Genomic DNA, 61,723 nt, shown 5'->3' with positions numbered 1-61,723 from the left:
GGTCATATAGTGTATTTCATTACTCAATATCACTGAAATACCATTTTGTGATCACAGAGCGTAATAAAGTACTTAGTTACAGCAGGAGAAACCATACATGAAATAACTTGTGTTACACAAGCATTCAGAGTGTTTAACATTGGTCCAGAGTACTACACCAGGTTATACTCAGGGTGAGGCCAACATAAGTGGCAGGATCAAGCTGTAGGATAGATATGTCTTGGAACTGGGGTCAATATGCAATCTGAATCTGCTCCTGAATATCATAACTGATTCTGCAGTTATCTATCCATGGCATTTTATGACTAAAGGAATGTACTTTATGTGACACATTGGTAGCTGGCTAACTTAATATGAAGATGAATCTTCTTTTGTGTGAAAATTAAAGATATTTTACAAAAGCACCTTTAAATCTAAACATAAGTACTATAAATACTCCCACCCCGCTGCTGGCATTTTGCATTAAATGTACAGTACAATTAAGAGGTAAAGATGAGAGCATGAGTATGAGAGCACATGAATGAATGAATGAATGAATAAATAAATAAATAAATAAAGTGGCATTTTATTTGTGCAATGGCAAAAAGCAGCATCATCTTCTCTCGAATGGCCATAAGGGGGCAGCAGTACGATGTGCTAAATCTGAAGTGTACTACAGTCTGGGCAAGCACGTGTAATTCAAATACATGCATCTTAAAACAGACATGCAAATATCTTATAACTAACTTTGAAATTTGCACACCATTCTTTATTTAATTATATCTACTTGCCTAGGGAGAAATGTGTTTGTTTCCCACCAAATTATGAGGTTGGGCCAGCATTGCACAGCACTGTACTCTGACTTCAATTTGGCTCTACACGTCAGGCGCCGTACCACTAGCGCTCCCCCAATTTCGACCAATCAGGTGCGAGGCCGCGTGCGCAGATTCAAACACTTTTCTAGAAGGAGGCTGGGCGCGAGAATCGGCGGGACGGACAAAAAATCTGAAGTACGAAAATAAGAGAGAAACAGAGACGGAGGTGGGAGGGTGAGCAGCTATCAAGGCGGGCTGAAGAGAAGTATGCGTACCTCATTGATCATCGCCCATTACCTCAGTGCGGGCATTGACAACATCCATGAGAAGTCCTGATCTGAATTTTACTGCAGAATATGTACATTTGAAGGATTATATCGGTACCCAGATTAGCAATAATTTCCCTACAAAAGAGAAAATGTAACGTAACTTGTTAGCTCCTGTGGCTACGTGTTGATCCGCCTGTACTGTTGTCTTGCTGATAATGATGTACTCCATCATCACAGAGAGACAAGCAAAAGAACTGTGACATTGACAGCGACTTGTGTGGACAGATCTCAGTGTTGATCCGATTGTTTTATTTTTGGATTTGCAATTAAATTGGGACAGGCGGATTTTGCTTGTTTGGTTCGCCCCTTCGGATTGAAGAAAAAAAGTGATCATCGGCGAAAGTCATGGCCAACAACAGATCACGCAGGTAAGTGACTGAGGTAACGTACCTAGTGTGTTGCTCATCTTTACAAATCATGGGCAGTTGGATTGGTAATTTACGAAGATACCCAAATCATCTAGCTGGTTGACATGACATGAGCCATTCACCTCTGTTAGGAACATCTAACTTACCTCTAACGATAAAGCTCGACAGCAACGACACGTTGCCTTTGATTTAAAGTTGTAATAGTTATAGCGATTAGCCATTCTGAATGCCTAGCGAGTTTCCAAACGAAATGTCACGCGAGTGTTAATCTTATTGCTAACTTGGTTACCCACATTTTAGCTAACGTTAAGTCAGATGGCCAGCAGCATACAACATGGATCTCCACCCGTGGATGTCAGCAGCTGGCTAGGAAGCTAATGTTAGCAAACTGAGTGGCAGATTTTATTTGTTGGCTTGCTTGCTAGCTGAATATGGTACGTAAAATTGCGCTGGGTAGCGTTAGCAAGACAGTAAATCGGACACTACATTCCCAAGATATCCGCTGCCATGTAACCTAGCAAAATTTTGCCAAGGTATATCTTGATATTTAGCTGGTACCACCTGTCAGAGCTGCGGTGGTCCGCAATATGTTCGCAGACACAGCACCAACTAGTAAAATAGTAAATTAAAACGTTATAGAGAACATAACGCAAATTTATCCTATTTACTTTGCTTCTGGAGAAGCGAAGACTCTAACAGCCAATATTCACTAGCTCGTTTTTTTTTATCTCGCTATCCATACAGCAATTCTTTTCCTAATGTAAAGTTGCCTAACGTTAGCTAGTGCGTGGTTTACCTATCTTGTCTGGCTAGAACATGTGGCGTTACGGAAAGTTGTAGCTAAAGCTCGCTATAACGTTTGCTAGATGTCATCGTAGTTATAGATTAACGTAAACACTAATTTTACAGAAGTTGGAAATGCATGCTTCATATCTCAGCCATGAAACGCCAGTTTATTGAAATGGAGCGTGTTAGGCGTAGTTTATTTAATCTGTTCTGCTATTCGTGACATCGTGTATAGTAGTATTTGTGCAAGCAACTCATTCTTCGACTCTAACAAGATTATGGCTCGGTATAGTGCTATTGTATAGGCCTAACGTTATTTTTTAGCATTAGTCACCGTTCACATGAACTGGCCTCGCACTTCAGATGCATGGTTCAGGCCATGGATTCCCGGCATCGGTCTGCCAATTATATAATCTCGTCTGAAATATTCTGGCCTGCTAACAGTTAACGTTAAGACCCCATTTTAGAGGCAGAAAGGTTATGAACATGGTTCACCTTGCTGTTGTGTCAGAGAAATGTGGCGGACATACCAACGTAGAAAGGGGGAACTAAACTAGACAAAATGTCATTTTATTCGATTTGCATTTCATTTGCATCAAATTAATCATGCATGGTCGTGATCATGTGAACAGTACAGCGCTGCTTCACTAAAATGTGTTACTAAAGGGCAAAACACCGCGAATTTGAAATTTCACGTTGCCGTTCTCGTGGACAAAAAATGTGCCGTACCATATTTATTGGAGCGTAGTCCTTTTCGATTGCATCATTGTGATTCTCTATTGGAAACTGTCTGGAAGTGCAACAGTGCCGTTTCTGGGGAGTGCTCTTTTCACATGTCTTTGAAGTAGAATTACTCCTCGGCATTAACGTGGCTTTTTCATGCTTGGGTCACATTTATTGTGTATGTTAAAATAGTGCTTCTGTAAGGAAATGTGGCTGGAACACAGGAAAGAAACCGAGGTCAGTGACAAAATAAATATTGTCACTGACATCGAAAGCGAAATGTCGTAGTATTTGTAAGAAAATAGTGTTTGAGATATAGCCTGTATTTAAGGTAGGTCTGTCGATTGGTTTTGAAGTATAGTATATACTATAAAATTATAAATTATAAAGTATAGTATATACTATAAAACTATAAAGTTTTCAGAAAAAAACACATTGGATTAGGATTTTTCAAAAATCAAGTAACCAATATCGTGGGCATTATACATGGGTTCCATGTCAAGTGTCTTTGTGCTAGAAAAATCGCCCCGAGTGTTTTAAGTGTGCTGAGTTAGGAAACCATAATTTCCTCCCACTTTCATGCTAATGCCACAGCAAGTATAACCGCAAGATTTCATTTTCGATAATTCGCCATTCGGCATTGAGAAATAGAAGAAAAATCTAAGTTGGTTGAGTGCTGTTTGTTTCCTCTAAAAAGAAAGAGCAGACTAACTGATATAGATTGGATCACAGTGCAGAAAGCACCGTGGCAGGGAACTGAACCCTCAGCCATCTGGAGGATTGGCATACAGGCTGATACTCAACTGCTCTATAAACTGAGCCACAATGTCTTTGGTGTTCATTCTTCAACCACAACAAGTGACTATTTCAGTGTTTGGATGAAGTACTGAATTTTGGTTAGATATATTTTTTATGCCTACTTTTTAACATAGGGAATTGCATTGTGTTCTATTTAAATAGTTTATGGATTATTTTGTTATTTTCTAAACTTGGTGCTAAATATCCTGTTGCAGAGGGAATTAATGACTAAAGGTTAGTTGTGGGGCAGAATAGAATCTGAAGTCACGTACATTTAAATATATATCTGCATGCTTCACAGGGTGAATGCTTGAGTTGAAGTTGGAATATAAATCTGTTTGAATTAGGGCCCCCACTCTGTCACTACACATAATGCAGTTCTGTGGGATTTTTCTTGCTGAGATCAGTATTTCACTTGCCTTTTTTACCAGGCTACAACTTTAGTGTATTGAAAAAAATGCTTCCAGAATGTTCAAAAGCCCCCTAGCTGATAAAAAAAAAAATTATGGGAAAATCTGTGACAAACCTACTACCATCCTCACTTTTCTTTAGTGGAAAGGTAGCGCATTTGTCATTTGAGCTAGTCCATGGTGAAACAAAAAGCACAGGAAGTAAAAAAAAAAAAAAAAAAAAAGTGTTTATGGTAACTGTGGCTAATGCTATGGGCCCCTGATCGAGTTGGCATCCTCTCTGGATGGGTGCCTCGGTTGAGCTCACAATTATTTTCCTTGGCTAGTTTGGGGTTTGGTCATTTTCCACTCTCTAATCACACAAACACAACCATGATGTAATTTCTGCTTGAATGGAAGCTCCATGGAGTGTGTTGGGTACCCCACCCCCTGTGGGCCCCATGGATGGACCTCGCCCCGTGCCCTGATGACGACACGGTCAACAATGCGAGCGTGTGGTCTTTGTTGTCTGAACGGAGCAGAAGATCTGGGTAGGGGGTTGGGGTGGGGGGTGGGGGGTGGGGGCTTCTTTAACTCCCTCTGTGCCAGAGTTAGCTTTTCTCCCACTGTCGCCTCAACACGGATACCTGCCACTGTCCCACCTTTCACACAATGTGCTATTTCAGACATGAGAACAGGAAAAGAAAAATCATATTGAATCACTCTGCATAATAGCAGTAGTTATACATGCTAAGGCTGCACTGTATATGCAAATCATAAGGGCTGATTAGTCACCATCCATGTTCATTTGACAATAGGGGCTGTCCTCATGGTTCATTAACTGGTTGCTGGGCCTTTTTTTAAGTTTTGCTGTGGTTACCCCTTACTGTCAGAACCACCTCTGTTTCTCATTTGCATATAATAAAGATGATTCATGAAATGCAAACACAAAAAATACCACCTGCTTCAGTGTGGTCTCTGACAGCAGTCAGGATATTACTACTATTTCATTTGAATGTGAAAGGTGTACTTTATCCTGTTAGACCCCAAATAAGGATGTGGCACACCGGGAAAAAAAAAACAAAAAAACTTTGGCAACTTTTGTGAATGACTCAGACCCTCTCTCAAACCAGTTAAAAGAGCTCCTGATGTCAGTATGTTGCGTATATGTTTTCTGCACTTTCCCGCCCTCCAAAATGAATGAGTGCACACATTATATTTGGATTATGCCTCAATGAAATGAAAGCAGTGCCATGAACTGTGGATGCCGTACAGTGGCAGCTTTGTATTCTCTCAAGCTGAAGAGAACTAACGTAGTTTGCTAATGGAAATTTTAACTTTTGGAAAGAAAGGTAGTATTTTGTCCCTACGTGTTGTAAAACATAACTTTTCTCTTTGAGCCACTAACAGCGTACACGATAATCAAAGATGGGTCATAAACTGAATTACATTTGTTGAGAGAAGCATTGGTAATATCTTTTAGACTATGCTCAGACTTCAGTGAAATGTTTTGGTTTGCATATTGCTCTTAATTTAAAAAGGTAAACTGGTTTAACCTGAGCTTTTTTTAAAAAAAATCATCACCTTGCTTCTCTAAAGGTCACAGAAATGACTCTCCCAAAATCTTAATTTAAGAGATATGTGTCTCCTTTGTTTACCCCACAGAAAAAGCAGCCCACCTCTGGTTAGTCACTGCCTCTGGCTGAAAGCCTACAGTACATGCCTGCCTGTTAGTAATAGCCCTAGCCTCTGCTATACTGTGCCAATATTCCCTGTGCAGTTAGTCTGATTCTGCAGAGTTCATGAGCAGTAGCAGTACACTCATTCATCTTTGAAAAGTAAATTATAATGTAATGTTGGACAAGAAACTATAAAATCCACTTTTCTCTTATTGATTTAGCTATTATTGTTCATTTATATTTTTGCCAAAAATGTTTTCTCTGTGACAAGTGATCAACATTTAAAAAGAATAAAATACACATTTAGTAGCTATTATTCAAAAATAATGAAATGCCATGTCTAAATAAATGAAAATATTTAAAGTCAGAAAACATCTCTTCGTTTAGAACTTTTTGTGCTATACAATATGTACATTATTTGTACGTAGTACGTACCTCAACCATCACATAGTAACAGGACTCACACTGTTTGGAAACACGGGGATATACGTAAAATGTAAATTTTGTATTTAACATTTGATATACAGAATTTAGAAATGCAGTGTGCTTTGGAGAGCATTGTGATTACACACAGTAGTAGTGGTGCGGCACTTTCTGAGAGCTTGGTCAACTCTTTAGCTTTCTCTTTCTGTGTAGCGTTTATGGCTCCGAAGTGCCTCTGTTCATCCTTATTCCGCACTGGCTCGGACAGGCAGCTAATGTTGTAAATCAATGCAGAATCACCACCCCCCCATCAGTGCAAGGGATTTCGGCTGAAACCCAATCCGTGTGCTTCTCTGCTGGATTTCTCCTTTCATCACGGGCCAGCTCTGCCAGGGAGCAGCAGGCGGTCATATTTTCATTTTGACCGCATCTTAAAAAGACAATAATGGAAGACATTCAGCACATCCATGCTGTTCCTGTATCTGGAGAGGGCTAGCGACACGTACCATCCACACCTGCCAGACCTGTTCTTCAGGGCCTCTGCACGTGCTTGGTGGCTTCAGTAAAAACGGTCGTCCTATCTGATGTGTTGGAGAGAGCGCACGTTGCGATCTTGTTCATTTGCAGTTGTTCTTTGCTCTCTCTGTCTCTTTCTCTCTCACTTTCTCTATCTTTTCCACTCTCTCTAACGGTATCACGAGGCCTGCGGCTCTAATTGCATTTCCCAGTTACAGTCCAAAGTACCCTGTGTCGTCAGCGTCAGGCCTGGCAGTTAACCTTGTTCCATGTCCCATGTTCTAGAGCTGCAAGGTGAACAGTACATCCTCAGTGTTCTAGCATTGCTTTTATCTCACCTCAGTGTCCAGAGAGTGCAGTGCTCTATCAGTGCACAGCTGAACAGGTACAATCTCCAAATGGCACAGTTGCTGAATGTTACAGTAGCAAAATTCAGGTATTTTTTCTCCCCTCTCACTCAGTGCAGTGGTGCACATTGGAAGAAATAATGCATATGCTGATTTTCATGCAGCAGTTTAAGGCTGCAGCCAGTCATTCACTTTGGAGCATGGCTTTTTATTGTTTTTCAGATACAGTGCCCCATTAATACACTTGGCATGAAGCTTACAAAGCTTCATGAAGCAATATGAAAGTTACAAAGCAGTGTAATTAATGGGGATGTTCCCTATATCAAGAGAACCTGCTTTGGTACACCATAGGGCTACAGTGTACTGAACAGCCTGTTTGTTAGAGAGAAAGTGTGAACTCCCCATTCTCGGATATGAAAAAGACTGCACTGAAAGAGAGTGCCCTAGTTTGTAAAGTGGTGGATGGGCAGTCCAGTACAGCTCCTGTGTGTGAGTGATCCTCACTGACTCTGTGCACAGCTGTCCCCGGCTCTCTGCACCCAGTAGCCCTCCCTGTGAATGCCACATAGATCTTCTCCTTTACTGATCTGTGAAGTCCTAAGTTGAGTCTCTCACCTTCATGGGGCAGTGAAGACAGACTGAATGGGAAAAGTGCAAGCTTCTGTCCAGCGCCTAGCTCAGCTAAGTTTCAGTACGTAATGCTGTTTGGCTGCCTTGAGTCCACAGCAATAGAGAAGTGCTTATGTGTGCCTGGTAACCCTGGGGGACTCCTTTCTTTTGGCCCTCCGCCCTGTTGGTGAAATAGATTAGACTGGCACAGCGCTGACAGAGAACTGTTGCTAGGCAACAGGGCATTCCTGGGGACTGATGTCTTCTTCACAGTCTGATATCCTCATGCTCGCGGCAGGCAGGGTGGACACAGCTGATGGTATCACCCTTTTCGGTTCTCTGTCTTTCTGATAGTTCCCTCTTAATTCAGAGGTCATAGTGGAAACGGTGATCCTTGATTTCCTAGCCTCTTATGGATTCATTTTTATTAGAAAGCTTTTTTCTTTTATTCAACTTCATAACCAGGTCCAGCAACCAAACAGATTGCTTTATGTGTTTTGTTATCTCCCCTCTGGAGACTGGAATGTCCGGTTTAGTACTCCTATTCTGTCATTTCCTTTGCTGGCAGTCTGTATTGGGAGAGATTGTCCATAGATTAAATGGAGGTTTTCCCCGTCTGTTTCTTTGTCTTTACTGCTGTAGATTTTCGGTCTTCACAGTATGTAAGCACATCAATCACAACTGCTCTATTCCTGCTCCTGGCTCTTAAGATTACCACTGAAAGCTTAGATTAACAGTGAATTTTTTTACTGATCATTGTATGGTTTGTAGTGTGAAGCAGCCTGTGTTTTTCTCCTCTAAATGTGTGTGCTCAGCTTTGCTGCCTTGGTAATGAACCATTTTGATGGTGCACTTAACTAAGCAATCTGTGTTTTCTATGGGTCTTTTCTTGGTGACAGTTAAAGGGTTAACACATACAGTAAATATATACCTACGGTGACTGCGAAGTTGTGTGACATGCTCTTACTTGTCAGAAGTGTAGTTACCAGAGGGAGGATGCTCATTCCCTCCTCCCTGTGTCTCTCTGTCCTTCATCAGTGAGGACGAGGATGAGGAGCTCCTCTCAACAGACCCTGAGAGCCGGGACCAGAAGAACCCCAAGAAGCTGCTGTGCAAAGTCAAGTGGTCCAGGGATGAGGTAATCATTCCACCAGGGTGGAAGTGTGTGAGAGCTGGATGCAGCAGTCTCTGTGCTCTGTACCGTACAGCAGTCTCTGTGCTCTGTACCATACTGCAGTCTTTATGCTCTGTGCCATACAGCAGTCTCTGTGCTCTGTACCGTACAGCAGTCTCTGTGCTCTGTACCGTACAGCAGTCTCTGTGCTCTGTACCGTACAGCAGTCTCTGTGCTCTGTACCATACTGCAGTCTTTATGCTCTGTGCCATACAGCAGTCTCTGTGCTCTGTACCGTACAGCAGTCTCTGTGCTCTGTACCGTACAGCAGTCTCTGTGCTCTGTACCGTACAGCAGTCTCTGTGCTCTGTACCGTACAGCAGTCTCTGTCCTCTGTACCGTGCAGCAGTCTCTGTGCTCTGTACCGTACAGCAGTCTCTGTGCTCTGTACTGTACAGCAGTCTCTGTGCTCTGTACCGTACAACAGTCTCTGTGCTCTGTACCGTGCAGCAGTCTCTGTGCTCTGTACCGTACAGCAGTCTCTGTGCTCTGTACCGTACAGCAGTCTCTGTCCTCTGTACCGTGCAGCAGTCTCTGTCCTCTGTACCATACAGCAGTCTGCTCTGTACTGTACAGCAGTCTCTGTCCTCCGTACCGTGCAGCAGTCTCTGTGGTCTGTACCATACAGCAGTCTCTGTGCTCTGTACCATACAGCAGTCTCTGTGCTCTGTACCGTGCAGCAGTCTCTGTGCTCTGTACCATACAGCAGTCTCTGTGCTCTGTACCGTACAGCAGTCTCTGTGCTCTGTACCGTAACTCAGTCTCTGTGCTCTGTACCGTACAGCAGTCTCTGTGCTCTGTACCGTGCAGCAGTCACTGTCCTCTGTACCATACAGCAGTCTGTGCTCTGTGCCGTACAGCAGTCTGTGCTCTGTGCCGTACAGCAGTCTCTGTGCTCTGTACCATACAGCAGTCTCTGTGCTCTGTACTGTACAGCAGTCTCTGTGCTCTGTACCGTACAGCAGTCATAGCAGCAGCTCACTCTTTTCAGTTGAAAGCTTGTGTAGGATAGTTATGCTTCTCTAGTCCTGCTAATAAAGATAATTGCCTTTTTAATTTTCCTTCTTTCCAGGATGAGCTGCTGAAGAAGCTGGTTGAGAAACATGGAACGGATGCCTGGAAACTGATAGCAAATTACCTTCCTGTAAGTATTCAGTAAAAAACAGTGCGCATAAATTACCGTGATAGAGGTTCGCACTGGAACTTGGCAAAAAATTTTTTACTTTACTTTGGTATGGTCAGTCTCGCTCATAGAATGAGTCACGTAGCGTATAGAATAACAATGTGGCTTGAATGACAGGAGAATCCAGAAAACTCAGCGTGTAAGCCTGACTCCCTTGCATGCCATTTTCCCCGCGGAATGAGGCCCACTATTTCTGCGTAACGGGAGTCTGTGGAAAAATGACTTCCCAAAAGAGCTGGCATTTGTGAGGAGGCTTGCGACTTTTAGCGTGTAATGAATGCGCGGCGCAGCTGGCTAGCTGCCTGCTGTCTGGCGGCGCCGCGCGGTGAAGAGGATGCGATAATGCAGCTGCAGGTGTTGATGGGCCTTTTGTCACGCCGTCACAGAAAAGAACAGATGGCCAGTGTCAACACCGCTGGCAGAAGGTGCTCAACCCGGAGCTGGTGAAAGGGCCCTGGACAAAAGAGGAGGATCAGAGGGTAAGGAGAGCTGGGTGTTTACCTACCTGAGGAAGAGAGGGAGGGAAGGGAGAGAGAGAGAGAGAGAGAGAGAGAGAAGGTGAGAGGAAGGAAAGGGGACAGAGGAGGGAGAGAGGGAGGGGGAGGCAAGTAGGTGTCTTTCACTCTACGGTCGATTTCAAAAGGTGTGAAACGCACAACATTTCAAAACGACAACACATTTTCTTAAATTGGCGTCATGAGCCAGAGGCTGAACGTGATTGGTTGATGAAAGAGTGGGAGAGGGGGACTGATGTCATTGGTAAGAGCACGTGCTGCAGAGGCAGACTTGAGTCTGGACTTTGGTAAGAACTCGTATCACCATTTCAGAGTAACTTTGTGCTGCTCTCCCCATTCTGGTATCCCAATCTGTGACACATCGGTCTGCTCCCCGGCAACAGTAACCCTGTGACCTCACAGGAAGCAGTGTGTTCTCCAGCCCCGGTCCCAGCGCCTCTGCAGTTCAGGGCGTAGCGGCGGCTCTCCCGCGCGAAGTCGCGAGCTGAACGGCGCATTCCTCCCGCCGTGCCGCATTACACACCGGCTGCAAGAATGCCAGGAATGGCGGTTTGCAGAGAGCCCGCCAGGCCTCCGAGCTCACGGTCTTATCGCAGCTTAAAATAGCTCCTCTGACACGCAGCGTGACAAACCCCTGCCCACACTGTTCACATGGCCGTACTGCTCTACTGTTACAATCATCGTTCAATGATCGCAGAAATAAAGAACTGTACGCCGTCCCAGAGCATAGGGCGCCTATCTCTCCCCTGCGCCGGTGCGCCTTAGGCCCCTCTCACGCCGGGCGTGGCCCCGATCCGTCGGAAGGGGCCCCCCAGAGTGTGACCCCGGCCCCCCCCCGTTTGTGCGCGCAGGTCATCGAGCTGGTGCACAAATACGGCCCCAAGCGCTGGTCCATCATCGCCAAGCACCTGCAGGGCCGCATCGGCAAGCAGTGCAGGGAGCGCTGGCACAACCACCTCAACCCCGAGGTGAAGAAGTCCTCCTGGACCGAGGAGGAGGACCGCATCATCTACGAGGCCCACCGGCGCCTCGGCAACCGCTGGGCCGAGATCTCCAAGCTGCTGCCCGGGAGGTAGGCCTGCCGTGCGCCTGTCACTGCTCCAGTGCTCATCGCTGCTCCGCCCCACATTTAAACTGATCTTCAGACCACTGCTGGGACCACAATTTAGCAAAAATAACATGAGGAGTTGGAAGGGAAACGCATGCTTAATGTTTGTACTGGTTTGTTTAACCTTGTTTAAAGGTTTTTTTGTGCAGTTTTTAACAGAGAAACAGCCGTAACATTACTAAGACTAGACCTAGACTAGACTGTTTTTCATTGGCCCCTGCCCTGTTGGGGAGCAGTTAGAACGCATGCACATATTAACCACAGCTTAGAGAAGGGGGGGCTAAAGCCCAGCTCCTTGTACGATGTGTGCCTGGAGAAGCAGAGGTCAGCGGCTCTCCCTACATCCGCCCACAGGACGGACAACTCCATCAAGAATCACTGGAACTCCACCATGCGGAGGAAGGTGGAGCACGAGGGCTACCTGCAGGAGAGCTCTGCGGCCTACAAGTCCGCCCACGGCGGGAAGAGAGAGTCCAAGTCCCGCCCGTCCGCGGACATGCGGCACGACCACAACCAGATGTTCATCACCAACCCAGCACAGGTGCTCCTCCGCCCCTCTCTCTCTCTCTCTCTCTCTCTCTCTCTCTCTCTCTCTCCTGCCTCAGACTGACTCCTTACTGCCTGAGGATAAGCTGCTTCACCTTTGGGTTGACCCTTGAGTGTTAATAAAAGTGGACTCATGACAAGCCTCTGTATATTTCCTGGTTCACTGTGTCTTAGACTTTTAAGGGACTGGGAGATTTATCTGCACGTATTAAGACACGGTGCAGTGTTTTCATGCATCACTCAGTATGTGCGTGCGTGTGTGTGTGTGTGCGCGTGTTTTCTCTTGATAGCTTGCGGGATACTTTGGCCCAATGGACAGGCAGTGTGTGGACGGCATCCCTGATACCTCACCTGTCTTCGTTCAGGTGAGCTTTTCTCTCCGACAGCGCGCACACAGACAGAAACACAAAGTGTCCGTGTTGGTGGGCTGCACATGCACTGTATGTCTCCGTTCTGGTTCGTGTCCAGTTTATCTCTTGAAACTCGTTCCACCAAACGCAGAATGAGTCTGTCTCTTTTCTTCCTCTGTGTATTAACATTCTGTGTTTGTGTTTGTCCTCTGGTATTCTTAATTGGTCTTCATTTAAGTCTTCACTGATGCATCTCTATGCTCCATGTTTAGCTGTAAGACTCCACAGGTTATTAGTTCTATTAATAATCTTTGTAACGTCACAACACTTCATTTTTCATTTTGGTTCGAACTTGCAATATGTAATTTTAAATCCAGCCTTTTTATTGACGTTGATGAAACGGGCTGCTATTGGCCGACAGTTGATGATGCAATAGTTCCATTGCCCTGCCTGTTTGCCAACATAAATTACACATTCTGTATTTGTGTACATAAAAATCATCAACAAACCAATCAGTCATTACATCATTCATCTTATTCATCTTATGTAGAACACTATGGTTACTGTCATTATACAGAAGTACGGTGTCTGAAGGCTCAGCAGGCCCATTTATCGGCAATAAGTGTCACCGCAGAAGCATTATCTGAGAAGCTCTTTTAAATGTTAATGCTGATGCATCATTGAAGACTCAATGGGGCGGAAGTAACATGTGAATAAATGGGATGTTTTCCTTCCCGTCTCTCCTCCTCCTCCTGTCCCTGCCTCCTTCCTTCCCCGTCCTCTCCCACGTCTTTCTTCCAGCAGCCGTGCCACGATGATCCTGACAAAGAGCAGAGAATTAAGGAACTTGAGCTGCTGCTTATGTCAGCTGAGAATGAAGTCAGAAGACAGGCAGCCTCATGTGTAAGGACACTGTGTGTGCATAGTGCGCTGTAGTACCCAGTCCCCCCCCCCCCCCCCCCATCCTCACCCACTCATCCTGGTTAGCTGCGCTCACCGCTTCACACCGTCCGGCAGGCGACCCCCCCCCCCCCCCCTCGCCCCCCTTCCTAACCGCTTCCCCCCTTCCTGCATAGCAGCGGTAGTGCACGGCGTGTGTGTGGCTTGGGACGACGGTATCGTTCAGACTAGCATCGGCGTGTTTCGTTCCTGTCTTTCTGTTTTTGCATCCAGGCCGCATTACCTGAGCGTTTGCTCTGGGTTCTTCCTCCCGCCGGAGTGGCCAGGCTGAAGGGTAATGCCGGCCGTGCCTGTTTCAGCCTGCCTCACTTCATAAGCATCGCCCCCTTTGACACATTCGGGCTTCAGCAGCGAAGCAGCTGCTCTCAGAAAGCAAGGGCAATGCTTAAGGAGGGGCGGTGATTGGCTGCGGTGCCGTATGACGTGTTGGTTGGTCGGTTAGTCGGATGGTCGTTTGCTGAACATGGAATGGCTGGTGGGAGGAGTCCCACGGTTGCTGGTGCTGCTGGGTGTGGCACCGGTCACGGCGGTTCCATGTTAGCTCGGCGGCCGGTTCTGCCGTCCCCTTCAGGATTTTGGGTTGCCGCCCGTCGCTCGTCACCTCTCCCATCCTGCCTCCCCACGTGGCTCGAACCCCTCCGAGCCCCTTCCCCCCCCCCCCCGGGCGTTTCATCCAAAACCAGCCGTCTGACTGTCGCTTGTGGCCTCCACAGAACCCCGACAGGTACCCGCGCTGGTCCGACAGCGTGGCCGACGACACCATGACCACCATGAGCAGCCTGGAGGACCACAGCATGGAGTTCTGCCGCGCCGAGGAGAGCCTGGGCTCGGGTTCGGGCTCCGCCCCCGTCCAGGTCTCCCCCAGCAAGTTCCTGGCAGTGGAGGCCAGCGCCGTGCTCAACTCCCTGCAGACCATCCCCGAGTTCGCCGAGACCATGGAGCTGATCGACTCGGTGAGCGGGCCCCTCCCCCTTCTCCGCCCACCTCTTGCGGCGATTGGTCTGGGTTGGGGCTGGGCGGAGACCGAGGGGCGTGTTGAAAATGCATTGTAGATGTGTCTGGTTCTGCAGGACCCGGTGGCCTGGAGCAACGTGGCCAGCTTCAGCCTGACGGAGGTGGGGTCCCCCATGAAGCAGGAGGCCGCGCCCTTTCCCCAGCCCCAGGAGCAGGACGGGACCCCCGAGGAGATGGGCTACCAGTTCGACGGCGTCGCCGTGACCGACCAGGGCAAGGGCTGCGGCGGGGGAGGGGCTGGGGGCGGCGGCCAGGGCAAGGCGGTCCCGTTCGTCTCGCCCATCGTGGCCAAATTCAACACGCCCCCGTCCATCCTGAGGAGGAAGAGGAGGGAGAGGGGGGAGCAGTCACCCTCCGGTGAGAGCAACAGTGCTTCTTTCCTGGACACCAGCAGCACCTCGCCTAAGACCACCCCTGTCAAAGCTCTGCCTTTCTCTCCCTCCCAGGTACGTCCTGGCAGAACACTGTGTACTATGCACTCAGTCGCTTTACATAAGAGGGTCTGCTGAGAGAACATAATGTAACGACACTACCTATACACGTGCACTGTACATATCCTTATTAAAACGGGAATATTTTTGTTTTAATATAAAAGGAATTGGTTGCTTATAATAAATTCTAATTGAAAAAAAAAATTATGAACTGTTTTAAATACAGTTTTTCAACATATCGGGGAATGAGCATTTGAACCTGGACAACCCGGCCCTGACGTCGACCCCCGTGTGCGGGCAGAAGTGTCTCCTGAACACGCCCCAGCAGAAGGAGATGACGCCCAAACACCAGAAGGAGAACGCTGGGTAGGAGAGGCCAGCACTGGCCCCTGATGGTGGAACCGGGGGCTGTTCGGTTTCTCATAATTCATACATCATGTCCCAGACCTTTTAATTGACTGCTGTTTCTCTCAGGTTCCGGACCCCTAAAATTCGGAAATCTATCTTGGGCCCCACTCCACGGACTCCAACGCCCTTCAAAAATGCCATGGCTGCCCAGGAGAAGATGTACGGGCCCTTGAAGATGGTGGTATGTAATTATGAGACATGTAATATGTAATGACTCTGTCAACACTTGTGTGTGCCAGTGCCTGTGTGTTTATCCCTGTGTGTCAGTACCTGTGGGTTTGTACCTGTGTGTTTGTCCCTGTGTGTTTGTCCCTGTGTGTCAGTACCAGTGTGTTTATCCCTGCATATCAGTGGTTGTGTGTTTTGTCCCTGTGTGTTAGTGCCTGTGTCTCTCCTCTCTGTTCTCTTTGTGTCTCGCTGAGTTTAGTTCCTTGCTTTGCAGCCGCAGCCGCTGGCTTTCCTGGAGGAGGACATCCGAGAGGTGCTGAAAGAGGAGACGGGGACGGACATATTCACCCGCGGGGACATGCAGCCCGAATTCAGAGCCTGGAAACACGAGGTACGCACTTCCTTCCTCTCAGAAATACCCGATCTGTGCGAGTTGTGGTTTCGGAAAGCAAAGATCGGGATTCAGAGCCTTTTTTATCGCCCGTCTGTCAAGGGGAACTGCTTTTCATTCATCAGCATTGGAGTCGTGAGTCGTGTTTCAGATTGATGGTCTGTAAGGTGGTGTGAGATCATGAGAACAGGACACGAGGCCATTACTGAGCCCGAATGTTGTGAATTCCAGCTCGACGCTCCCGCCCGTAAGGTGAGGAAGTCGCTGGTGCTGGACTCCTGGGGGAAGGACTGCCTCAACGTCCAGCTGTTCTCCCAGGAACAGATCAACAACGCGCAGGTGAGCCTTCCCCCCCCCCCCCCCCCCCCCACGCTCCAGGGCACAACCTGAGAGCCCCACAACCTGAGAGCCCCCACAAAGAGACACCCCCACCCTCCAGGGTCTGGGGCGTTAGGCAGCGCACCACCTGTCACTGCTAGAGCTCCTTCCTCTTATCCACTTCTTTCCACATTTCACCTTCACATATCAGCATGTGTCACAGTGCTGAATCGCTCACACTTACACCGGTCTGTCAGAGGGAGCTGCCATTCCTCCTTCTGGTGGTGGGGTGTGTGTTCTTCACGCATGGAACATGGCCATATTACCCTTTTCTGCAACGCTGGTGGCTTCTCTTTTTTACACAGCCAGTGGCAATCTGTTGTTTTACTGGGTTGATAGCATTCATACATGGAGCCAGGTGTTGTTTGAGCAAGCACTGTCAACAACTGTGTGTGACTTTGTTAACTTCGGTTTACTAGCCAGAGAACCTGTCTAACCTTAATTTGCTTGCACAACAGCTGATTTCCATGTGGATGTACACTTATGGGAACTATAGAAACTTGCATAACTATATATGTATGTGTGACAGCAACAGCTTACATTTCTTATTTTTATAGCAGCGTAGCTGGATGGATGTCTTGGCAGTCAAGGTTGCATTATTGATCTACTAATCTTACGGTTTTGTTCACACTAACGTTAAAACTGAACGTAAATGTTCCAAGATCTTGAGTAGGCAGGATCGACTTTTCCTGAAGGCTAACTCCGGCTCTCATTCACACATGCCATCTAAAGGGTGAAGTTTTGTAACGTTTCAAGGTTAGGCTGCGTGTGCGAGAAGGGCAGTGAGGCCGTTTGATGGGAGGGTGCGGGAGGCGGGCAGTCAGGCGAGTGCCGTCGTGAAGGCGGCCTCCTGCTTTTGACGGACAGCGGAGTGACGGTTGCGTTTCCACGGCAGCCTCCCGGGGACAGCCTGCTGACCAGCTCCCTGCTGATGACGCCCCTGATGGACAGGGAGGACCGCGCCTCCTCCCCCACGCAGGTGAAGCAGGAGCCGGGGTTCAGTTCGCCGGGCAGGAAGGGCAGCCCCTCTCTGCTCAGGACGTCCCGCTATGACTCCCCGGCTCAGGTCCGTTCAGTGAGCGTGACTGTACTGTACCTTCCTTTCCTCTCAGTCACGCTGGAGAGCTTCCATGCTTCAGCGCTAACTTGCTTCTTTCTTCTAATAGTCACTGAAGACATCGGCATATTCCATAGTGTGTGTGCATTCAGTCAATTGCCAAATTATTATTATTATTATTACAAATTAATTGGACTTTTCCTTTTGTCTCGAAAAGCGTGACAATTGTGACAGTCATGAAAATTTTGTTAGCTAATAGGATAAGTACAAAATGGGCAGTGTCCTCATGGGTTTCCTTCAGGTACTCCGGTTTCCTCCCACAGTCCAAAGACATGCAGATAGGGTGATTGGAGACTTTAAGTTTCCCATAGGTGTGAGTAAATGGTGTGTGTGCCCTGCGATAGATTGGCATCCTGTCCAGGGTGTATTCCTGCCTCTCGCCCAATGCATGTGACAATGCATGCTGGGATAGGCTCCAGCACCCCCCCTGTTTTGTATTCACTCTGCTGTGAGGTTTACAGTACGATGAAGAGCCTTGTGATTTTATCCTTTCGTGTGGCTGGTGACAGTGGACAGCGGAAAAACGTCATTGATTTGTAGAAGAGCACACAGTGATGTGCGGTCTCTGCCCCGCCTCCAGGTGAACAGCGAATGGGAGACCGTCGTGTACGGGAAGACGGAGGACCAGCTGATCATGACGGAGCAGGCCAGGAAGTACCTGAACACGTACACCACCGGCTGCGCCTCCAGGGCGCTGGTCCTCTGACCTGAACACCGCACTACACCGCCCGATCCGTCCGCCTGTCCGTCAGGGCAGCCTTCTTATAACCGGCAGACTTAACACTTAGACAATCTTTGTGTAGGAAACTGACTGTCCAGTTCTTTTAGTTGTCTGCACCACCCTTAACAGAATATCCCAGTGTCATTTCTGAGTACATTTAAGCAAAAGGCAGAAGTGTGTTCCTTCCCCCGCCCACAGCCTTCCCATTTTTAATATCGAGTCTGACTTTTTATTTTATTTTTTTGGGCCATTTTGAAAATCGAAAGTTAATACTGACGCAGCACCTCCGTGTGTTGGTACAACCAAGGTAAACGCTATGTTTGCCATGTCATTCTGCAGCCCATTAATAATTTGGATTTGACGGCTCGATAGGAGTTCTAGTCTTTATTGGCGACCTCATTTTGAACACCAACATAATTGACTTTCCTAAAAAATATCAGCCAGGCCAGATTGCAGAAACAAAATAAATAGAGGTTATGTTCTGCATCATCTTGTGTATTCAAACGAAACGGCTTGCATTTAGGTTGTTTAATGTAGACTCTATAAAACTAGTGGCGCTGCTTATGAAAAGCATATTATCATAAAACACGAACGTATAAAATATATGTATAACTTCTTGCTTTTAAAAAAAATATCTGCCTCTTTTTTTTTCCTGGGAAAGTTGATGTGACGTCTTAATGAACAGAAAGCACTGTCGGCATTGCACTACTTGTTTTGGTTTGCTGCAGAGGGACGAGCAGTTAATGCAGTTTAGGAGGAACAGAATAGCACTTGCGATGTGACTGTGTCAGCTCAGACAAATGAGGGTTGTGCTCCTACACAGTGTTCGATTTTAGGAGTCTCAAGTTGAGACATTTATTGAATGTATTGTACAGCGTGTAACTGCAGAGAGCCGTTGTAAATTGGAAAGGTACCTTCCTTTAATTTTTATTTATTTTCTGCTCTAAAGCTTAAATGTTGATATTTATGTATATCGGGCATCTGGAAGTTTTTGCTGTTTCCTGTAAAGAAATCCTACCTGTGCAGGCCACGACTGCCAGAGATCCTGTATCTCGCTTTACGCCCTTCGCCACGACTTACATTCAGGCCAATACCTGCAAGGAATCATGTCTGGTACCAACGGAAGCTTTATTACGCAAAGCTCTCAGGTCCCATTCCCTCTGTAAAATGCCCCAAGAGCAGCTGTGTGAGTAAGATGGATTTCTTGTTTGTGTAGAGCTGTAGGTTGTATTTATTTAAATGTTTAATAATTTATTGCTAAAAATATTGAAGAATCTCTATAATTATATTTACTTTCAGTTTCTTTTTTTAACAAAAAATATATTCGGCTACCGTCCACCTCATTTCTGGAAATACGAAGAAACAGGAACTGCCACAGCAATCCAGTGTATTCATCCGGTTGTCAGTGGATAAAAAATTGATTTGTACCCATTGGCTGGGTATTTCCTTATTACCCCATAGATGTAGCACAGTTTATGAAAAGTGGTTCGCTAAGCTTGCTGAACCAAAGCCAGTTATTCTGTACAGGTAGCAGCATTCAGCTTCCGAAGTCAAAAGGTAGAAAATTTGCACTTTTTTTCATTGTTTAAATGTGTTTGTTTTTGCTGCTGATGTAGCTTTTTTTTTTTGTTTGTTTTCACTTTACTTTGTTTTGGTTTGGTCTGTTTCGTTTATTTTAATTAGCTGGTGTTGTTTGCCGAATGTCTGACTGCACGTGAGGATTGAACACTGACACGGTGAGAGAAGAGAGCTGTGGGGGGGTAGCTATCCCGCTCGCTCTCTCCTGCCACTCTCCCTGCTGTGAAATAGAGCCTGTCTGCTCCCACAGAGAAACTGACCCGGAGCCCAGCTCCTCTGCCACATCTTTACTGTCGTACAAACCCCTATCTCAGCCCAGCCCGATAAAGCAAAGCCCTGTTTGAGCTTGTGTTTCTGTCCCTACTCACCATTTTTTAGGTGAGTAATAAATACAAATTGTTTAAAAGACATAAAACAATAAGTCTGGGCTCTGACAGTCCAAGTGTATGCTGCTTAGCGCCTGTTTAGCATGGTGTTAGAAGTATGTATGTGGGGTGTTAATTGAAACTCAACAGTCTTCTGAAAACTCCCAAGTACAGTTCTCAAACAAGCCAATATGTTGAATAACTTTTTAACAATACTTGCAATTTCTTGAGCTAGTCGATAAGCTAGCGTAGAATAGATACAAGACCCATAAAATGCGTGGGGTCACACCTTGCGGTCTTAAAGGCCCTGTTTGGTGTTTTAATGAGTCTATCACAGAATTTCGTTTAACGTTGATAGGTTCATCAAGCATTAAGAATGCTTTTAACAGTGAGAGACTACCTACTGTAGCTAGCAAAATCAAGTCGAATGATTAGGCGAATATGTATATCTACAGAGCACTACACAGCTACAGTAAAGTATACTGATTTAATTTTTGCTCAAATACGTACTGCGTCAATGCATCAAAATGTCAGAGTTTAAAACATGGGTAACGGCTAAATGTTTTTGCTTCGTTTTCTTTATCTGTCTGTCTTTGTATATGTTTTGGTTTTCTGTGTAGATCCTAAATTGTATTTGTAACCTTATCTTTCGCTAATGTTCCACCACCTAATGCTAGGTTTTGAGGGAAGAAAGTACAGCAATGTAGCAGTTATCAGATACTTAAACAATGCAAACACTGCATTTCTTCTGTATTGTACTTAATTTCTTACTGATGTAACAAATACACTGCATTTCATTTCCAGTTTTACAGTTCTGTCTCACTGTTCTGCTGAAGAATCACAGCATTCATTTCTATATTCACCTGTACCATAGAAGTCCTGCCAGCTACTGTTGTTATGCATGTACTTGATATGGAACAATAAAAATGCTTTATGCATTACGTTGCCATTTTATTTTTATTTTATTATATTCTTTTTTGTTGCTGGAAATGCACATTCGCTAAATGGATACTAAGGGCTACAGTTGTTCCACTGGTTCTTGCCATAGGTTTCTATGCTTGTTCAGGCTTCTCACGTGTAAGACTGTGATGGATGTCGATTAATTGAAATCCGGATCACCAGCGGGTGTCAGCTCCCAGGTGACAATGACTTCCAAAGGAAAGAGAGGGATGGAATTCACAAAGCCACATCGAAGTAATAGGCTTCTTTGCCAAGTCTGCATGCACAGTTAGGAACTGGACTGAGGCGAAGCACTGGTCACTCCTCCCCCCCATTCCATGCAAAGCTCCACTCCGTTTCCCTCAGTCTGTGGAGTGGGGTGCTGAGCGGAAGGTCAGGTGTTGTTGGCAGCTGGACGGGGTTTGGTGATGGGGAGGCGGGTGGGTTAACCAGGCATCCTGCCCCCCTCCCGTGTCCTGTGTGTGTGGAGTGTGTGTGTGTGGGGGATGGGGGGGGGGCTGTCAGTTCAGGCTGTGGTCTCGGGGGACACACGCCCTCCTAGGCAGCACGCTCTCCACAGGTCAGCTGGTCCGGGCCAAAGGTGTCCACTCGCCCATGAAATAATGCCTTTTGGCTCCATTGTTCCGCAAGTCTGTTGGTTTTTACGGGGCTCTCCGCTCAATTGGCTCTGAATAGAGGAGCGCACGGCCCTGTCGACAGGCCTTCTGCTGGCCGCGATCATTACGGACGCATGTGCGTCCAATCGTTTCCTTTCCTCTGTGCGGGACCTAAAACGCTGCTGCTTTCCGCTAAGGATTGTCAAATCTCAAAGACCCTTGACCTTTGGATGGACGCATAGTGCACCAGAAGCTCCGGTGGCTGACACTCAAGGTTGGCTGAGACCCCGGGGGCAGCCTGCGGGGACCTAGTTTCAAGTATGGGGAGTTCCTCTGATTTAGAACTTGGGCTGAGCTGCTGTTAGAATGACAGGAGAAAGTAAAAAATATGGGCCACCTGGGTGCTCATTCAACTTGTTCTCAAACAGTCCTCAAAAGCCTGCCTAAACTCATGGTAATTTGTCTGCAAACACATCTTACACCCCAAATAATACCCCCCATCCCGAGGGGAAATTTTCTTTCAAAGCTATTTAGTTTGATTGTTTTAATGATCAGGGGTTGAGATGGCCTCTTTGACAGGGTCCTTATTGTTTGATCAACAGGGAAAGAGCAAAGTCGAAGGTGGCGATTTTGAGCTTTTAAAACAGAGCGGTGCCGGACAGGGACAGCCGAAGTGACTGGGGGGGGGAGGCAGTCGACACCCCTGCATGTGACAGAGGGGACCTGCTGGGGGAGGGGGGGCGTAACATGGAGCTGGCATGTGGCAGGGTGTGGGGTGCTCCTCCCCCCCTCCCCAAAAACACACACCCCCCGCCCCTCTGAGGCCCCCCTCCCAGTGCTCTGGGCCCCTCACACTGCCAGCCTTTGTGTGTGCCAGACAGCAGATGGCAGTCCATTATAGCAGTGACAGGAAAGTCATCTGGCAAAGCACCCCGCCAGCATTGCGCTGTGGCACTTGTGGCGGGAAAACCAGGCGCCCGGAGTCCAGGCTGCCTATGTAGGTCACTACAGAGCTTCCACTGCCCCTGCGCATTACTGCTGCTAGGCTAAGCAGAGCAGATCTGCGCCCTGTTAGGACAGAGCAGAGGCTGGGGATCACACAGCCGTGCCTGATGCATTTCTGTGCTCTATTAAAAAGATTAGAGAAGGCTTTCTCTTTATATATATATATATATACCCAGATAAACTCACTGGAGAATCCATGCAATGCTGTATGCCTGATAGCAACTGTCTAAACACCATTGAGTGAATGAGCATGAATGTGACCAAAACAATGTGACTCGCTTTGTTGACCGGGTCTGACATCTGGTCTGCAAGAGGAGCCATACAGGCCCCAAGGAGTGGCCTTACAGAGCTCTGCGGGGGGGCATTTGTGCCGTGGTTGGAATGAGAAAGGGCTGAGAGAGAGTGTCCTGAAGGAGCTGAGTACTGGGACAGTGGGTGGGCCGGACTCTGTGTCTCCACAGGTGAGCGCGAGGCACCAGCTGCCATGCAGGTGAGCACCTGAGCACCAGCCACCCATCTGTCCCCTCAGTAATCAGTGTCTGCGTGATGTGACAGGCCTGTTCCGGGAGAGAGAACTCGAGCCCCTCGCTTGAAAGAAGCTGCTGTTCTCTGGCATTGTGCTGTTCTGAACACACGCCACTCCCACAGGACTGTCGTGTTCCCGACGTGTCGATGACAGAGGCAAACTGGAGCTCTCGGCTTTCTGCAAGAGTCGCGATCTCTAAAATTTGCTCCGGGATTAAGTCTAATTAAAGCACTCCACCTGCTCCAAATGAGAAAGCAGGAAAAGCTCTCGTCTTGTTTACTGGTTTGAATTGTACTCAGCAGATGGTTTTGGCAGTCTTTAATCCCACACACATTGAACATCACGTTCTGAGAGATTTTTTTTGTTTTATATAAAGAAGGTGAATTAACCGACAGCCATCAATTTAAAAAAGCTTAGTGGTTCACGATTTGAAGTTTACTGTGAAGTGGTTCGCAAAAACGCAATCCTAAAATCTGCAGGAGTCTGACAACTATTCTTAGTTATCCCCCATCTTATGTAGACTGCCGTGGCTCCTTGGTAAACGCACCTGCGATCCATTTGAATAGCCCAAATATTTGTCTCCAGTCCAGAGTCCGCGCTGTTGGCACTCTCTCCGGGATGATTCCGCTCTAGCCGAAGCTACGCTCTTTAGAAAGACAGAGAGAGAGAGTGCCGCTCCGTGTCTATATTAGCCCCCTGTGGTTCATCATCAGAGCTAAAACAAGTGTGGGCCATGCAGCGTAGTTGGGCGAACGTGCCAGACCCGGTCTCCAGCATCTCGTAACAGGCGGCGCCGGAATCGCTATTGCCTGAGCTGCCCACCCGCGCGGGCGTGATATTTTTTCGAGGGGCGGGGGGCTGGGTCTACACTTCCTGTTGTATCGGCTGCGGCTGGCCCGAATGAAAAGATCTTTGAGTGAGAAGGCTGCATGGTCGCGCAGCAGAGCAGACTTTATGGAACTAGTGAGAGTTGTTTTAGCGTTGCCAGGACGACTCGCACAACAATGATGCTATTTCTTTTGGAGAGAGAAAAAAACATGTAACTCCGGACTTACTTATTTCGGCAGTAAAACACCCCTTAAACTGGCCTTCTGGGCTTGTACTGGATACTGTTCGGGAGGGGATTGTAGTAACGCTCTGTTGTAGTAGTAGTAGCCTACCTCAGATTATGTTTTACATATGTTATAATAATCTGTCACGTGTTACATTGGTAATGAAAAAAAAAATCTGAGTAACTGCATTGCATTTTTTGGGGTTATCAACTGACACTTTAATATAGCTCATAAGTTACTGTATAGTGGCCTGGTGCTCCAATTAATTCTTACCCTTGACAAATTCAAATTATGATTTAACAGAAGAAATGCAAGTTCATTCAAGATGTTTGTACAAATAAAGGCAAATTATAATATCTGAAAGCGATCAACACTATACAAACATGTTTCAGAAATAGTTATGAATTCTAAATTATAAAATGTATTTACACATCAGTATTTTATGTATCCTCTTTTGAGGGCTATCAGCAGGGAGTCTTTAACATTCCTGAAGAGAACATTTCTCCACCTCATTCAGGTTTATTGATTTTCACTTGTGAAGTGTTTGGAGGCCAGTCCACAACCTCACGTAATGATCACTTAAGCATTTCCTTGTAGACTTTTAAATTATTCTTCATCATCAAGCTCAAATCTAAATAGTAAAAAAAAAATTATATCCAAGAATCCCCTGGTACATATTGAAATCTGTCCTTCATTTGATTCTGACAAGGGCACCAGGCCCAGAAGACATGGATTCACCCCCAAGCAAAATAGATCTAGCTCAGTGTTTGACATGGGGAATGCAGATATTCACAGCATGTGCTTAGCCTTTTCAGCGCCAAACACACAGCTCACACGCACGTCAGTAGTTAGGAATCAAATCCATAACTGAACTTTTGTTTCTCCCGGTTGCCTTTTTTGTTCTGTGGCCACCAAGTAGGCATGTCTTTGCAGGCCATTCATTCAACTAACACGGAATGTTATTTTTGCAATCCCACATGATCACAAAGATCATTTAAGTATTCAAGATTTACATTAAGGTCTATGTTATTAGATCAAGTTTGCCTCTTGCCAGTTTCTTCACTGTGTGGTGAAACATTTCTCTCACCCTCTTAATGGCAAGTTAGCAACCATCCCAGTCACTTTGCACTTATTCACAGTAGGTATTAATGTGAGACAGGATTTATCTGAGGCCTGTGATCTCTTGCATAAACACTGTAGACAGCTGTCTGTCTTTGGGCAATGCTACCAGTGGCAGCCTGTGAGTGAGGAATAGGAGAAGCAGAAGTTACCTTTCACTATGTCCAGCACCTGCTATGGGTCATGTTCATGTTTAGTAACATGTAATTGCTTTACCCCTTACTTGTGTCCAGTGGTAATGCTATACATTGAGGCACACTTTACATTAATGCAGCATATTCATTATACTAAAGGATCAAGTGACAGTAAAAAATTGTAATTTTACCTTTAGAAAATATGTGAGAAATACATTTTTACTTAAAAATGCTTTTTGTTTCAACTTTCCAATGAAGAGTACAAAAGTAATGTTATCGTATTTCCATAAATTAAAAAGGAATCAGTGGCTATTGTATGATTTATATTTATATTGACATGCTCGGTAGATTCTGGATAAATATCAAATAATGATAAACATCATCTGTCCCGTCTACGTATGTCTGCTTTATGGGTGAATGTCATTAATGGATTTCTGGATGTAAAGCAATCTGTATGTGACTGTTCTCAGTAGTTGTTGTTGTAATAATTTATAGCTTTTTTACCACAGGAATGGATACATTTGGAGGTCACTGCATACACCAATCACACACATAAATTACCTAGAACAGATAAGAATAAATCTGTCAAATTCACACAGCATGATAGGGAAAGAACATTACAAAAGAGAACAGCCAGGAAAGTCCAATGTCAACATAGAATGAACTATAGACACACTTGTGAAAAGTTTTTACTGACATGAATAGCTGGAATCCCTTTGATTGGTATTAAATTAATTGCAAACTTCATTACCGTCAAAAGCAAATGCACTTCTCCCATTAGTGCTACAGTCAGTGCTAACAAAGCTCCCTTTTTTCTCTGTCACTCAGTAATTATGGAATTACATCTTAATAAACACAATTATAAGTCCTCTAAGAGGGCTTTATCTTTCTGAAATGTACTGATGCAATAGCAGAGAAACAGGCTGGCACTCTCCCATAAATTACTGTAGATTGCTGCCATGACGATGGTTACCTGACAGCAATGGCATCTCACTGAGTCATCACAATTTAACACAGAAGCTCTAAGATCCCTTCATTGTTCCACTCCCACCCTCACCCCATCCCCACCCGGTTATCCCTTAGTAATCTAGTGACATGAGCCAGTCAGTCGGGTTCGAAGGCCCCGTTCGTGGCCCCCTGGCATTCGCAGGCCCTCCTGGGCTTGGACAGGATCCTGCGGAGCAGGCTGGGGGAGCCGTGGGCCGGGTCCCCCATTAGCGGGAGAGAGGCCCCAGGCCTCAGAGCCAGGAAAAGGCCTTCCTCCCCACCCCTCTGGGACCGTAGCCTGCACCCGCCAGGGGAACAAAGAGGAAACAACAAAAACAAAGGCCCTGTTTATTCCCGGTGACCCAAATTCCAGCGCTTTCAGGGAAGGACAAGGACAGGGCTGTTGGCCTGCGCAGGGGCTGCCGGGGCTCTGAACAACAGTCCACCCACCTCCGCGCGCCCGCCAGGAAGCCCAGAGCTCCGCGCCATTCTCAGAGCCCCACCGGCGCAGAGGTGCGCAGTGTCAATGTGCTTTTGGCCCTGGAGGGGTTCTTTCCAAACTCCCTACAGGCAGATCCAGGAACGATACTGTAATCCCCACTTTTTCTAATACACTGGCTAGCACAAAACCAAAAAAGGCCAGGATATTCAGAGCGATGATCACTTCCGGACATTTACATTTTGCAGGTTTTTAATTAATTGTGAGCTGTTGTGGATTATAAATAAAATTTTACAAAAATTATTTCAGTGCAAAATATATGAGAGTAAATAACTGCCATTTTCCCCCTCAGAGTTGTTTTAGGTCATTCTTGCAAACTGGCTTTTACAGTGGTGGTGCACTAAAATGTCAGCCTTTCTTTCTTAAAGAGAAATACATTTTATGGTAGCGTGCATCTAGTCTTTCTGATTCATTGTCGTCATGTCTGGCTCACAGTGCACCCAGGCTGCGGGAGAGTGAACCCCAGAGATAACAGGAATAGAGTCCCTGCTGCCCTCAGCTCTGCAGTGAGCTGCAGGGCCGGGGGTGAGAATTGATTGGGGCGAGCGTGTAATCTGTGTGCATTGTCAGCTAATGAAGTATGAGATGGGCCACCTGCTCGGGGTGTGCTGGGTGTGGTGGGGGTGGGGGTGCGGGTTGGTGTGGGTGTGGGGGGGTGGGAGGGGGGTTGGGGGGGTTCAGGGTTGCGGGTGTAACAGCTGCTGGGAGAGAGAGCTCAGCAGTGCAGGGGGGGACTTACTCTGTACTGCCTCCAAGGACATCTGCAGTCTCAGCCTGGACTGAGTTCCTCTGTAATGAGCTTGGAAAAAGTTTCACGGGCTCATCCTTCTACAAAAACAATTGCGCCACCACTTGTTTTTATTTCTTGTATTAACCTTGACCTGTCCTGCCAAGTGCAACTGGCATCTGCACATCTATTTCAATAGAATTATTAATAAAGAAGACATTGTCATGAAAAGCTTTTCACAGTACATACATTTGCGCTTTCACATTTTAAGTTTCAATCTAATTTCACACATATTTATATACACGGCTTTCTCCAATTTTCTTTCTCAATTCATGTTTTCTTGAGGTTAGATCACATTAAATGACCAGCCTCTGTTCAGTAGTATGAAACTACAAATACAGGCTCTGACCTGGTAAAATTTTGTCACATGAGTCACGGGGAAGTAACCTTGCTGCCCATTCTGAAGCCTTCCAAACCACCGCGACTCATCATCTTTGAAAAGGACTCGAACGACATCGCCCTGGCACAGTTCAAGTTCGTCAAGCCCACAAGGTTGGTAGTTGACTACTACCACCACCTAGAGGACAAAATATAAATTACAGTCATAACCACCAAAGGAGAATGTGAAGCATGAAAATCAAGCTCCTTTTTCTTTCAGAGAAGGACATATTGCATAGCTCTTAATGTAAATAAAATAAATCTGAAAACAAATGATGCTTTTACTGTTGGCAGCCTAAAAGCCACAAAGATGCTATGTACTGTGTAGAAATAGGCAAAATTCACAAGATAAGAAGCATGTCTGCCCAGTGTCCTCAGTTTCCTTGAGACTAGCCTCCAAACATAACCAACCTAAAGGAGTCATAGATGGCTCATTGCCATGGAAAGCAAGGGCCAGGGAAGACCCAGTTGTGTACAGTAGGCCACATAAAAATATAATTAGGCATTCCAGATTGTGGAGAAAATGAGGCAAGCTTAAAAAAGACACTATAAACCATCTTTATTGTTGTAATATATGACTGAGAAGAAAATAATCATATGATATGATTACTAAAAAGTTCACCTTTTTACTACCAATGATCTCTACATGGAGGAATGATAACACCTGGATAAGTTATCATTCACAAAGTTCTGAATTCTGTAAGCAGAGGGAGACTGCAAAAATGTTCTATCAGTAAAATATATTTCATATTGAATATGAGCGATAGAGTAGGTTTTTGGTGAAATTATGGTTTATAACTTGCCTTCTCTGCTCCTCTTTGTCTGTTTCTTGCCCTATTCACTGTGGGAAAATGAAAATTGAATCAAAGAGTAAAAAAATACGTGAAACATAATGTATGCACACATGTGCATGTAAACAAATGCATTACCTATTGGGTGAAAAGACTTAAAGCATTATTGCCCACCAACTCATTATTGTTCGTAACTAACATTGCACAGAACTTTAACTACAGTATCTTAAGGTCTCGGCACATAAATAGTATGGTCATATCTACTATTACCTGGTAAAATGTCCAATTTTCCCAACAGAAGTCCTGTGTTTAATCCCTCCACTCACCTTGTGGAGAGATGACGGTGGTGAAGACCTCAAAGTGCTCATTGCTCTGCAGGTAAATGTGCTGCATCCCACAGTCCTGGCCCTGGAGATGTTGATGGCCAAACTCTCTCTCTCTCTGTTTTAAAATGAAATGGGTCACTAATCCATCGCATCGGGAGTTGTGCACAAAGTGCACATGATCACATTAAATTCTGTAATGAAAATGCTTTTATCTAACAATGATCCCATCCCCACCCATCAGCTTTTCTTTCTACCACCAACATTGCCTATATATCAGGGATCTCTATTCTCTCAATGAGTATCTATAAATTTGTATTTTAAAGCTGAGTGCATCAGAACCCAAAACTTTTTTCAGTAATGGAGAAAACAAGTACCCTTTAAAATGTCAAATGAGAAAAGCCATTGATTGCAATGAATAAAACACACGGGAAATAGATATCTCATAAAAATATTAAAAATTTTTGGCTCCTTCCATCATGGCTAGAGACTGCAGTTGAAAACTAGCCAGTTGGCCAAGACTGGCACCTTTATATTTACATTAATATTGATGAATGTGCATTGTCCCTGTAAAAATAAATTTGTAAAACAAAATAAATAAAAAGAATCCATTTCTCCATCTGGCATAAGGCACGAGTCTGTGTGAGGTTGAGGTTGAAGTTTGTCTCAGCTCAATAACACGCTGAATTAATGTCCTGGGCTCATAGGGGTTGATGGGTTTTTGATTGATGCCTTCCCTATTTTCACCGGGCGGAATCAGATGGGGGCCCCAGATCAGTCAACAGATGGGGGTTTAAGATGGGTGCGTCAAGGCCACACTGTTGGCCCACATCAGCAGTCAAACAGCATCCATCAGTGCACTGGAGGAGATTACGCAGTCATTTAGACAGAGAAAATCCTCTCAGTGCACCATCTGAAAAACAATTCCCTCATAATATGTACAAAGTATAGAAGTGAAGACATTTTCCATTTTAAATACAGTACGGTTTTATGCAAGAGGAACGGACAGGGACATTTTGTGAAGAATTACCATGCATTACTGACATTGTAGTTCTTACTCTTTTTTTGAAATTCATGCAATTCATACATATTTACACAATGAATAACAAATTAAATAAGTACACATACTTCAGCAGTTTGTCCACATAAAAGCACATCATAGACTAAAATAAACCATTGTTTACATACACAAGTCTTACAGGAATGGTTACAACTTGTTTTACAGTTACGGAATTCTGATATATATTTAGTGCCCGAAGCAATGCTGGCACCTGTTTCCATTGCTTTGTCCTCAGTTCTTTTATGAAGCAAAGCAATGACGCCATTCATGTTCACGGAGGAGACAGCTGTTAGCCATCCTCATGGAAATAACATTGGTGCCTTATGTGGCCTGAGAAGCGATACTGTTTATTGATGTATTTCAATAATTGATTTTCAGTATTAGATTACGGACTACATAAGGATACAAAACCACACACAAGTCAAACATTACTGAAATGATTTTTTCCCAATGTAAAAAGGCTAACTAAAAATACTACTTCATATATTTCACTTAATCCTTATTTAAAGGCTATAACCAGATGAACCAATGAGGGCGTAAAAAGAATGCATGCACACACACTATTAAAAATATAAAGATTCATTGAAATTCTGAAATGTTTTATTGAAAATGTAAAGTATTAGTATGAGTCTAAAAATGACCCTGGTTCGGTACTATATCTAACATGTTAGCTCATGTGATTGTGGAAATGTTCTGCTTGACCACCTGTGCCTCAGACAGAACAACCGGAAAGATGGCTCTGTAAGTGTATATATTGCTGTTAGCATCTGCCGAAGATTAGCCACCCCGCTGATTGATAGAACCTTAATCCACATAAACAATGTAAATATTGCATTGTTTATGTGGATTAAGGTTCTATCAATCAGCATACAAATGAAGGAAACTTGCATTTCCTTAAATAACAGGTATTACTCATAATCTGAGTACATTACACGTTTATTGCAAATGAAAGTTTCCTTCATTTGTATGCATATAGTTCATATAATCAAGCATACAGAATCAGACCAGCACAAACATTTTTGACAAAGCCATCTGACTAATATCTGGAAAGAAAACGTATTTGACGGTAGATCTTTGGCACAAGTGATGGTGTGTGAGGCAGCACAGCTCTGCATGTTTGATTGGAAGTGAAGATCTTGCAAAACAGCAAAGTGAGGCTTTGCACAGAGACCTCCATGCACACCTGTAATGGCAATTTAGTTCACTCTCTCCAGCAAAAAGAACAATGACAACATGCAGGCAAACACAGCCAGTACAATACAACAAATAAAACAATACTTTATTTTAGAATGAAAGCATTTTGACATTTAAACAACAGCAGCCAAATAAGAAAGGCAGACTACAATGAAAGTATGACAAATTGGCATCAGTGTAAAAAGGCAAATTCTTATGGCTTGTAGCAGCAATGGATGTCAATGGTTTTTGAATTTGGAGTGCACATGAATTAGCATTTACAGATCCATATTCTTTGGATTTCACTTTGTGTCACATTTAAGACATACATGCAGGAAATTTACTATGACATTCAAAAATCTTGGTACTCACATACAGAAAAACATGGTAACATAAACAGGGCAGAAACATCAACTTCAGAGTGACCAACTTGAATCTGAACCATCCTACACACCTCTGACACAGAGATCATGGTAAATGGTAAATGGTAAATGGACTGCATTTATATAGCGCTTTTATCCAAAGCGCTTTACAATTGATGCCTCTCATTCGCCAGAGCAGTTAGGGGTTAGGTGTCTTGCTCAAGGACACTTCGACATGCCCAGGGCGGGGTTTTGAACCGGCAACCCTCCGACTGCCAGACAATCGGTCTTACCTCCTGAGCTATGTCGCCCCTCATGAAAGACAAATAGGGTCTGCTCACCCAGCCCTGGTGTCTTCTGTCCAAGAGCTAACAGAGGTGCGTCTGTTAGGCCCAGGCAAACAGGAAATCACTATGGGAGTTCTAGAACCCACACAGTCTGGGCCATTCACACCAGCCAACATTGCCAGGGTACATGCCAAGAGAGGAAACCTGCAATAAGACCATTAACTCACATCACATTAACCCACCCCCCAACCCCCTGCAAATGCACATACTAGTAATAAAAAAAATAGGTGTACATACGGTTAAGGGATTCTCCCATCCAAACTTTTGAACTGTGAAGTCAATAACGGGATTTCACACTATCATGCAGCCGAAGATGTTGTCCAGGTGGCCCTACCATTTTGTGTATTTCCTATTTTGCAAACATGGATGGCAAAATGGTGGTCATGCCTTGGTGCAGTATGAGGGTAGGGTGAATCTGACTATACGAGTCTCACTGGTACAGGATTCCAGTGCATGGCTGTGCAGATGCACAAAATGGCCAAGTCTCTCCTTTCCACTCTCTGCCAATTAGTCTATGCCATCTGGCACTGCCTGCGTTAGGGCAAATGGCAATTTAATACATACTGAGTAACCTAAATGGATCTATTTGCAGTGGCAGCTCAAACAAAAGAACAATAGCAAGCACCCAGGAGACCCACAGTGCCTGTGAAAGGAACGGTTCAAGCAGAAAGGCACAACTTATTAATTTGGCCCACTGCATGCTAAACAAGAGGCAGCATGGATGCACTTTATAGCAAGCGGATGTTACGGCCTTTCAGAATGATCACATGGTTAAGTGCACATATAATGTAAACATAACACATACCAAGGGGCACTGAAAATGTTGTTGACAGGCCTATTCTAAGGTCCTGTATAAAAAAAACAACTCTAAACGTTACCACTCCAAGCAGAGTCATGCTATGCCTGAACTTTGGGTCATTTAGCAGATATAAACTTTTAAGATTTTAAGAAGAATTCTAGATTGTTGGAAAATGTATATCAAAGCAACTTGGTTTGATTGCTTTCTTCTAATTTACTGACAGTAATTTCTATGCACACTTCAGTTTCTTGAAGACATATATTTCCAGTTAAAGAAAGTTTCCACATTAGCGGTGAACTCCACAACTGGATAAATGCACAGACAATGGAATTCTGGATCAAAGCTGCTCTTCGGGGCCATCTGATCACTGTTGCATGCAAAGTATGATCTGTTGAATCATCTGCTTCAAGGCTAAAAACATCATGGCGGAAAGCATATGAAATGCCACTGGCTTCAATTTAATTTGGTATGTGCATTCCTGTGTTATGTAAATAGGAATGCAACTGGAACTCAACTTTCTGGCAATAGTTGTAGGCTACATGTACAGTTTTGAGGTCTGAGCTCACGCAGCAAGAGACGAGGCGCTACCCATTATACAAGGTGCAGAAAAAGACGCTACGCTTGCTCTTAGAAATGTAGAAAATTTAATTAATCCTAAATTTCTATATTTCTTGAGAGAGAATGTCTTTTTCACCTTACAAAATACAATTTAATGCCTCTTAAATAGCATATAAATTACAATTCAGCATTTTAAACTGCACATATGAAGTGTGTGCATGCACTTATTGTATGTACTTTTTATACAAAACTAAGTACATATTAAGTTGTTACCATTTTAAATAAAAAAAAATTTTTTTTCTGCACAGAACTATCAGTGATTAACTCAATGTATAAAAAATATGGTCATAGCCTGCAGACTTCCACAGATTTATGAATTTCATGTGCAGGCATGCGGATTCTAAAAGTACCTTGATGCAAGGGATGGCACATTGAATGGAACAAGAGCTCCAAAATGTTAACTGTTCAAATGTACCCTTCATAAGAAGTCACCCTCACAACAACAAAAAATGTATGCAGCTTGGTTTACCAGCAATGGGACTAAGCAACTTAATAGGCAACATAGCACTTTGTGAAGCAACAGTTCTATGTTAATACCACAACTTACCTCATAATACACCATATAACAAAGGTACAAACAAAAATGAAAAACTTTTAACATAATCAAATATATTTATTTCATGTAACAGACTTACATGCTTCAATGTGAATCAAACATAGTCTTACAAAGCCAAAAGCATTTTGAAACCTGATACTATTTGCTGGTGCATTACAAATGACCATTCATTGGGCTAAATAACATATTGCATATAAAAAGCCAGCAAGAATTTTCATTTAACAATTACCCATAGTGACAGCCCCGTAACATTTGCCTGATATTTTGCATTTCGAAATATTTTAAGGAGAATGGTTAGATAAACCTAAAGGACGAATGACCTGAGTACCAAAACTCAACACAGGCCTACACATTAGAGACTTCAGTGTCAGACAGCAGACACTCATAATGGGGATAATAATTTCAGGACATTTTTATATTTCAAGAAAAAGGGCAATTCAAACTGACAGATGGCACAAAAAATACTAACTATACAAAACATTGCAAGAACTGTCATTTTAAAAAATTAGTCTATCGTTTCCCCTGCTTCATACGTGGTTTGTGGTTTTTACCACCCTTGGCAGAGCCGGCTCCTTTGCCCTTTTTTCCTGAAAAATTACCCTTACGACCCTTCTTTCCTGGGCCTCCTTTCTTTTTGGACCGAGATTCCATGTCCTCTTCTCTCATTTGTTTGTTCACCGCTTTGTTGATGTCCAGTCGGGGCTTTTTGCTGTCCATAATTTTCAAAATGTCCAGCTGTTTTTGCTTTTCAGTGGAGAAGTCCCCAATGAGAGGCTGAAACTTCCTTTTCTTCCCAGTGTTCCTGGGCGCCTTCTCCTTTGGCAGACGGTCTTGAAATTTACCCACTGAAGCGGTGGACATTTTAGCCACATGCACGGCTTTCTCCAGGTCAGATTTGGATTGCTGTCCGGTCGGTGCAAGGCCAATCCCGGGAACTTTTATCTTCTGTGCTCTTGCAATGTTCCGCAAACGATTCAACTCGTTCTTCGCCACTCTCTCTTTCTTGGCTTTGTTGCGCTTCGCAAACTGGTCCTCGTTTGGATCCGCGGTCTCAGGAACTTCAAGAAGCCACTCTTTGGTGTCATCTTTGGCCCGCTTGTATCCCCATCGCCGTTTCCATTCCTTGTGCACGTCGTCCCACACCAAGTTAGTTTTCTTTTTATTCTGTATTCCCTTCAGTTTTGCGAACTCCTCCCATTTGGTCGGGGGTCTGGGCTTCGGTGGTGGCTTTTCCCTGGGCAACCGAGTGGTTGTTTCGGGTAATTTGGCAACTATTACCTCATCTACTCGCTCGGTGGGCAACTTCCAGATCTCATTGATCAGCAGCTGCGTGTTGTCCCGGGCCAGAGAGCGCAGAAATTCGTCTTTATTCTTCTCTCTGAATTCTCGAATATTAGCCGGATTCTTGTCTAAAGCAAGCATGTTACCTAGGTCAAATTCTAGATCAAGCTCTTTGATGACTGTTATACTTTTGAGTTTCTCTGCTTCATCTTTCTCGACTTTTGCCAACACGTCTTCTATACTGCAAGTTGCCATTTTGAATGGCACTACACATGCTCCACACATGCCTATGGATGTACAAAGTTGAAAGGTTAAACGGATTTACTTCCGGGTCTTCGTTGCGTTTTGCAACAGCAACTTCGGTTGCTTCCACGAGATGGAGCCTTAGGAGCACTTTTGTGATAGGCAGTTTCAGTCTTTAAAAACAGCCTGTTCTTTGGACCATAGGCTTTTATTTGGCTGTTCGTTGATTTTTTCCCCTCCGGTTCCACCAAAACCAATTAAAAGTGGCTAAAGCCCTTCATCAATCAAATTGTTTATTAATGTAGTGTTTCTGTGTCATCCCTGTATCATTTCACACCAATAAAACTTCCTATATGACTCTTTTTTGTTATAATTAATCTGCTCCCATCCCTCCACTGTGCTCCTGGACGAACCAAATTTACATCTCAAAAGGGAATTTCCTCTTGTGGCTAAGTAGCAAGGAATGTTGCTACGGCTGAACAAGGAGAATGTAGGAAAGTTAATTATTCTACGTAGCACTAATAGATTGATAGTTAACCCCCCCCCCCCCCCCCCCCCAAAAAAAGAAAAGAAACGGTGAGTTATTGGTGTGCACCTTCTATTTGAAATTAGGCACTTCACAGAGCTATTGTCGTGAACGTAGGTTTAGGAAATAATAAAGAATTTCATACATGGATAAGGTTCAACGAAATGCCCAATTTTCGGGGACCCATGCCATGATTATTTTAAAAATTATTATTACATTTGCTCTAAGAACTTATATTTACTTTCCTAGTAGGATGAAAAGAACGAATTAGACTAGGCACGTTTGGCATTTGTCAAAAATGTGATGTGTTATGTGATGTCCATTCCAGAGGGATTCAGTGTAGGCCTACATCTCTGCCTGTCAGACATAGTTTGTGATAAAACGCCAATCACGTCATGCTACAGCCCTCAAGAGTAGCCACACAAAGCATTGTGGTTCATTTGGCATCCTACAGTAATTCTATACGGAACTTCAGGAGGGTCAACCCCCTAAAGTGTTAAGGTCTCACACTGCATCAGCTGAACCTGGTGGCCACAGCTTGAGTGGTCTTTGGAGTTTTGTTTACACTGTGTGGAGTTACATTCTTTACTCACTGTAGGCCTGCTGCACCTGCTCTGTGTCATTGATCTATGGCTCCTTTGTGCCCCAGTCCCACAACCTGTAGATTTATTTTTAAAGCACCTCCACACACAACCGGCTAGTTGTTTATGCTGTTATGACTTGTTCTAGTGAAGGAGATCTACCAACATCACAGTTTGATGGAAACAATTAAGACTATTTCAGGACAAATCATAGGCTGTTGCAAAACGAAGAACATTTTTGCTCAGTTCTCCAAAACTCTTTTTCAGATTTTCATGTTAGCTTTGATAGACAGGGAAATAGAAAAAACAATTACTTTGAAACTGTTGACATAAACATCCAAGTTGACTTTACAAATGTGGAAACTTAACTTGAGCTTTGAGTTTGACTTTCACCTCTTTAAAAAGCAAAAAGGGAAATATTCAGGCCAGCGACATTGTGACTGGAAGAGGAGGGCAGACTTCGCCCCCAATTTCAGCAGAAAAATGATAACCACAGAAGCCTGTTCCATGAGCCTCTGTTGTGTGTTCTTTTCCTACTGGCTCTGGCTACGCTCGTCAGTGAGCTGTTGTTGGGCATTTTTCTCATTAGGGCCATTCTTACAGTAGAGGTAATTATTTCCATCATGGCAGAGGAACAGGAGCTCTTTGAAGACTAACCCTGCCAGCCCATCCCACCCCCCCCCCCCCAATCCTTAAGAAAAGTCACTGCATAAGCGCTGGCCCCACCTAATCAGCATGGCATGAGAATGGTGAGAATGGTTTCTGGAAAAAAATAAGGTATCTGGGAATGGTGTATGAATGGACAGGACACCATTCATACATCATTCTATACTGGCGTGGGCATTATAGAATGATGTGTAGCCTTTTATATCAATGTGCATTTTGTATCACCTTTTGTAACAACAGTTGCCATTCAGAGTAAATCACAATTCAAAGATCCCTATTTCTAGAATAATTTACATTTGCAACCCCATTCTATTTTGTGGATCACTGTATAATGTACAATTTTGCGCACAACAAAACCAGCTGAATGTGATGATTATGTGAATATTTATAAACACAGAAAAAGCATTCATTGGGCTTACGCATGCTTACACATGGCCTCAAAACACAGTACTATGTGAATGTTACAATGCATATCTGTCAGAAATATAAACTTATACAAACAAGAATGCACAATAGGAACCACAAACTTACGTGTTTTATTTGCAAAATCATCATCAATGTTTGTTTAGTCAGTATCCAAGACCCGCCATTTGAATTTGTCAAATTAAATTTCAACTCCTGGCTGAATCACAGCTTCTGAAAATACTGAATTCAGTTTCTTGGATGTAAGCGATTCAGCTAAGACATATTAGGCTGTAAATTTCACATGGAGAAGAGGACGACTGCACGTTTGAAGTAGAGTCAGAGCGCTGTCTGATGAAAGGGCATATTTGGAAAAGTCAAGCTTTTAAAAGCACGGTTGTGTTTGGCTGTCAGTTATTTATGTTCAAGGCAATGGAAAACTGAATTTGTGCCCGTTGAACTCTCTGATGCTACGTCGTCCTTTCTTCAGTGTAAAGGGATTGTGTTAGCTGGGGAATGGCGGGATACATCACAGCACAGTGACGAGTATCCAAGGAGACAGGCAGAAGAGACGCCGAGAGAAACTCCATACAGTTTGTCACCTTCAGAAAGAGCAATTTCCCTGATGCCCTTTTTAGTATCTCCATAGCGTGGGACAGACAGCTTAATCTTCCTGAGTATTTCCATACTGCGCACAGGAAATGGAACGCATGGCCCTTTCTTGTTTGGTCACGAGGACAGAGAGTGAGCGCTCACTGCCCAAAGTAGATAAACACATGTACAATGGAGCCAAATAGGGTGAAAAGGGAGAAAGAAAAGGAGACAACAAGAAAAATGACTCTGATACAATGTGAATATAGAGCTCATTTTTTTCCTGCTTCTTTTTTGTTTGTAAGTTGACAGAGTAATTAATATCACTTTAATAGGAAGTGCAGCTGATGGGTCTGCCTGTTTAGAAGCGTCAGATGACACGCAATATATTTTTTTTACCGAGAGGCAGTCCCTGAATAAGCAGGGCTTTATTTGAAGACCGTGCAATATGCTGTAAACCTGTCCAAGTGTTTCAGCGAAAGTGAAATACTGCTGACATTTCTGCCTCTTGTGACTTTCTGAGTTTCGTTTTAATTTAACCTAGGCAGTCAAAATTACACCACCATTTTAACTGAGTAATAAAAAATCGCCCCAAGAAATGAAGAAACCGTCTGTTTGTAGTACAGAACACCCACAGCACAAGCTGGCAAAAGTGAATAAAAGTGACGTAGAAAGCAGCTATGCCATTTTGAGACGTTTATAGCAATGACCTTCCAAGTGCTCATCACACCTAGGGGGGAGAAGACGTAGCTGTTAAAGTTGATGTGGATGTTGCCATGGCTCAGAGGCATATGATTACAATCCTTACACTGTATTTGACTCAGTGAGCCCACTCCATTTAAAACACCAGCAGCACTCTGTATTGCACAGGGTGGTATTGTACCCAGCTGTAGAAGCAGACCTGTTAATAAATGGCTGAAAGTTGTGATTTCCCACCAAACACCAAGTACTAGGATGGAGCAAGGCGCAGCAATGTTTTATTTTTGGGACGCACTAATTATATTCGGCATTAAACTGTGAAAGAGAAGGTGCTGACAGCCATGGAAATGAGACCACAAATGACGTTTCTATCTGCGCCCGCAGGTAGGGCGCTGGTGAACATCTTAATGAATGGCTGGCAGACTCGGCTGACGCATATTCTCCTGCCACTTCCATGGCGTCACTGAACGACACGGCGAGCTTTTGTCTTTTCCGAAGCTTCCTCTGTTGTCGGCTCGTCTGTCAGCCCGTGCTCTCCGCAGCGGAGTGGCTTGTGTAAATTCCATCACCAATGGGTGTTCTGCACCCCCCCCCCTCCCAATCCTCCTCGCCCATGCTGTCATGAATCTAATCACTGCTGAGTTCAACAGAGGTCTGCTGAAACGCATACTTATTAGCTTCATCACACAATCAAGCCCATTTTGTCCAAACTCACTCATAAATTCTAATCGCTCCAGGGACATTTCTCCTGGATCAAAAATTCAGGTTCATTTTTCTAAATAAACATAAACAACAAGTTGATTTAATTAGACATGCCCCGTAGCTACACCGTCATATTTGCAACAGTCTATATTTAGTGGACCTGATGTTAGATTATTCATAGCAGGTGAGTGTATATGTTATCCCCCCGCCCCCCAGTGTCATAGTTTTTCTGTTTTTTAAGCAATAAAACTCTCTTGCTATCTGCTGATTTTTTCACAGGCACTGTGGCACATCCTTAGGTTTCTGTTAGTTTTTTAATTATTGCAGCTGTTGGTCTCACTGCTCAAACAAATGCACAAGTTGAAGCAATGCACAGCATTTTATTCTGTTTCCTGTGTTGTGCAATGGGACCTGTCAATCTCCACGGACGGCTAGGTGCTGCGAGTATTCATTTCTCAGCTAAGGTCAAACTGTCATGCGTGGCTCCTGGGTAGATAGTCCCTTTCCGCAGGCTCACACTGTAACACCTTGTGACTGGTGGCACCTTGAGTGCTGCAAATAGTGATCCATGAATCACGGAATCACGGACGTCAGCTAACTGCAGGCTAAGTATTCTGAAATTAGCCATGGGCTTTTCACTTGTCTTAGTGACATATTGTGGTTGACCCATTGTAACCGGGAGAAAAGAGACCATGAAAAGGGAAGACTTCATCACAGAGCCTTGTGATGGAATCAAAGTGACTTTGTATAGTCAGATTGATGGTAGCTGAGCTGGTTTGACAAATATAGATGGCGGTGATGTTACATAAATAGAAAAGTTAACTGACCTACTTTTGGCTGATTTTGTTCGCTATAACAGGTTTTTTTTTATTATACTTTGACCCTGGCTTTAAACCTTCGAATGAAAATATATATATTTTTTCATCTGACTCTTGTAATATCAACAAAGCAGGTCTAAACTGCATTGCATAAATGGTCAGTTTTGGTCTTATGTATCTGCTGTTCCACATTAAGCTTGTGAAATTATGCAGCTGCACGTTTCTAACAGTAGGTTTAGTTTGTCAGGCGATTCAACTGCATTCCAAATTATTTTCTACACTCAGACCTTTCACATTCAGTTTCTTCCTGAAATGGTTTTACATCATATTGTAACACATTTTATACCGAAAAAGGGCCCATTTCTTCAATGATGTAAACACATCTGTAAGTGAACACTCTATTTTCACTCTGATGTGAGTCTTCTTAGCACTGCCCAAACTGCTCAGAGCTCTCCAGTGACAGAGACGGATGGACCAATCCAGGGCTGGAAAGACCCAACTGCCTGGTGACTGAGGAGCCAAAAGAAAACAATGTATTCTACCACCAATTAAGACAGAGATATTTTTATTTTGAGAAGTTTGCAAAATGGCATCTAGGCGTTCAGGCAAAAACCCGGCTACTTTGGGTTGAAAAGTTTTCTACCCGACTAGGATGTAACCAGGCTATATCCGGGTAAAACCTGAGCTATATTGGGGTTAATCTTGTCCATTTATACCTAAGCATCTCAACCTACTGTAGATTTCCACTCCTGTAGATGCCTTAATTCAAGCTTTTTCTCACTGGAATTCTGCACTAAGACTCTATGAGCAAAGGGATTCAGTGTGGTGATTTCTGGTAGGTCAGAGGACTCAACAAGAATATTCACGGGATGAGAGTAGGACTGACATCACTTCTTTAGATATAATTTTCTGGTCCCCTAGCGCTGTTCCTCTGGTGATAATGGTCTTGGCAGCACCATAGCTTTTGCAAAACAAAACAAGGCTGTTCTACAGGCAGTTCCCTTTTTTTCTTTAGCTTTTGCATTCATTTTACATTTGAACTCTCAGACTCCCATTAGTATTGCTTGTAGTGCTCACCACTGTTTGAGACTATGTTAGTATGAAGAGCCGTCTTTATTCATGACACTCAGAATGTTCACTGCATTTTTTAATTTTAATTTTCTTGTGTACTAGGCAATGTAAATCACATTTGGTTGCATGCTGGTGTGGTTTATGCATTTTTCATATGCTCCACTCGTTGTGATGCTAAGCGCTGTGCTGTGCTGAGCACCGTGTGCTGTGCTGTGCATTATGTGCTTTGCTATGCGTTGTGTGCTGTGCTACCCATCCTGTGCTTTGCTGCGTGTTGTGTGCTGTGCTACCCATCGTGTGCTTTGCTGCGCGTTGTGTGCTGTGCTACATATCTTGTGCTTTTCTACGTGTTGTGTGCTGTGCTACCCATTGTGTGCTTTGCTGCGCGTTGTGTGCTGTGCTACATATCTTGTGCTTTTCTACGTGTTGTGTGCTGTGCTACCCATTGTGTGCTTTGCTACGTGCTGTGTGCTGTGCTGCCCATCGTGTGCTTTGCTACGTGTTGTGTGCTGTGCTACCCATCGTGTGCTTTGCTACGTGTTGTGCGCTGTGCTACCCATCGTGTGCTTTGCTACGTGTTGTGTGCTGTGCTATCCATCGTGTGCTTTGCTACGTGTTGTGTGCTGTGCTACCCATCGTGTGCTTTGCTACGTGTTGTGCTACCCATCCTGTGCTTTGCTACGTGTTGTGTGCTGTGCTACCCATCGTGTGCTTTGCTATGTGTTGTGTGCTGTGCTGCACCCTCTGTGGTAGGTGAGAAAAGCGGGCTCAATCTGTGAATTTTCCCACTTTTTTTCTTTTTCTTGAGAATGCTTGCTAGGGTTCCTCTATGGAGACAGAGAGGTTCATTTTGAAACCCTTTTTTTTGGAGTGTTGAGAAAAGAACCAATGCGGTCATATGGTGACAAGAATAAGAAAATGGCTTTAATACTTGTTAAAAACTGTTAAAAACTGTGACCCACTCGGGCAGAGCATTTTTTAGGGATTTAAAATGGTTAAAGTACCTCCTCACTTTTGCTTAATTGTGTAAATTGTAACCTAGTGGTTATGCAAGAGCCAAAGTCACTCAAGTGTGTCAGTTATCAGTTATATTGGTCATAAGTGATCAGTTAAATGAAACTATTATCAAATATAGGGCAAATGTACGTAAATGTATGTACTGAATTTTGTGTAAAATCAACAAAGCTTTTAAATGCTTAGACTAGAATACAGTACTAAAGATCTGGGTGCAACCTGTGGTGGGGACTCAGGAGCCATACACCAGTATGGGCGGAGGTTCGATTCCTTGCCACGGCACCTTCTCAGCTGTGGTCCCTTCTCTATCTGTTACCCACCCAGCGTTCTTCAGGTCTGACCAGCTGTGTTCTGGTGAGATTGATTGATTGCATGCCTTTTGAGTACTTCTTTCTGATGGAGTTTGATTTGGAAAAATGACTGTGCTTCTTTCTGTCCATTCAGAGATTTCATAAAAAAGGACCTTGGATGACGGGTAGTGTCAGATTGTCTCGAGGAAATGTTCATAGTGCCTGGTTTTCCTGTAATTGGACTGCACCATTTGAACATCACTTGAAGAAACTGATTCATTATAAAGTATAAAGTCTTTGAGTTCTGCAATTTAATAAAACAGTGAAATAACTATATAAAGAATGGTTTTTGTCTGAGAAGAAGCCATTGTTGCTAGAGAAAGTTTCATAGTTGCATATTTGCATGTATGCATCTTCATGGCAGGCAAGTACTTTTAAAATAGACAGTGTTACTTTACTTATTTGATGTAAAATTGTCTTAAAAGTCAAGTATTTGGCATATTACATTACATTGCATATTCATTTAGCAGATGCTCTTCTCCAGAGCGATCTATAATGTACACTGTCTGGCCAAAAAAAAGTCACACACTCTAATATTTTGTTGGACCTCCTTTACCTTTGATTACGGCGCGCATTCGTCGTGGCATTGTTTTGACAACGTTATGCAACGTCACAACATTTATTTCCGTCCAGAATTGCATTATATTGTATTGACGACGGGAGAGTCAAACCACTCCGTAAGTCTTCTCCAGCACATCCCAAAGACTTTCAATGGGGTTAAGGTCAGGACTCTGTGGTGGCCATGCTCCCAGAACCACTCTTTCACAATTTGAGCCCGATGAATCTTGGCATTGTCGTCCTGGAATATGCTTGTGCCGTCAGGGAAGAAAAAATACATTGATGGGATAACCTGGTCATTCACTACATTCAGGTACACAGCTGACTTCATTTTATTGCCGCACAACGTTGCTGAGCCTAGACCTGACCAATTGAAGCAACCCCAGATCATAACACTGCCTCCAGAGGCTTGTACAGTGGGCACTGTCCAAAAAAAAATCCAAACGGCAACTTTTTTTTTGGCCAGGCAGTGTAGGATGTTCTGCAGTATTAGAATTTTTTTTTAAACTATTTTTTTTACATTTGTCAGCTCACCTAAAAGTGATCTTCTGAAATCAAAATATGGGTCATTGCACACAAAAGATTCATATTTAAAAAAAACTGTTATTCTGAATTTTATTCTTTACAATACCCGTTCAGTGACGCTTGAGTTCTTACAATAAATGAGAGTTAAGAATTATGAAAATGAACTTTGATTTTCTGCTTAATTTGGTTTTAAATGCTCTTTAAATGAATTTCATTCAAGTTCAGTTACTTTGTCAATGTGACTGAAAAAAGGCTGAATGATTAGGAACAATTACAGGTTTTAGGTGAAAGATTTATTTTAAAGCTAGATACTTAATTGTTGGAAAAGTTTCAGGCAATTTCATTCATTCAGAAAGCATTATTAAAATATCTCCAAAGTGTATAGCAAAAAAATGTAAGATAAAAGTGATGGTTATGCTGGATGAAACTTGTAAGATTCACTTGGAAAAGGTAGGCCTGTGTTTATGTCATCATACGTAATCTGTTAGGAATTTGGTGAGGAAAAGCGGTTGTGGTAGAGGATGCTTTAAGTGACAAATTCAAGTAATGTGTGTGCTCTATTTTTGGAGCGAGAAACATAAATCACAGTCAGTCTGTTACTGCCAAACCATTTTGACTCTTTGTGATAAAATCAAATAGGCGCTTGTAACATTTACTTGATTACCCTTTTTTTCTATTGTGGCTTTGGAGAGGCAACATGAATTCAACTGTGTGCTTGCCATATTCATGCGCAGTGACGACATGGGCTCACAAGATAAATAAGTAAATTAAGCTAAATTATACGACCTTTCTGTTGTTATCTGACATGCCACCTTCAACTCTGAGAGTCAGGCTCCCAAATTAATTCAGTTTCTGCCACATGCTCTCTCACAGTTACCATTTGAAAGTGTCTGTAAACACCTTCAGGTCACCCACAGGTACTCGGATCGGAAGAACGTACTCTAGCCTTCCAACGGTCTCCTCCAAAAAAGAGAAAAAAGGAGTTTGTTAATATTTTGAAATTTTATTTTATTATTTTTTCAAAAATTTATTTAAAAAATAAATTTGGTTTCCAATGCGTGGCTGAACATGTCCAATTCCCACCCTAATTTGGAATGGCTAATTGTCTGCAACTACTGCACTTTCATGTGCGAACCTTACTGCCTATTCAGGAGAGTGTAGATGCCTGTTACTCATGGTCATGGTCCTCAAAGGCTGAGAACTGCAGGTTTCCCACCCTCCCTTTACTTAATCAGCTAATAAGTATAATTATAGCAGAGGGTAGAAAATAGCTGATTAAATTGTTTAGTTAGTTACCTGAGAGAAAAGAAAACCAGAGCTAGATTTGGATTTGAGGGTCAGAAGTAAGTATCCATGGTGTACAGAAGGAGTCCCCAATCTTATCCAGAAAGGGCCGGTGTGGGCGCAGGCTTTGGTTTCAACTAAGCGGTAATACACCTGAATCTAATAATCAATGTCTTTAGCAAACGCCCTAGTGGTTGATTAGTAGAATCAGGTGTGTAACTGCTTGGTTGAACTGAAAGCCTGTACCCACACCGGTCCTTTCTAGATAAGATTCAGGATCCCTGGTGAACAGTGTAGACATCAACGATTCTCCTCTGAAACACGTGGTGTCAAGACTTGCTTCATTTCACACTGCGCACTACAACACACAGAATGGCAACTGCTGTAGATGAGAACAATGAGCAATGAGGATGAATTATATTGATCCAGAAAAACCAGCCATGATTTCTCAGCGTGGTGGTATTTCGCTTGCCTCGTGGTTAGACTATCCCCTCTCTCACCAGAGTGATGGTTCAGAGTTCAGTCTCCTGCACAGTCACACCAATGACTCCCAAGGGTTGGCACTGGGAACAAAGATGGATCTGTGCCCTGTATCTAACAGCTTGTTCATTCCGTCCCGTCCAGTTGCTTTACACCACTCAGATCTGACTAAGCTTGAACAGAGGCTCCATTGTCTGTACTTATGGATACATAATCAAATGATGACGAATGTTATCAAATCATTTTGATACTGTGATACTGTCTGCACTGGACATCATCAGCACAAGTGAGAAGTTTTTTCTGTTGGCTTTTGTACTGAGGCAGGCAGAGTTTCACAGGTACGACAGAGTGATAGAGGTTGATTGTGCAGTATGAGTATCCAAATGAATTTAGCGTGAAATACTCTACACGTCATAATTTGTCATCATTTCTTATGGCTTGTAAAAGAACACCCCGAGAAATGTGCAAAATGTCATACACACAAATTTACTGGGTATTGCAAGGCTTGTTAGAACTTTTGTATCAATAATATCAGCCTTTAAATGCCATTGTTCTACTTCTCTCTTTTTTCATTTTCAGATCAGGCTCACACACACACTCACACACACATACACACCAAAGAGTGCATTATTTCAGCAAGACATGAAACGGCTGCCATACCCCAGCTTTGAATTGTGTCCTCTAATTAGAGCAAGCAGAGAATCTGCATGCGTGGGATAGGCTCCCTGCTGCTTCCAGCACTACATACGGCAGTAACCGTTTAAAAATATATGGCCAGAAGGAAGTCCGGTACTTTCCTTTGCATGTCAAAATTTGGTCTACTGATCTCAAAATGGTCCTTTTATTTGTTATGGTTCATTGACTATTAATAATTATAATTTTGCTCATAAACACATCCCCTTTTCTCTATCCAGTGATATGCATGATTGCAGAATTCAGCCCTCACTGCATTATGTTTTCAAAGATAAGACCCTTCACTCTGCTTTTAGTGCAGGTTTTTCGCCTCTGTATATTGAATACAGCCAGATTCGGAGCATGGTGTGGTTCCCATTCAGGCACAAAGGCCCACGAATGGCCAGACCACATAACAATGGAAAATAGATACATTTATATTAGCGATAGTATGACTTAATATCACTGAAACAGGCTTTTCATAATGGTAGTTTGGCTACTATTTCTTTTTTTCTGCTTTCCTCTTGGGATGACTCAGGCCGAGGGGCATTGCAGGAATTCCACCGACTATCTCTGTCAGACTTATTTACAGCTGTGCTAATCCTCCCTGCAATATCAGTGTCAGTTTGAGATGGTGCAGATCTGCAAATGCATCAGCAGAAACATGTAGGCAGCTGGCTGTAGCCTGCCAGGTGAGCTACTGCAGAAGCCGCATGAAAGTCTGGCAGCTGATGGGCCAAAGGGATTGCTAGAGCATCTCCCTGTGGGTCTCTACACGGTGCAAACCCAGTCAGGGCTCTAGGATGCATCACTGCTGAAGTGAAATAAATAAATGAATGGATTCATATGGATCACACAGGCTGACACCTAATTACCAGAGTCCTGAGGATTGGCTCTGTTGTTGAAAGACACAGGTTAGGAAAGTAAAGTGGGTAGAAACAGCTGGAAGAGCAAGGATCCTTGAGGCTACTTTCCAAGTTTTTTGTTAATCTGTGACATGGGGCGGTACTTCCCTTTCACTTTTTGCTGTGGCTTCTCAGTTGTAGTCTGTTATTCTCAGATTTAAGAGAAATTAACCAATTCATCACATCGGCAGAACATTTAACAAGGCACATTCTCCAACCAGCTATTCCTTCATGTGGCTTAAACTGAAAACTCCAGGACACTGTGGGTCAAATTAAATTTGTATGCAAAGTGTCCGTCTGTATTCCCATCTGTACTGACCCAATGTACTCTGTAGGTATTCTTTAAATTGTGAATGATCAGCGCAGTTCATTTGGTCCTCACATCTTAATATGCATAAACCATATTTCCGTATTACATCACATACAGTCTGTAATGTGACTCCAAACCTCTTCTCCCTATAAAATGATGACACTTGAGAATATTATAATGGAAGTCCCTCGCACAGCTTGACTCTGCATTAGTGCAAACCTTTTCTGGTATACCTGTGAATATTGATAGTAGCTGTTAGTTGTTTTAGTCCAGTTATGTGGACTTATATGTGAAATAATCATTAAAGCTTTCATTTAAGGTCTAATACGTATAGTTCTCTGTTTTGCATTTATTGTCTAGAATATGGTACCGTGTCCTGTTTTTCAATAGCCTTCTAACTGCAATTTCTCTCACCCTTGGAAGTTGCCCTCATGAATTTGGGACTAGTAGTATGCTCAGTTAATCGATGAAGAGCGTCTTTCCATCAAAAGTAAAAAAAAAAACTGGATATTGATACTTGTCAAATGTTTGTGCTTACCTGCTTTGGGATTTGTTTCCCTTGTGGCTTTGCTATCCATGGATTTTAATTTCCCCTGAGACTTTCATAATTCTGGTTGACTAATTTACATTGATGGAACTAGCTTGCTATTTACATATGTTAACTATCTGAATGCAATTTTCTTTCTTGTCAAGAATTGGCATAGGCCTACATGCTACATATTAAAAAAGCTTGACTTAAGTTGCTGTTATTGTATTAGGAAAAAATGACACCTGGCGCTTATAGTGGGCCAACTACAATGTTGCTGATGGATATTTCATACCTTAAGAAATTAGTAATTAGTGTTTTTGCATATAGTATCAGTTTGCATGTTCTATGTAAGCATAGAAGGGAAATATAATCTCATCATGTTGTTCTGATAATGGTTACTATCAAGCAAGTATACATACACAGTAATATAGTGTTACTTTAATACTCAGAGTCAGTACAGTAATGTGCACAACCTTAGGGCCATATAACCTCTTTACGGTTGCAAACCAGTTTAGTTGTGGTTGTAAGAGAGGGAGGTCCTGGCCTTTACATAGCTGCACAGATGTAAAGGTATGGTGGCTTTGAACAGGCAATGTCAGGCCAATATCACAAGTATTGAAAGTGTTGCTCCACAAGCAACAGGACTGGTGCTTCTGAGGAATTTGGCCAAAGTTTATTGTCAAGGACATTTGTGGAGGAGGGGCCACAGGGTTTCTGACACACCTGAACTAATTTCCAACATATCTGAGTTTCTACTGCCAACGGCAGTGTATCCTAATCTAAGATGCCCACTCACAGGAGTAATGAAAAATGGTTGTCATGTGCTTCTTTATTTAAAAACAGAGAGTGTTATCAGCAGAGAATTACAGAGAGCCATCCTCTACCTATGCAATCCTATCTACGGTTAGACACGAATTACAATACACACAAAGTGATATAGCAAATGGCTTAAGGTGCCTTCTCATAAACTGAGATTTGTGACGAGAGACCATCATAAGCATCAATAGAGTTCTCCAGTGGGAGAACATCAGCATGGCTGCCTACCGTGTTGTACAGGCGACCATGATGAAAGTCATTAGAGAAAAGTGAAAGGAAGTACCAAAAACTGGGCATTGTGGATGCCATACAAAGGTGACGGCTGAGGCAGGTTTCTATGCTTAATAAATGAATTGGCATTGCCCGAGGCTTCTGTGTTTTCAACAGATCAATCAAAAGGTTCATAAAATTCATAAAACCTTTTGCTGAAAAAACTGAGAACCATATATAATATATAAAGGCAGATGTTTTGTCACAAACGTCTCCCATTAATCCACCTTCTTAAGTTTATTAAGGGGAAAATATGTTTCATTTCTCAGATGAGAGAGTATTTACAGATTCAGCTCTGACTCAGTTTTATAAACCTTGATACCCTATTATGACAAATCTATGGTGTGTCAATTTTCCACTGTGCAGGCACTGCCACAGAATAAGTCTGACAATACACACTGATATGCTTTCTGGCACCTTTATCTGATCTGAATAAGAACATAATTAAATAAATAAAGGAAACAATAAGTATGCAAATATTTAGAATGAAATTATATTCTGGAGGGATCGCCTCAGAAACATTCCTTTTGTAATCATGGGCATACTGTCAGAATAGGAGGTTCCTTTGTATTTAAACACAAGCTTGCAGAGAGATCATTGGGGTTTGGACACTGTTTACTTGTTAATGTTCACTGGTGCACACGAGGATCATATGGAGATCTATTATTTGTTTATTTGAAGACACAGTAAATATTCTTTCACCTGCACTAACTATAAAATATAAAAGAAGAACAAACGAAAATGTGAAAATGCGATTACGAGCTTAGTTTATGGATCACAGAACGTGATATCAGTGAATAAAAATATTTTTGACATTGAAAAGAGACTGAATTAGGAGTCCAATGCAAAATATATACTAGTATAATTTATAGGCATACAAAAGAAAAATGTATGTTTAGTGTTGAGGTAGATGTACAGAGGACCATGTTCATATAGGACAGAAGCATGTTCACAGAGTGTGCTGCTTGTGAATGCAGGTTTTTTGCTAGAGTTCCCTTTAGTATTAGTGGATTATCTATAGTTTCAGATACAGCTCTGTTAGACTAAGGTTAGACAATGGTGTCTGTAGACTTGAAATTAATTTTAATATGGCGTGTTCGCGAAAGCTGTTAAACTGCTGTTGAATCTCTCTTGAGGTCTGTTTGTTTAATGACGCTCCATGCCAGATGGGTGAGCAGCCAATCCAGCAGTGGGAGGAGATGACTGAACTGGAAAAAAATGCCAGCGGTGAAATACAAAACTAAGAAAACTTTGGCAATGGCTGCAGTGAAGGAACAGTAAACGGTACAGAAGAAGATGATTTAGACGTGGCCTACCTTCTTTTACTACCAACAAACAAAAGGGAAAAAAGAAAAGGACATGATATGTTCACCCTCTAAACAAAACAAGGAGTCAGGATGGAGAGTTTTCTCTTTTTGTGCAGCAGATGAGAAGTATGGATGAGGAAGTACATTTCTCCTATTTCAGAACGTGTGCCAGGCGGTCTCATGGTTTGCTAAAACGAGTGGCCTCTCTCATGAAACATGCTAGAACACACTGTGATTCAGTGCCTACAGAAGAAAGCTTTGCATTGACTCTGTGGATATTGACCTGTGGATGCAGACAGCAAGTGTTTCAGAGACATACAGAATGGATCAACAATTGCTTGCAGATTGTGGGTGAGATCTCCCAGGTCATCAGGTTGGCCTTGCAAGAGGAATGTTTTGCCCTTTCTTGACCAAACTCAGTGGGCGGACAACGATAAAGATTTCTGCAGGCTGTGTAATTTCCGCAAATGTATTGGTGCAATCGATTGTAAGCATGTGTTGACCAAGACCCCCCACCTACAACTGTGACAGCAGCTTTGGAAAAGGTCTTCTGGCGGGAAGACTGGATGTGCCTCAACCTGCAGCACCCCCAGGAACTAGAATCGTCAACTCACACATCTTTGTTGGTGTCTACTGAGACCTCAAAAGAGGATCCTTGCTTAAGGCACACAGAATACAGCTTCTGGATGAACAGACCTTAAAGTGAGGGTCCTTTTGACATATTTCTGGTCCTTTTGATATTATTTCAATTTTGTTTAATGTTTTTGATGGGCACAGACTGTTTTTATGTGTGATGAAGGATAGTAAAGATACCATTGTAAAGATGCAAGTTTCTGATGACCTGCCATCTTTACAATGGCTAGGCAATGGTGGGTGACTGGATAAATAAATAAATTAATGATAAAAAAAATGTATTTATTTATTGCATTTAAGTAACTCCAATGCAGAGTGTACAGTGATGTTATGCCTGAAAAGCTGTAGCCAACATGTGAACATGTTTCATTTTATAGCATTTAATTGCAATTATAAACATATACCTGTTTTCATGATGTCAAATATTTTAAATATACTTGATTGCACTCAAAAACTGTCTGTGTCAATCCAACATACCCTAAACTGAAATAATTTAAGAAAATAAAAATATATTTCAGAAAGTCAACTATCCCTTTAATTAGCAGTCACCTGTTGACAATGGAATAACCTTGACATGGTATGCCAGAAACAGCTTCCTTCACTTTACTTGAGCGATGCGAGCTTAGCCGTCAACATATTTTTATGACTGTCTAATTTGATGGTGTTAAACCCCAGGGAACTAAGGAAAATGGAATAAAGGTCTTCTCACAAGGACTCTACAGTTTGACAAGTGACAATTGGCCTTTTGAATGAGGGGCATCAGCCATTATTGTCCTTTTTCAGTCCCCAACGGCTAATCTCTTCTATTTTTGTGACGTTTCGGCAAGCTACTTCACTCACTGACGTCACGTTCAGGTAGAAGATAAGACAAGCATTTGAAGGCTTTACATATAATATTAAACAAAAGAATGAACAGTCACTTTCATGTTACAGATAAAAAAATCATTCACCTTTGAGGATTAAAAGAGTTCTTTCTAGTCTCTTTTGTTTTGGTAGACAGCCCTCTGCTAATTTGCTTGGCAGCTTCTTTCAAATGCTGGTTCAGATGGGAATATGAACTATTAACTTAAAAATCCCCAGCATGAAAGATGCTGTCATAGTTACGGTTCAGGCCAAAAGTTTACATGCACCTAGGCAGAAGACATTCAAACTCAATTTTTCACAACTCCACACATTTCATGTTACCATACCATTTCATGATACCATACCATTTCTTGTGTTATGTCAATTAGGGTATCTACTTTTCCATAAGAGGTAATTTCAAAATAATAGCTAAGAGACAGATTTATTTCAGCCTTTATGTACTATATCAGATTTTCAGTGGGTCAAAAGTTTACATACACTTGAATGAAACGCTTGGGGTAGCCTTCCACAAGCTTCTCACAATACTTTGCTGGAATTTTTGCCTATTCCTCCTGACAGAACTGGTGTTACTCAGTCAGATTTGTACGCCTCCTTGCTCAGACACACTTTTTCAGCTCAGTCCAAATTATCTATAGGATTCAGGTCAGGGCTTTGTGATGGCCACTCCAATACCTTCACATTGTTTTCTTTAAGCCATTTTGTTACAACATTGGAGGTATGCTTAGGATCATTGTCCTGCTGGAAGACCCGGTTGCGACCAAGTTTTAACTTTCTAGCTGATGTCTTGAGGTGTTGCTTCAGTATTTCTAGATAATCTTCCTTCCTCATGATGCCATCTATTTTTTGAAGTGCACCTGTCCCATTTCCAGCAAAAGACCCCCACAACATGATGCTGCCACCCCCATGGTTCACAGTTGGGATGGTGTTCTTCAGAATAAAAGCCTCACTCTTTTTCCTCCATACATAATGCTGATCATTATGGCCAAACAGTTAAATATTTGTTTCATCTGACCAGAGAACACTCCTCCAAAAGGCTAGGTCTTCGTCCTGGCGATCACCTGAAAACTTCATTCTGGCTTTTTGATGCCGGTCTTGCAGTAGGGGTTTCTTTCTTGCACAACAGCCTTTCAGGCCATGGTGATGTAAGATTCTCTTAATGGTGGATGTAGATACTTTGATACTTGATGCCTCCAACTCCTTCACCAGTTCCTTTGTTATTGTCTTGGGGTTCAGTTGAACCTTTCAGTTGACTACTAAGTTCGTTCAGCCCTGGGAGTTAATTTGTGACTCCTTCCTGAATGATGCAGTGTCTCTGTGGTCCACAATCAACTTGGTGTATGTAAACTTTTGACCCAATGGAATTCTGATATAGTGAATTAAGGGTGAATTAAATCTGTCTCTAATCGATTGTTTTAAAAATACCATACCTTTAAAAATGTGAACAAAGTAGATGCCCTAATTGACTTGCCAAAAGAAATGTATGGTAACATGAAATGTGCAGAGTTGTGAAAAACTGAGTTTGAAATCTTTAGCCTAGGTGTATGTAGACTTTTGGCCTGAACTGTAACTCTACAGTCAACACGATGTAACGGTAGCTAGTACTTGGATGCCTTAGGAATGGAAGAGGTCTCATACCAAGAGCAAATCTAGTCACAGTGTGCCTTGTCATTTCACAACATTGCAGGTCTGCTCCTCACTGAAATTAATGAAAACACACAGCCCATGCCAAAGAGAAACCTGAATATCCAGTGCCATCCAAAAATATGGGAACAGTAGAATTAAATTTATTATTTTTGTAATATACTTAATTTGGATTTGACATTTGATTTGGATTCTTAATTTGGATTGGAGAAGAAAATATGAATATGGGACAAATGTGCAGACAATCAGCTTTTATTTCATTGTGTTTATATGCATATATATACTTTTACCATTTGAGAGAAACAGATGTTTTTGTGTTGTGTCTCCCTCCATTTTCAGCTGTGAAAAAGTAAGTTAACTAACTGTAAGTTTACTTACTGTAGTGAGCTGAGAAGGCAGGCAGTATATTAGATAAACAGCGTTAGCTAGTTAGCGAATGTATTTAGTGAGTTAGCATTTTCCAGTTGTATTAACTAGCTAGCTAATGCACATAGTGAAATATATATGGGGGTAACTAACATTTCATAGGAATGGTCTTTCAAAACGCAATCGCAAAGTTAAAAACAAGGTCAGAAACCAAACCTCCTGATGAAATTATCCAGTGTGCAAAGTTTATTTAACTTTGCACTGATTGTCTTAATATAATGTAAATGATTCTATAAACTGTAATACAAATCAAATACTTTATAATATTAACACATAAGTCATTGAGTCACATAGCTTCATAAACCAATCCTTGACAATCCTGAAGTAATTAGCTGCATAAGAAAGCGTGCTAAGAAGTGGGAATATGGTGATGCAAGATTAATTTTTAAATCCAAGAAAAGGATAATATTCTGCCTGCATTAGAAGATGGAAATGGTATTTTTTTCCCCAATTAATATGCAGTTTCACTTTTGGGGATTGCTATAATTGTTGCTAGTTGGCTAGACCTCAACTACAACACAGTTTGTCTAGGTTCTGCTCTGTTACTGGTCTAGCCCGAGCAGGGAGTCCCTCATTCTCACTCACTGACTGAGATATAAAAAAGGCATTTTGAAGGTGTGGGTTAATAAGACATCTTCTTCTCTGTATTTATTCCCTTGCAGCCAGGCAAACTTTTTTTTCATTTTTAAAATCACCCTCCAGCACTGCAAATCCCTTAACAAACATAACTCAGAAATTTGCACTTTGAAGGCAAATGTGCCTTTGTGGCATATGAGATGCAGTGTCCCATTGTTATAGAATCTGAAATCATGTTCAAGTCAGAAGTGGTTCCAGCACAGTAATATCGAATATTGGGCTTATAAATTTGAAACTTGTTAAGAGATCGACCTGAGAGTAAGTATTGCTAATGGTCGTGCACAGAGTATGAGCTACAGTGCCTTCGGAATGTATTCAGACCCCTTCACTTTTTCCACAATTTGTTACGTTACGGCCTTATTCTAAATTCATTTTTATTCTCATCAATTTACACACAATACCCCATAATGACAAAGTGAAAACAGGTTTTTAGAAATTTTTGCTAATTTATTAAAAATAAAAAAACTGAAATATCACATTATCACATTTAAGTATTCAGATCCTTTGCTATGACACTCGAAATTGAGCTCAGGTGCATCCTGTTTCCATTGATCATACCTGAGATGTCTCTACAACTTGATTGGAGTCCACCTGTGGTAAATTAAATTAATTGGACATGATTTGGAAAGGTACACACCTGTCTATATAAGATCCCACAGTTGACAGTGCATGTCAGAGCAAAAACCAAGCTATGAAGTTGAAGGAATTGTCCGTAGACCTCAGAGACAGGATTGTGTCGAGGTACAGATCTGGGGAAGGGTAAAAAAATATTTCTGCAGCATTGAAGGTCTTGAAGAACACAGTGGCCTCCATCATTCTTAAATGGAAGAAGTTTGGAACCACCAGGACTTTTCCTAGAGCTGGCTGCCCGGCCAAACTGAGCAATCGAGGGAGAAGGGCCTTGGTCAGGAGGTGACCAAGAACCCAGTAGCCACTCTGACAGAGCTCCAGAGTTCCTTTGTGGAGATGGGAGAAACTTCCAGAAGGACAACCATCTCTGCAGCACTCCACCAATCAGGCCTTTATGGTAGAGTGGCCAGAAGGCAGCCACTCCTCAGTAAAAGGCACATGACAGCTCACTTGGAGTTTGCCAAAAGGCTTCTAAAGGACTCTCAGACCATGAAAATCAAGATTCTCTGGTCTGAAGAAACCAAGATTGACCACTTTGGCCCCAATGCCAAGCATCACATCTGGAGGAAACCAGGCACCGCTCATCACCTGGCCAATACCATCCCTACGGTGAAGCCTGGTGGTGGCAGCATCATGCTGTGGGGATGTTTTTTAGTGACAGGAACTGGGATACTAGTTACGATCAAGGGAAAGATGAATGGAGCAAAGTAGAGAGATCCTTGATCAAAACCTGCACCAGAGTGCTCATTTTCACCTTCCAACAGGACAACGACCCTGAGCACACAGCCAAGACAACGCAGGAATGGCTTCGGGACAAGTCTGTGAATGTCCTTGAGTGGCCCAGCCAGAGCACAGACTTGAACCCGATCGAACATCTCTGATGAACTGTGCAGCAATGCTCCCCATCCAACCTGACAGAGCTTGAAAGGATCTGTAGAGAAGAATGGGAGAAATACCCCAAATACAGGTGTGCCATGCTTGTAGCATCATACCCAAGAAGAATCGAGGCTGTAATCACTGCTAAAGGTGCCTCAACAAAGTACTGAGTAAAGCGTCGGAATACTTATGTAAATATGATATTTCAGTTTTTTATTTTTAATAATTTGCAAACATTTCTGAAAACCAGTTTTCACTTTGTCATTATGGGGTAGGTTGATGGGAATAAAAATGTATTTAAATCCCTTTTTTTAATAAGGCTGTAACATAACAAAATGTGGAAAAGGTTAAGAGGTCTGAAGACTTTCAGAAGGCACTGTATACACATTCTGTCTTTCAGTCTGGTGTGAGGAGATGCTCATTATTTTTGCAGGAGAATGGTGTTGTGGGCTGGGATCTTGAAGAGCCCACCTGCTGATGCTTCCCTGCTATGAGTGTTGTTACCTGTATCTTTCCAAACAAAAGTCACAGGCATCCCAGGGTCAGCTCTGCTGGACTCAGAGGGAACTCTGCATCGTGTCAGGGCCCCAAAGTTGGCTGATCAATGCCCTGCAGTGATTAATTCGAGGAGCGTGTCCCTTCAGTCTGTCACACTGCTACATTTACTAATTGCCGGCACCACCAGCTAAAATGTCAGTTGTGTAGAACATGACAGATGCCCAGTTGCATAAAATTCAAAGCCACTCTCCTTTGCTATAAATAATTCAGATTACACACGCACAACCCTTTTTGAAAAATCCCAGAGCAAGATGTGGTCTGTTCTGCAAATTCAATGAGTTTTGATCAACATTAAGGTGACTTTTTAGTATTCAATTCCTTTAAAATTTTGTAAGTACCTTTATGGGGTTTATATTGTGGTTCAGAAGTAGTGTCAGGATCCCATTGCTCATTAAAAGATTTTACTCACAACGGTGTGCTTGTGTTTTTTAAAGCTATTTATCGCCATGAAATTATGATTCAAAGAAACAAATTCTCAGTTTTCATGTACTGTAGTGTGCATTCTGTACAGTCACAGAATATAACATGCAGATGAGTCATTTAGCCCAAAACTTAATAATAACTGTAATAAACTTAAAAAGTTTAATTATATTTTTCTGTTAGTTTTCTCAAGACATCAGCAAGACATCAGATATATTTCCAGAGAAGTAAATCTGGAGGTTGGGAGGTGAACATTTTTTGCTGGAAAAAAGAATGTTTGTTGGTGCTGATGACGCAGAAGTTGTCTGGTGTACAGATAGAAGAAACCCCCACAATTACTCACAGGAGCGAAGATGCTTCATTGCTATACGTAATGAAGGAGAAAGTGACAGGTTCTTCCAGTGCGCAAACTGCAATTAAAATAAAGGGAGGTCAGTAGGAAAATTCCAAATAGACTCATTTCAAATTGGATTCTCGGTGGTGAATAAGGCGACAAGTGCAAAGGACATCTGTTTGAGCTGTAAGGTCACCAACGAAGAGTAAAAAACCTCCTACGTTTCTCCTATTGCTGTTTTAATGGGTATCCTGATAGCTCTTAATAGAATTCCTGGACACATAGCACCATTCATTATTGTCACAGAATATCATGCGGCAACAATTTCTGGATCGCTGCTTTTTCCTAGTTAAGATCATCCTTTCAGAAATGGTAAACTCACATTCTTGACTCTTGTAAACAATGCAAGCATCCATTGATTGCATAAGCAATAGCTCAAGTGTGAATAAAGGTTTTTGTTTTCTGATTTCCTTTTAAATAAATGACCTCATTGTGCAGTCATTTGAATCCATTGGGCCACAATGAATCCCCCCCCCAACCCCCTCTTGACATTTTCTCAAAAAAAAAAAAAAATGCTGTTAAAAGTGTGGCCCTGGTCGACAGCCCTCATTTATTGTTTTTATTTGAAGTGGAGCAGATGACTGAATTTATTCTGAGGTACGTTAGCTGGCGGTTGATTGCGGCTGTGCGGTTGGTTTACAGATATTATCATTATGAGCACAGTGGGGCGCATCAGCATCGCACTTCCGTCCCCACTGCTGAACAGGCCGAGGCTTAGCCGGGAGGTGGCCGGAGGACATTAACGCCTGAATGCCTGTGTCCTTCCGCCTGGGTGCTGATGTGACCGTCATTAACCTAAGTCAGGCTAAAGACTGAGCAACAGGGCAAGGATGAGGCAACGCGTTATGTCACAGACACACACATTCAAGTGTATATGCACAGATATGATTTCAATTCATTGTTTGACTAAAGCACAAACTGCAGATGACTAAATTGAAAAAATGGGCAATGTGAACTTGCTATAGGAGGATTTTATCGTTAAGTAAATTTGCAACCTACCTATTTTATTGCTTTCTCCTCCCAAAGTTATTTCCAATGAGGAACTACCAAGTTTTAGGGAATCCCCGCTGTTTTGACAAGCAAACACTTGTGTAGGTGTTGCAAGCACAGTTCAGTGAACTGCAGTAATCAGGAGAAATTGAAAAACCCCAGGTTGGACTTTAATTACAATTTACTCAAAACTCCAAACTTTGATTAAAGGTGGTTTGGTAACTTGGATGAAAATACTCTTCTCTCAGTTTGTTTTGTAGAGATTAAACAACCTTATATTTGCTTTCCCAAACCTACACGATTATCAATAACTGAGTGATCATTTGTGGAAGCTCAGTTCATGATATGAGTCACATTCTTTAAAATTGAATTTAGTGTCACGAAGGACTAAAGTTTCTAGCATGGAATTAAATATATTTTTCTTATAATGGAATAATTGGACACTAACTGGTAGAATCTCAAAAGAATATAAAAGTTACATTTCCTTAAGAAATAACATATTTCTTTGGATTCGAGGTGCTTTTAAACGCACTAAAATGACAACATAATTATGATTGCACATAATGTTTTTAATGTTACTTTTTCTACAGTTGAATTAAGAAACAGACTGCCAGGGATGTTTGAGTGTGAATAAAATGCACATGGCCCTGTACGTTTTGTTGCTTCCTTTGAAAATACGTAAATGTGGGCAATTATGTATGAAGATATATTAGGTAGAAGATACAACCATTCATGTAGGGTTTTCTTCATAAATATTACATATAGGCTTATACTATATAAATATGAATGAAATGAAAGTATATGCGCTCTATAAGGGGCATGTTTTGTCATGTGCTCATTCTTTACTGTAGATACAGTATTGTGGGGGCACACAGAGTTAATGGTGTTTGCTAAATATTGGTTACTGTTGTTTAATCCTGTATAACGATAAATGCTGCCGTGCTTCTTTTTATTAGTTGTTGGATATCATAAAATAGAGGTGGGCAATCAAGTAATTACATGTTTTTTCCTGGCACAAAGCATGCTTTTTTGGAATGATAACACATTGGTAGCAAGGAAATGAATGGAGGACATGAGGGGCTACTGAACAATTTGAGTGCTGTTGTGTAACAGCTACATCTGCTCCTTTGATGGATTTATTGGAGGGACACAAATGTATGAGAGTGCAGAGTGGACTACTTTCCTCCCAGATTGTGCTGGATATAGAAGTCATTTGCAAGTCGACCTCCCTCAGAGAGGGCTTGCAATCAAGTGCCTCTGATTCTCCCAGGTTTCACCTTAACCCCCCACATGGAGCTGGGAGAGGCGGAGAGGGAGCCGGTAGGACTGCGCCTCCTCTTTGTGTCACGGCCCTCCTCTCTCCTTTCATCTCCCAGAGCCTAGGAGGTCAGCGGGACATTGGACAGTGGATGACTCACTTACAGGACGACGCACCTGAAGTTTGTAATTAGGTTAAGTATTGCTCACTGTCTTTTGCAGGCCAGTGTTAAGGGAGAAGTCTTTAGTCACCGTGGTCTGTTTGCTCTCACTTAGCCTGAGTCCCAGGGCTTGATACAAATACATACTTGGCCTATCAGTCACTGAGGAAAGGATGCTTAGAATCTGCCGTGCATTTATCAAGTTTTTACTTGCTGTAAAATTCATACATTATTTTTTCTTTGATTTCTGCCTTTTAAGGAGAGTAAAATGTGTGGGCTGGCTTACCACTCACCCCGATGCCTGTTCGTTGTTGATTTGCAACTCAGACCTTTGTTTTCTAAACATATAAAGATTAGTGAAAGCTGCGACTAATTTGTGACCTGTATTTATTCCATCACATTCACAGAGTGAAGTAAATATATTTTTATTCATTTTATATGTACAGGATTGAGGCAAGAAAGTTCTATTGATAATCCAACACTGATCTGTTTTTGTAGGTTGACCAACAGTTGGCAAAATTTTTCATACTTTGCTAATATTAAACTGAATGTATTACAGACAGTTTTGTCCAAAACGTTGGCACAGATCTTCATGGAGCACATTCTAGCAACAGAAAGCACCTCTTCAGTTCTTCAGTAACTCTGGACTGCTGCAGGACCATGGACAGTGACAACATCACTTACAGACATGGACGCAGGGGTAGAAAATAGTCTTAATGGATTATTAAAGGCCCAGCTCTTTTCTTTTTTTGGCCATTTTTCTCCCATTTTCTCCAAATTTAGTCGTTATACCAACGGAGGGTGTACACTACCATATGCCTCCTCTGATACATGTGAAGTCGCCAGCCGCTTCTTTTCACCTGACAGCGAGGAGTTTCACTGAGAGAGCATAATGCGTGTGGAGGTTCACGCTATCTCCCCCAGATCCCCTCCCTCACTGGCTTCCTCAGGTTGTGAGGAACACTGCCAATTGTGTTCGTAGGAACATCTGACCAAGCCGGAAGTACCGCTGCCGGGGATTGAACCCAAGTCTCTGTGGTGGTAAGCGAGTGCTTATAGCTCTCTCAGGAGATGAGAATGGTAAATGGACTGCATTTACATAGCACTTTTATCCAAAGCGCTTCACAATTGATGCCTCTCATTCACCCATTCACACATACACTCACACGCCAACGGTGAAAGGCTGCCATGCAAGGTACCAATCAGTTCCTTGGGGGCAGTTAGGGGTTAGGTGTCTTGCTAACACACTTCGACACGCCCAGGGGGATCGAACCGGCAACCCTCCGACTGCCAGACAACCGCTCTTACCTCCTGAGCTATGTTGCAGAGAAGATGGTTCGGTGGGCAGAAATAGAAGGCAAAAACATGAATTTAAAATAATTTTAATAATTAAAAAT

The 61,723-nt window shown here is 42.9% G+C and overlaps 3 protein-coding genes across 7 annotated transcripts; 1 reads left to right on the top strand and 2 right to left on the bottom strand.

Annotated features, from left to right (window-relative positions):
• The first annotated feature begins 977 nt into the window (after positions 1 to 977).
• mybl1 (v-myb avian myeloblastosis viral oncogene homolog-like 1) lies at positions 978 to 21,109 on the top strand. 5 transcript variants are annotated; one of them, XM_035412630.1, is made up of 17 exons: positions 978 to 1,059; positions 1,404 to 1,491; positions 8,800 to 8,899; positions 10,008 to 10,079; positions 10,505 to 10,597; positions 11,485 to 11,705; positions 12,096 to 12,282; positions 12,578 to 12,652; positions 13,439 to 13,540; positions 14,311 to 14,550; positions 14,650 to 15,057; positions 15,269 to 15,408; positions 15,517 to 15,631; positions 15,893 to 16,009; positions 16,241 to 16,348; positions 17,283 to 17,453; positions 18,085 to 21,109. In XM_035412630.1, exons 2-17 carry the CDS (start codon positions 1,469 to 1,471, stop codon positions 18,208 to 18,210), a joined length of 2,298 nt encoding a protein of 765 aa, XP_035268521.1. In that variant the 5' UTR covers positions 978 to 1,059; positions 1,404 to 1,468; the 3' UTR covers positions 18,211 to 21,109. The 5 variants fall into 5 exon arrangements, with proteins under 5 accessions (XP_035268521.1, XP_035268522.1, XP_035268524.1 ...); XM_035412631.1 differs by having other exon boundaries at positions 986 to 1,491; positions 13,442 to 13,540; XM_035412633.1 differs by having other exon boundaries at positions 986 to 1,491; positions 14,668 to 15,057.
• A 5,536-nt stretch (positions 21,110 to 26,645) lies between these two features.
• On the bottom strand, positions 26,646 to 34,144 carry LOC118224560 (vexin-like). Its single transcript, XM_035412074.1, has 7 exons — positions 32,505 to 34,144; positions 32,262 to 32,342; positions 29,329 to 29,443; positions 29,015 to 29,052; positions 28,183 to 28,350; positions 27,786 to 27,874; positions 26,646 to 26,845 (listed from the first exon to the last, which is right to left on the bottom strand). Exons 3-7 carry the CDS (start codon positions 29,393 to 29,395, stop codon positions 26,665 to 26,667), a joined length of 543 nt encoding a protein of 180 aa, XP_035267965.1. The 5' UTR covers positions 29,396 to 29,443; positions 32,262 to 32,342; positions 32,505 to 34,144; the 3' UTR covers positions 26,646 to 26,664.
• Positions 34,145 to 34,273: 129 nt separating this feature from the next.
• On the bottom strand, positions 34,274 to 35,809 carry rrs1 (ribosome biogenesis regulator 1 homolog). Its single transcript, XM_035412073.1, has one exon. It carries the CDS (start codon positions 35,804 to 35,806, stop codon positions 34,751 to 34,753), a length of 1,056 nt encoding a protein of 351 aa, XP_035267964.1. The 5' UTR covers positions 35,807 to 35,809; the 3' UTR covers positions 34,274 to 34,750.
• Between the last annotated feature and the right edge of the window lie 25,914 nt (positions 35,810 to 61,723).

The sequence above is a fragment of the Anguilla anguilla genome, chromosome 4 (assembly GCF_013347855.1).
Source record: "Anguilla anguilla isolate fAngAng1 chromosome 4, fAngAng1.pri, whole genome shotgun sequence".
Taxonomy (NCBI): Eukaryota; Metazoa; Chordata; class Actinopteri; order Anguilliformes; family Anguillidae; genus Anguilla; species Anguilla anguilla.
The sequence above is the reverse complement of the archived record's forward strand: the minus strand, read 5'-3'. Positions and strand labels throughout refer to the sequence as shown.

What these genes read in the sequence shown, in the direction of transcription:
- rrs1 (XM_035412073.1), bottom strand. Translation starts at nt 35,806, where the DNA reads ATGTGTGGAGCATGTGTAGTGCCATTCAAAATGGCAACTTGCAGTATA.
- mybl1 (XM_035412630.1), top strand. Translation starts at nt 1,469, where the DNA reads ATGGCCAACAACAGATCACGCAG. An exon ending in ACGGGCCCTTGAAGATGGTG is followed by an intron (nt 15,632 to 15,892) that starts GTATGTAATTAT and finishes CTTGCTTTGCAG; the next exon opens with CCGCAGCCGCTGGCTTTCCT. An exon ending in AACAGATCAACAACGCGCAG is followed by an intron (nt 16,349 to 17,282) that starts GTGAGCCTTCCC and finishes TTTCCACGGCAG; the next exon opens with CCTCCCGGGGACAGCCTGCT.
- LOC118224560 (XM_035412074.1), bottom strand. Translation starts at nt 29,395, where the DNA reads ATGCAGCACATTTACCTGCAGAGCAATGAGCACTTTGAGGTCTTCACC. An exon ending in GACAAAGAGGAGCAGAGAAG is followed by an intron (nt 28,351 to 29,014) that starts GCAAGTTATAAA and finishes TTTGTCCTCTAG; the next exon opens with GTGGTGGTAGTAGTCAACTA. An exon ending in GTCCTTGGAGGCAGTACAGA is followed by an intron (nt 26,846 to 27,785) that starts GTAAGTCCCCCC and finishes TGGCGGGTGCAG; the next exon opens with GCTACGGTCCCAGAGGGGTG.